Genomic DNA, 66,423 nt, shown 5'->3' with positions numbered 1-66,423 from the left:
ACACACACACACACACATGCACCCCTTCTGCACTGCCAGTGTTCATCTAGACACCCATTCCAGCCTTGCCCTTGTCTTTATGGTGGTACCCCTAATTAAGCCCATTTTGACTGGAAGGCATATTGGGTCTACCTTTTACATTTTCATGGGTTTGGAGCATGAGGTAAAACCAACATATTTAACAAGAGACTTCTTTGGAGATTTTTTCCTCCCCATCATTGCTATGTTTACCCCACCATAGAGACTCTCCACTGCATCCTAACCATCAGAGCTATTTCCTTTCTGTCCTTGAAAAACCCATCAATCCTTTCACTTCCTGCTGCCAAATTCCACACCTCTCTTCCAATCTGCTTAACCCCCCCAGGAAGCTGCAGGTCCTCCTTAGGCAATCTGTCCATCCTGGCAGTTGCTCCTGACAACAGGAGTTGTGGAAGGCAGCAAAATTGCCTCTGCTCTGCAGAGGGATGGAGTTGGGTGGGTGGCTCCAGCATGATGTCTGGAGATTGTCCTTGGTTTGTCCATGCTGTCACTGGAAATGTCACATCTGATTCTGGTTTTACTTTGCAAAAAGTAAAACCTTTGGCTTTGTATATACAGCAGATTCAAGAGCAGGGAAGAATTATTTCGGGTTCCTGTCATATCACTGTAACAGCCACTGAGGCAAAGACTCCCTCTGGTGACCAGCCCCTCTGGATGATCACTCAGCTCCTGCAGTAATGGAAAAGGAGAGACTGTTGAGTCTGTGGTGACACATCCCAGTGTGCATCAGGCATTGGCAGGTTTTTTTAGTTGAGAAAAATCAAAATCAACTAGGCAGCTCCTTTAAAACCCACATCTGTGCAGTACTTGATGTCTTCACTTTGATGATGATGTCACGTCACAGGTTCCCCCTATGACTGCAATTTGACCTGAATTTCTCCTGGGGATAGCAGTACAACCAAACCCAAATTTAAATCAAAATCCCATCACAGCTTTGTAAGTAGCACAGGCCTGAGCACACATAGAAAAAGGCAGGGAAAAAAGAAAAATACAAACAAGTCTAGCTCCACTTCTGTCTGAACGTCACATTTAAATGCACCTGACCCTGCTCTGCAAAAGTCCTGACCATTTTCTAGGTCATGTTCTGTCTAAAAATCCTAAGTTATCACGGGCACATGTGAATGGTTTGTGGAACACCTCTCAGCCCTACAAAATGGCAGGGTCCCACCGAAACACTGATAGTCCTCACTGAAATGCTCAAAGGGCTGGCTAGGAAGTTGGGTCATGTAATCTCCTGTGTGCTTTGAGGTTAGAGTCTTGCTGCCTCACTTCCCTATCTATTTCTCAGCATGTCTTCTTACTTCCTTTTGTTGCCGTCTTGGTATTAACATTTTCTTTGCTTACCTCAAAATATCTGCATTCTTGGTAAAAATTATTTAGCTTCCAGAATACATAACACTACAGACCTATCTTCCCTCATACTTAAAAGTAAACTACTTCTAAATCCCAGCTGTTCAACCTTCTGTTTTGTTGAATGGGTTTCAAGCCTGACAAAACAGACTGGGAAAATATGGACAGTACACAAAATTTGCTGTACAAAAGTTAGACTTCTTTAATACTACTGACAGGCAGCAAGATGGAAACCACACCCTTATGCCTTGGCAGGTCAGGACTAAAGTTCAAGCTATGCTAGAATTGCAGACTGACCATCAAACTGGAGGTGATGGTTCTTTGTCTTGGAGGAAATCACTCACTGCTGATGTTCACTGCTTTAGGTAACAGACTCACACTTCTGTTTTCCTGCTATTAAAAGGTAAGCACTTTGCTTCAGTAACTGAGTAATTCTTTGCTCTAGTGTAAGAGCCCGTCACCCCGTCATGTCTATTGCTCATGGACACATGGCAGGATGAGAACGTAGGAGGAGAATGGTCTGGATTCGCACTGAAATGCCTTACATCATCTAGCTTAGGTGAGAGCTCAGCTGTAACCATTAAGGCAACATTTCTGTACCTCAAACAGAATTGTGAAACTGAGTACAGAAACACTGTCATGTCTCAAAACACATACAGATGTGTTGCTGAAGTTCAGTGTTTTCTCCACAAAGCCTACAGCCTGTCACCTCTGGTCCTCCCAGGACACATTAAGCAACCAACTGGGGCAATGGTACATCCTTATGTTTGGTCAGAAAAAAATCTCATCCATGAAATGCCACTTGCTGGCAATCCATAGACAACCTCACTGACCTAGAAGGGTTCTCCAGTTCCTTTTGGCAGTAGGACTTGGAATTAGATATGCTGATGCTAAATGGCTTAGCATTAACAGCTAAACTACCCTGTCCCAGGGGGTTAAACTACGAACCTCTTAAAAAACTCAGTCTAATGGATAAACACTAGGCTCTGTGGCACAAGTTTGGGGACCAGTCTTCCTCTCTGCTTGGTGTGTGGCTATACAGCAGCAGAAAGCATCAATCCGGATGAGAACAATTCTAAGTATTGTGAAAAGTGAAGAAATAAAATGATCAGATTAAGACGTAAAGAAATAACCCAATGGAATTAAATCAGACATACATCCATGAATAAGGATATTTTACCATGATAAAAATTTGTACCTAAACAATCCCTTCCTCTTTAAGGAATTTAAACTCAGCAGTTTTGGACTTGGCTTTGCAAATTCACATGCTGACAAGCTGTTACGTTTGCCCTACACGTCACCTGGGTCCATGTGTCCTTGGGGACAGTCTGCTGGGATGGCATCTCAGGGGTGCAATATTTAGATTCTGCATAGCTGGCACTCTGATCTATAGCAGTAATGGCATTGTTAAGTGCCAATAATCACCAACAGCAATGGCATTGTACACAAATACTTCCAATATACAGATGCCACTTCGCTCACCACAATTCCCTGTGAAATGTTCCAAGCTTTAAAGCACTCCAGCACAGCTTATACAATGGTCGGGGATTAAAGGCAAGGAAAAGCCTTGCCTTTAAGGAGCAAACAGAAACTCTAAGAAAGTAATTCCTCCCACTAAACCCAGTATTTCTTGCCAGGGAAGAAATAGCTGGTCAACAGAAATCATTTGCTCTAGTAAGAAAATAACCCAAACCAAACCTAAAACACTCACCCTAAAAAAAACCCCAAAACAAACTCAAACCAAAACCCACACACCCCCAAACAAAAAAAACCAAAAGAAAGGTAGGTTATGCTTAAAAATACTTATTTTCTCTGACTATTTTACAAGCCCTTTTGAAGATAAGCCCCACATACGTAATCCAGGGGATGACATATTTGAAGTTCAGTCCTGGAAACCTTTTGTGTCTTTCCCTCTTCCTCCCAGTCAGGGGTCGTAACAAATAATGGATCTGCAATCAGTGTTCTAGAGCTGCATCTAGCAGTTGAGTTTGGGGGCCCATATGTTCCAGCTTCCTTCAAGGCTACTTTCAGCCACAATCTGGTAATACCCTGAGGCTTTGGCAGCAGGGCTGAGCACCCATCTCAGCAGCTGCATCAGGAAATGTTTCCTTAAAAAAATCATTTTCTGCAGAACAGCTCTACCAGAAAGTTCTCTAAAGGGGTCTAAGACTGCTCTGCTCACTGCAGGAACCTTAGAGGTTCCAAATGTGGGTTCCTGAGAGGCCAAGTAAAACTGCATGCCTCACAAAGTGAACCTCCAAAGCCCTTCTAAGCTCCTACTTCTAAGCCATAATTGTTGCTGTATTTTGCCTAGGAACAGAATCTGGAATTGCCATTTTCCTTCTAGTTCTAAAAAAGCAATTTGGTATGTAGCAAGACTGACTTGGCTCTACCCTGTATGTGTTTCACTGCCAATAACTGTCAGCCCACTGAAAACCAGCAGATGTATCCCTTGTCTAAGTGGTGGAGATAAGGACTGCATAGCTACAGCCTCAGCCGTGATCCTGGAGTCCTTGTGCACAAGCCAGTGCTAATATCCCTTAATTATGTCCCTGGTCACCTGTAAAGCAAACCTCTGAAATAGTCGACTCTGCTTCAAACACCCCTTTAAAGACTGCTCTGCTTTGCTTCTACTAAAGCTCTGTATCAGCCTTGTTGAGGAGAGGGAAGAAGATAAACTGACCCACAACTCAGTGTGATGCATTTGACAATGGCAATGGGAAGTGCTGACTCCAGGAAAACCACACTGACCTGAGCTGGATCTCTTGCCCCAAGACCAAAGCAGGAGAGCAGCCTCAGCTTTTCTGCTTTCAGTTGGAAACTGATTTACGCAGGGTAAAAAGTCTTTGCTGCACTTTCCTGTCACTCATCTGTCAAAAGCAGAGCTTGGGGACAGTGGGACACAACTTAAAGAATACTGAATTGAGCTTCATTTTCTGGGTTCATATTGAAGTTATCTCTTGTCATGCACGTTTCTGAGTTTTTTAAAGAGCAGGTTGTTGTTATGGCAATTAGCACTTGGCAGGTTTAAAATGAGTGTTTTTTTCTGTTATTTCAGACTAGGCTACAAGAGGATAGAAAGAATAAGAATCTTTAAGGCAAATGATTTTGTTACATTAAAACACAAGAATAAACAAATCAAGCAACCTTTATTGTACAATTTATGAACTAGAATGGAAAAGCATGCTTGGCTCTTACTCATCACAACTAGCAGCTCCTATACTACAGCTAACAGGTAATACTAATTTTTCTGAGGGTGAAATAAGCAAAAAAATATTCACCAGATTAATGCAATGCCTTTGAATACAGCTCAAAGGCTGCAGCAATTGTTTAGAATAGTTCTCACTTTCCACAGGTTCCTTACACGAGTTCTGAAGCACCTTAATACCGCATCAGTAGCAAGCGATTTCCCCTCTTTGAAAGGTGCTTTAAGTGACTATTTTCAGAATGGCTGGGATTCAGTACCTTCCAGCAACTTTTAATTGCACCTTGGAAGAAAATAAAGATACTTACCACAAAAAAAGTCCCAGGAGAGAGTTGGGAATAGAGGCTAAATCTTGACTTCCAATACATTTCCTTTCCCATAGGGCTGTCCTTTCTTCCCACCTCTGTTCAGAATCTGGAAGTGTCAACCTGCCAGGATCTTGCTGAGATGTACATAACTGGAATAAGGAAGCACACGCAGTCACACAACGCATGTATAGCTTACCAACACAAGGTGTAACTAACGTACTACCTGCCTCCCAAAGGGACCCTGGGCAAAAGGCAGGATGAGTAAAGGACAGGTGCTAACTGGGCTGTCAGACTGCTGCTGGCATTCCGTAAGCACCCCCTCCAGGAGCGCAAGGCTGTGGGCGGTTTGCTAGGTGCCCTCAGTGCACAGGCTCCTCAAACACCCCAGCCTCTATCACTGTTTGGGCTGTTCAGCCTGTGCTGCCTCATCCAGTCTGTGAGAAGGACGCAGCTCCAGCAGAAGCAGCATTCTGTATCACAAATGGGTGCAGTGCTAATGCTGTACTAAAAGCTGCAAGAATTCAAGGACCCTGAAAGCCTTTTCTGCTTGACAAAGCAGGAGGATGCCCTGCAGAATGGGACATGCCCTGTGTTCAAAGCAACACCACCACGTTTTAGCAGTCTTCAGTATCAGAACGAAAACTACAAGCATGTCTTCTTAACAAGAGGAGGCTGATCATTCAATACAGGAAGCTTCTGTCATGATCAAATACTGTACATCACTCTAGTGGAATAAAGACTTGGGGGTGACCCTGCTGTAGTATTTAAAAGGTCATCTCAAGTGCTGAAGTAAGAGGCAGCTTTATTAAGCAAAAAACACAGCAAAAAGTCCTATGTAAAGATACCTTCATATTTTGCCTTTAAAGGCACAAGAGTAAAATACCTCTTCTGCTGTATTCCACTGGTCCTCATTTGATTCTGTGCTTTTAAATTTTCAGTCATACCTAGATTTCACCAGGCACATTGAGAAATTTTTCAGAACCCTGTTACCTCACAACTTTATAAATAAAGGTTAAAAAATAAGAGGTCATTTTCAGGTTATATTATTTCATCTAGCTTAAACTGAAATGTTTAAAGCAGTTTATCATGCAAGTTGAAAGCCAAATCTTTGCGGTAAGGGAAGCAGGGAACATCTTCATTAAAGCCTAAGAGAGAACTCACATTTGCTATAGAGTGATGGTCCTTCCCTTCTGAAAGTAGATCCAATATCCCCCAAAATAATTTTTTAGTCCTGGTCTGCCAAGTTGCATTGCCTCCAGACTGGAATTCAGCCCTTTGTTTTGTGAATGTATTTGATGACTGCTTTTTCCTTTTGACAAGTTCTTTCATGTATTAAAGAAGTCATTGTTGCTTTTTTTTCCAGTGGTAATTGAGGGATATAGAAGTTCTCCCCTAGAAAGTCTCATTAACCTTTGCCATCCATATTCTTCCCTGCTTCCTGTTCTTACTCAGATCCTAATTTTTATTGCCTATTGTAACAGATTATTAACTTTCAATTGTAGGAACAGTGAAAAGTGCTCCTAACTACTTTTCTAAAGGTTTAAGATTATAATACCCACCTTTTCTTGATCCTTAAAATCCAGAACAAAGGGCTCAGCAGCTTCTAGAAATGGAGCACCACATTCCAAATGCAATGATGTATTTAAACATTTTAGTCAGCTTCCCTTATGCTTACTACACAAATACAACGAGATACAGTTCAATTATTTTCCAGTTATCTCAATTCTTGAAAGAGAAAAGTGGTAGTTTGAAAATCGGTCTCAATTTCTCTGTAATTATTTTAGTTTCAATTAAAATATTTACAAATGCCATAATTATTCTGTGAATACCACCAGTGCAGACCTTGCTGGGGACAAGAAAAGGAAGACCATTACCCTAGGGAGCCTTTCCACAAACCGAGCTGTAATGCCTGAACCCTGTGAGCTCTGTAGAGGCTCCTGCTTAGTTCTGCTTTTGAGGAGTCAACAGCACCAAGCTATGGACTTTCCATGAAATGAGACCTATCACAAAGGTCAGCTCTCAAAGAACTTTGTATGCCTTTTGCTGTAAGTCTGGGGAATGTATGTTTGGTGAAGTATCCCTAGAGGTCCATCTGGACAGAAAGCTGTAGGCATCTTGAAAACTAATTGTAAGCTCATGAATTACAACAATCTTAAAGTCAGACATGAAGTATTCAATCTTGGCTTCCCTGAAATTAACTAGGTGCCTAGAAGTGTATTAAGCTTTTCCATAATAAAAATAACTTCCATAGTAGATTTGCATATACTGCTGCCATGACTCCAAAAGGTGTGGGAAGACAGATGACATGAAATCTACACCAAAGGTAGTTGAAAAGTCCATTCATAAAACTTTTATTCCACTTACATCAACTTAATACACATGTTCTGAACAGTTATGTTTGAATTGTTCATGAAAATTTCATAAGACATTAAACAAAGCTAGCCATCATCTCAAGTTATTTCCCTGTTAACTATTTTTACAGCACATGCATGTTAGGCAAGTATCAAAAAAAAAAAAAAGAAATCACAAAAGCAAAAAACCTAAAAAAGTTAAATACATGGTTTTCTGTTGTACTGCTGTGCTCGATATACAGTGTCATTATGGATATCAAGCAATTCATTTTTTACTGCATCTTTACTTGTACATTTGTTCTTAGGTTGCTTAAACCATTTAAATACAAATAAAATGTGTAGCAAAAATAATGAAAGCAACAGCAGGTAACTTTACAAATAATGGAATGTGAACTGTTTCTCTGTCCTTCTCTAGAGAAAGTTGACTGGGTTAGCAAACTGTCTTAAGGAACACTTCAGCTGCAATCAGAGATGTACATTTGATTGGTATATTCCACAGATTTCACATGTTGACTTGACATGCAATATCTATGGGACATCAGTAGATTCACAGCCATGTGTGCTCCAGCTTGAATATTCATACTAACTACACCTGTGGCTGCAACTGATTATCCCTTTTTTCCATCATGACAGACCAATATGCAAAGCACTCATTTTTGCTTGACATAGAAAGCCGTTTTAACACTGGCCTTGTGGGAAGCCACAATGTACCAAAAGTACTATGCCAAACATGTAAAACTTGTATAAAAATGTCACAACCCTATATTGGCCACCTCAGATGAAAACAGATAAATTCCCCAAATGTTAACAACTGGCTCTATTCCCCTAATATTAAACAAAACCACATGGGAAATATAGAAATCCAAATAGAAGTAACATAAACCTGTCAAATCGTAAACAAAAACTATTTGTGGGACAGCATGGATGACAAATGGTCTACTGTGTAAATTTCAGAATGAGGCAGACGGAAGTTGGAAGGCTGGTTAATTCTCCCCTCCTTCTCCTGCTTCGGCTTCATCTCCTTGGGTATCCGATGTCCACAACTGTTTGAGAAAGAAAACAGAGTAAAATATGTAAGATACTAACATCAGTGACTATTTAATAAGGAATTATTAGAAAGAAAGCCTAGTTCTTAAACAGTGATTTTGTAAGAGGTCCTACTAAGCACACATTAACATGAATATAATTGCTGGCTATTACAAAATGGAAATCTAGATGACCCAGCCCTTCACTGCATTCAATGAGGAAGTTCATGAACAGTCAAAACCAAAGTTTCACATCCACAAAGCTCACTAAAATACAATATAAGCAGGCAAGAATCAGACCTACAGAACAGATACATGAGAATCAGGAACAAACAATTCTTTGTTTCCTGTGGATTTGTACCTTCTCCTCAAGCCAGCTTTGTACATCCTTCTGAAGGAAAAGCTTCAGTAAAGCTCTTTCGTCACATCCAACATTACCCTTTTCTTCAGAACAGGCATCTCAAGATTTTGCTTTTAAAACCAAAAGCATTTCACCTAAATCTCTATCCCTTGGCTCTATTCAGTCAGTCACATCCCTCTAGCAACTTCTGGAATACAGAGCTTCCAAACTTAAAGAGCAGAGCAAGGGAGGAAGAAAATCAGGGTAAACATGCAGTATGCACAAAATCTCATTTTCAGCTCCATAAAATCATAAGGAGCCATATATCAAGATTAAGTACCAACTAAGGAAACTAAGCATCAGTTCCAGACCAACACCCAGGGCAAAGAAATCGTTTTGTGAACCAAGTATTTTGCCACAGTGGATGCTTCCAAACTATTACCAGGCCAGTATGATTTGCAATCTCTATGGAGTTCCAGCAGCATTAACAGAATCCTTCATGCTCTATAGCATAAGGTGGTAAAACCTAAGAATAATTCTCTACCTACAGCTTAGTATCACTACGGTCTTACAAGATGCTTTAAATTAAAAGAAAAGCAAAAAAACCCCAACAAAACAACAAACCCTCCATCATCAGAAACATTTTAGCCTTTCCAGGAGTGCAAGACAACAGAAAAACTTGCATTCAGCTCTGGAGCCTCCAACAAAAGAAGGATGTAGACCCGTTGGAACAAGTCCTGAGGAGGCCGTGAAAGATGACCAGAGGGCTGGAGCACCTCTGCTACAGATACAGGCTGAGGGAGCTGGGCTTGTTCAGCCTGGAGAAGGCTTCAGGGGAGACCTTAGAGCAGCTTCCAGTGCCTAAAGGGGGCTACAAGAAATCTGGAGAGGGACTTTTTACAAGGGCATTTAATGACAGGACAAAGGGGAATGGCTTTTTAAGTGAAAGTTAGCAGATTTAGATTAGATACTACAAAGAAGTTCTTCCCTGTGAGGGTGGTGAGACACGGGAACAGGTTGCCCAGAGAAGCTGTGGCTGCCTCATCCGTGGCAGTTCAAGGCCAGGCTGGATGGGCTTCAAGCAACCTGGTCTCGTGGAAGGTGTCCCTGCCCATGGCGGGCAGCTGGAACTAGATTACCTTTAACGTCCCTTCCAACCCAAACCATTCTATGATTCTATAAAGACCAGTAACCTTGCTCTTGCTCTGAACATCATATATTGTATCTGTGCTCAATATTCCTTGCTGAAGGCATTAAGCACAAGTTACTTTACTGGAGACAATAGTTTGTTTCTAGCCCCTGCACTATATTCTATACTATGCTATTATAATACTGCAATAGTCTCAATTTCAGTGCTACTTTTATAAGGAACAATCAGTAAGAACACTTTTATCAGAGGCTTCTACCCTAAATCCTAACCTGTAGAAAAAAGACTCACAGAATCACTTAGGTTGGAAAGGCCTTTAAGATCATCAAGTCCAACCATTACCCCAGCACTGCCAAGTCCACCACTAAACCATGTCCCTAAGTGCACATCTTTTAAATACCTCCAGAGACAGTGACTCCAGTGCTTCCCTGGGCAGCCTGCGCCAATGCCTGACAACCCTTTTGGTGTGGAAATTTCTCCCAGTACTCAATCTAAACATATACATACTTCTATTCATTAAATAAAAAAGGTTTGACTGCTATGGGGAGGATTACCAATTGAGAGCACACTTTAACAAATCTGCTGTGGAAAACAAGGCCCTCAGGGGTAAGGGATGTCTTTTTACTAAACAAAAGAATTTTGTAACAAGAGCAAAGAAGGAATTATCTAGCAATCCCCAGCTAAACAGATTTAGGCTTGGCATGTTAAACAACCCTCTGAACACTTCTCTGCCTCCAGTCCTTGCTGAGCATGCACACACTCAGCTTCTTCAGCCATTCAAAGACAACATACAAAAAACTGACAACTGAGGAAACCTGCTCCTTGCACATACTGATCAACATGCTGAATCACTGTCAAAAGCTTCCTAACAGATTGTAACAGATTTGCATAACTAGCAAAACAGATCCTTTCTTACGTTTATGGAATTCACTGCAGTCTTTGTCAGCCACACACACATCAAAAATTGTTTTCTACCTCAAGTGGAGGCCTACAGCAGCTTCCGGTACCTAAAAAGGGCTGACAAGAAATCTGGAGAGGGACTTTTTACAGGGGCATTTAGGGACAAGACAAGGGAGAATGACTTTAAGCTGAAAGATGGTAGATTTAGATTAGATACTAGGAAAAAAAATTCTACAGTACTGAAGGTGGTGAAGCCCTGGCACAGGCTGCCTAGAGTAGCTGTGGCTGCCCCATCTCTGGCAGTGTTCAAGGCCAGGTTGGGCAGGGCTTTGAGCAACCTGGTCTAACAGAAGGTGTCCCTGCCCATGGCAATGGTTTGAAACTTGATGATCTTTAAGGTCCATTCCAACCCAAACCATTCTATGATTATTCTAAATAGTTGTGGAAAAACATGGAATCAACGCACTCGTACAAGTCATACTAGGCATTTCAGGAAAGACAAATCATTCATTCAATATGGAATCCTGCAGCTGTCTACAGCTTTCTCCCTTATAATAGAAAGCTCCCATCAATTATCAGGACTACTACCGTAATTCAGACACTATGGTAGCTCAGTCCAACTTCTGCTCTTGTATGAAGCAATTTGCTTTCCAACTCATATGACAAGCTTTACATTATTTACTGGGAAACTAGCAATTAATGTCAGCTTCTATTCTCTGTTTCAATACCACTTATTCAGGGCAGCTCTTGAGCAATCTCACTCAAGGGGACAGTACACACAGACACTGAGAGCAATGCCAGCCCTGTATCTATCTCCAGTAAAGAGCCTAAGAAATCTCTTACATTTGTTTTGTGATTGTTCCAGCTACTGCTTGCAGATAGTGTTTTCAGTAGGGTTAAGTTGCTATTATAGTGGAAAAGGTTCCAAGGAACAGTGAAATTAAGTGCTAGAAACAAAACCAGAAAATACAGCAACCTCAATGTTATACAGCTGTACAGCTTTACTTCAGGTTCTGTTAAAAAAAGTCCAGCTACTTTGTAAAGGTCACTGATATCAGACTACAAGGGCTACAACTGGTGACAAGAGATGCTTCTTACTGTCACGTTCTTGCTTGTAATGATTCCTGCCATGAAGACTGGAGCATGAACTATGCCATTAATTACACTATTGCATGGGTGCTTATTTTACTGTTTCATTTGCTTTAAACTTGGGGGGGTGGTGGTGCGAAGAGAAAAACTGAAGAAAAATTGGTCAATTTGTCATCTGTCAGAAAACTCTTAGTGTGTGGAGTAAAAAAGACTAGGCAGAAGAAAAAGATGTAGCTCAGAAACATGAGGTACCATCAACTCATTTGTAAGTAAATGACAGACACAGCTCCACAGCCAATAATGAACTCTGAGTGCCCCAAAGACCAATCCCATTACCAGCAACACGTAAATTTTAATGATACTCACTGTCAAGTTGTCTCTCAGTAACTGCATTATTAGCGTGCTGTCTTTGTATGACTCTTCACTTAATGTATCAAGTTCAGCAATTGCTTCATCAAAAGCCTAGTGTTATAAAAACAAACAACTCCATTGGCCATGTGACAAAGGGTTACAACAATAACTGAAAGGGAATTTTTGCCTGCCTTAGACTTACCGTTTTTGCAAGGGAACAGGCTTTCTCCGGGGAATTGAGGATCTCATAATAAAACACGGAGAAGTTCAGAGCCAGACCTAATCTGATAGGATGTGTTGGCTGCATCTCCTTTTTACTGATTTCAAAAGCTTCTTGATACGCTTGTTGTGATTGCTCCACTATCCCTTTGGGGGGAAAAACACACACACAAAAACCACAAGTAAGTAATTCACACACTGTATTCAGACATACAATCAGGACTCGTGTTCATCCTTGCATGAACAAAGTATGTTAAGAGTCAACATCTGTGAATGAGCATTTCACCAAAGAAGTTGCTATTTTATAAAGATTTTACTTAATTTTTAAATTATATATATAAAAGGAAGTTGTCATTGACCAAATCACAGGTTTGAGCCTCTCCCTGCCACCCTGTAAGTACTTGTATTTACAAATGTTTGCAGCAGTTCTGTAGTATTTGAGGAATATAAAATCCATCACCTACATAAAAGGTATAAAATTGAAGTTTTAACTACACACTGGCTTAATACAGTACCAAATATTCAACGTCTTTATACACAGCAAAGCATTACAAATCCACATTTTAGTCACACTGATGACCTTTGCCTATCACTGCCTTTCAGTAACAGTCATCTATTAATTTCTAGTCAAATTGCTTGGCAAAGACAGTGTGGCATACAAACTAGATATATATTTTTTAAAGTTTACAACATAGTTCCATTTCCAATGTAGGTACAGAAGGCATTTTTACCTAACCTCAAACTTATAGTACCTATGAACTTTGAAGTAAGGGAGAAAAAATAACAATTGGGCTCTTTTTAGAGACTATCTTTTGCCATTCTTTTAATTGGTTCTTCTGTAAAAGTTCTAAACTCCTGATGGAAAAATGCCCACCTATAATGCGTATACTCAGATTAAAGAGCTCAACTTCTTTTCTCATTGAATGCACTTGAACTTAGGAGCACACTATGCCTGCACAAGTCAGAGATCATGGCCCAGCACAGCCCACAAGCTGGACTATGTCCTTGATGACTGCAGGAGGCAAGAGAGGCACTAGCCACCCAATACAAAGGGACCATTGTTCCTGCACTCTCCAGGATTGTTAATAGCATCTGAGAAGAAGGTGGGCAGGAAGTCATTCAATTCAGATGCAAAAGGACTCCAATCCTGACATTTCTGGATCAAACTAGAAATGCATCCAGCATGATCTCTGCAAAAGCAACAGTCACGTGTATTCAAAAATAAAGAATTTTAGGTGCCAAGGACTCAAAAATACATCAGTATTTAAGTCACAAGTACTCCAAGTCTGAAAATAACTAACATCAATGTTCACAATGTCTATGCAATCTGTTCACCTGTATGCAGCACAAAAACCAAGTAACTTCAAGGAATGAAGGTGACATTTTTTAGTAATTTTTCCTTAACATAAATAACTTAAAAAAAGGTGTAAAATTCATGTATTCTGTTAGTTTTAAATCAGTCACACAGCACATAAAAATCACAAGATTTTAACCTTGAATTCTTTAGAAAGCATTCTACCGTTCCAAGGCTGTAACAGCTGGCTGAGATATCTGTTTGACATTCCTGCCCACTACACTGCTCTTTGATAATATAAACAAGCTGGTTTATGAAGATAAAAATCCAGTTCCTAGAGTTGGGAGCTTTATATTGTTGCTATATTTACTGCAAAAGGCTGAGAGAATACTGTCCAACATAACAGCCATTATTTCCTAAACAATAATTATCAACTGCTCTTCAAGGTCACAGGCAGCCTACAGGAAAAAGCCTGTGACATGAAACACTTGGAAGGAGAAAGAATAAAAAAAACCCCTTTAAGAGCCACAGTAACTATGAGCTAGATGGGCTTTCAAAAATATTTTCTTCACCTGGAAACACACTAAAAGCTGCTCAGCCAAGAGGCTGACTTAAACAAAAATTCACTTCAAAACCACTTTAATCAAAGGTTTTCACAGTCTAATTTTAGAACCTGCAACTTAATCCTCAACAGAAAAAAACCTCCAGGACTCAAAATATTTTACCTTCTATGCATGTGAATACAGATTACCAAAGGGAAAATACAATTACTCTCTGTACAGTAACAGATATAAAGAACTGGTTACACCTGCAATTCTGCAGTCACCAAGACTGAGTCAGTTTGCATTCAGTAAGCCCTGGAAGTCAAACCAAGCTCTGCAATGCCATCTTTATACAACTCCTTATTATCTAGGGTATCAGGGAAACAGTCTACCTTCTGTAAGGTGGAAATAACACATATACCACAAAGCTAGAGCAGACACGTTTCAAGTCTATTTCATCTCTGTTTCTGTCAAGTCATGCAGATGTCTTTCTATATCATACTGGGAGAGCTTATTAGCTTGAGCTACGCAAGTTCACAGGGGCACTACACGTTCAACAGCACCACAAAGAACACAACAAGTCTTACAGGAGAGCAGAATGCCACCGAGCATCAGTGATACAGCTGAGCACACCAGTAATCCCCAAGGCTTCCAAGTCCATGCACTCAGATTCCACATCCCAAAGCATCCCTGTGTCTGCAGGCTGAGTGCAGACTAATGTCACAAAAACAGCCAGTGGAAGTTACCAGATGGGGCTCTGTGCTGCAGTGTGCTGATCTTAAGGACATGCTGCCACCAGTCTTAACTGGCTCCAGGAAACAGATTTGCACTATTTGCAACAAGCTGTACCTAAACATTATGCACCATTCTGAACGGAAGGTGAACTGTGTATGGAGTCAACATGTTGTTAGGACGTTTCTTCACATACAGCAGTTAAGCCACCTAATATATTAGGTGCCTTATATTAACTTCTCTAACTATATTTAAATAAAGACAACTTACCTGCAATTATTACAAACTGTTCACATGAAGATACAACAAATTTGAGGAAATAAAAAACATCTGGACATTAAACTACCACAGTTATGGAAGAAATTTCCCTAACAGTAAGATGAGGTTTATCACTCCTTTTTTTTTCTCCAGGTGGTTTCTAGTCTGATTCCTGAACCTATGCAGGCTTTTTGTATTCTGTACAGATGTAGGAGAAATGGCACAAACAAGGCTTTAGAAAGATATAAGACTGAGCCCCTACAAAAAGGTAAAAAACAATATTCAGCCAGGCTGAAGATGCATAAACCTACATGTATGCATGCATGTATGCGTTAGGGTTGATTTCAAGGTTGCATGACTGAACATTTGTTGCCTGCTTCAAACAGCAGGTACATGGGAACTTTCAGAACTCATTTTAAAGCCAACAACCCACGATTTTTCTTCAGCAAACAGAAAGCCTGTTACTAAAGAAATTTATATCTAATCTAAGAATAATTCTGATTTGGAGTCATGTCACTGTCCCACCAAAGGCAATCTAATTTGACAAGATTCAGCCACAAGCTGACATACAATACCTTTCTTGTCATCTCCAGCAGCAACCTCAGCCAAGTAACGGTAGTAGTCTCCTTTCATTTTCAAATAGAAAACTTTGCTTTCTGCTTGCGAAGCATTAGGGATCAAGAACTTTTCCAACAGAGACTAAAAAGAGAAACAAAGAACACACTGTTTTGATCAAACATACTTCTGCAACATGCTGAACCAACAATTCAATTATATCACAATCTATTTCAAAGTCAAGACAGCTTTACTTTTTGCCCATTTTCTTCGCATCCTACATAGTGAATTCAGCTACGGAGAACGTGTTCTGGATTGCAATTCTAGGTACAAAAGGAATGGTGTATGCTGAGACTTGATGAGTCTTGTGTGACCAAAGGATGGCTTTCTATGAGCCATTATACAGTACCTTAATAAAAAGAATGTAATCCAAAAAGTCTGGGCAGAGGGTATACAAAGGAAGAAAGTCTGCATCCACGGATAATAAAAGGATTTGAAGTATCAGCTGCCAAATTGGAGATCCAAGTATCTTACATACACAGGCACTAAATAAGCCTCATTAACCTAGCTCCCAATAACCAGAATACTGTACTGCAAGAAACTGCAAGATGAACCTGGATTCTCGTGTTTCCAGACAGCTGACAATCTGACAGGCAGCTCTCTAGCACTGAAAAGGATCCTCTCTTTGCCTTTATGTACTGCCTTAACAGGTGTTCCCTACATCTTCCAAAGCAAAGGCAGCACTCTGCAGTCATTCCACCAAAATCTCCCTGTGGGATGCCACTTAACACCAAAATATTCTAGATTATTCTAAATGCTTATTAAATTAACATAGTAAGCTCCCAGCCCAGGCAGTTCTATAATTTTGCAAGTTTTATTATGATGAAAAGAAAATAGGGAAAAAAAAATCATTAGCTCCAACATGTTTAGTCAAATTAAGGCACAGGCTTGTCAAATTTCTTGATCTTGACTACTTAAAGTCAGACTTTGAAAGAAAAGCTTGTTAGTTATAAGCCAGAAAAAGTACAGAAGTACTTGAACACTTGAAATCAGAAGCTCTTACATGTACTTTGCTAAGACTATGTAGCACATGATTCTTTAGAAGATATTTTAATAAGAATTCTGTGTGTCTTTTTTCCCCCTGTAGATTAGATGACTGATATTTTAGTTTTGTCTCACTGTTTTTAGCTCGTATTTCCAATGACACCACAGAAATGGACAATTCTAATTTAGTTCCAACCCACAAAATGATGGTTCTTTACAGTACTTCCCTCCAGATAGCACCCTCTGGGTTAAGCAAGGATCTTGCATGACATACCTGTGGGATAGGCACAGCCTGAGTACAGTAGGTTATAATCACCGTACTGTGACACAGGCACCCATGGTACCTGCTTTGCTCAACACACCAACTGACATAAAGCTACAGAAGACTAATTCACAGAAACAGTAAACAAGTTTGGTTGGGTTTGGGCTGTTTGTGTCCCCTCCTCCCCCATTACAGAACTGCTAATTCATTTATGTGAATTGTGAATATTTAGCTTGGTAGATTCAAACTTGTGTGAAACCCCTCAAAATGAAGTGACCCATTATAGCAGCCCTCCCTCATTTCTATCTTAGTAGACAGGGTAAGGAAGAAATCCAGCTGACAGAAAGCAAAGTCAGCCAAGATTCAGCTACGCCTATGCTCCAGTGAGATTAAACATGTTAGTGGACTTACTTTATTGGTTTCAACATAACGAAAGGTATTTATTCAATATTAGATATTTCCAGTATGGCAGGGATTGGTATATTCATTTTACTACCACGCAGGGAGACATCAAAAAATACTGTGTATCCTTGCTTCTCATCCAAATGACAGCAGACACAATCCTCTGGCACAAAGCAAACACAACACAAGCAAGCTGGTGGCAGCAGTATTTTTACGGAGCCAGCCAAATGGACTTCAGAGCTGCTCCATGCCAAAAGCACCCTTCCGGAAGGTGTACCACCATGCGAGGAGAAGCTTCAGAGCCACCTCTGCCCCAGCATGGCTGGAACAAAGCAGATGGCCATGAGGTATATGGGTCAGTGCTTCAGCTCTCTGTAACTACTTACATGCTCTGTTCTCACCATTAGAGAACTTCAAGATTCATAGCTATGACATTTTTCATGAGTGCCAAGAAGCTCTGCCTTCAGTGACAACTGAAGGTTACCAGCTACAGAGAATAAGGCTCTTCATTAGATTTCCTCTTTAGGACTGCAGTTAGGTCAAGCATGTCAGTTTGCACCCACCCTTCTGGCACCATGGGGAGCTGCCCTCCTTCCGTACCCTCCAGTAATTGGTCAGACCAAAATAATTTCAGTGATTCTAAAAACTGGAACTGTTCATCATCCCTACAGAACAAACTTCAATCAAAAAGCACAGTTCTGCTCACTCCTACAGCAGCAACCAAACTGCCAGACTTAAACTCACTTAGGTCACAGATGAGGCAAGTTTGTCTATAGACACCTAACTGAATGGGTGAATGGCATGAGCAGACACAGAACCACAGAATCACAGGATAGTTAAGGTTGGAAAGGACCTCAAGATCATCTAGTTCCACCCCCCATGCCATGGGTAGGGACACCTCACACTAAACCATGTCACCCAAGGCTCCATCCAACCTGATCTTGAACACTGCCAGGGATGGAGCATTCACAACCTCCCTGGGCAACCCATTCCAGTACCTCACCACCCTAACAGTAAAGAATTTCTTCCTTATATTCAATCTAAACTTCCCCTGCTTATGTTTTAAAGAAAGACTAACCAATTGAGTCTTCCTAATCAAAGAGATGGTAACAGGGCAACAGCAGTGGATGGTGTATACATCTTCTATTGAAAAGAAGTTTCAAACCCATGTCAAATTTAAAAGATAACTAAAAGGATCCCTTTAAACACCTTTAATCAGCTATTCATAGAATATAGCCCATGCAAAGAAGCTCTGACTCTGAGACTGCTGTAGTAGCTTGTTGGTATCTGGATGAAAGACTATTCTATGCATGTAACATGAGCAACTGGTAAGCCACATTTCTGGAAGAATTTTATTTATGCCAAATACTTCATCAAAAGCAACAAGATCTGAAAGCAGATTAACATTTAAAAGTAGGAGATCTCTCCCCTGTTATTTATCTTGTACTATATATTCAGTTATTTCTGTCTGCACCAGTCTTTTTATTTCAGGATGTATTTTCTTTTACCGACATGAAACACTCCTTTAAAGTCAGCCTGAAGATTCCAAGTACACCAATTTATCCTAGAGTACGGTTATGAAATCCTCAGTCTGCATGGAGGTGGTGTGGCTACAGAAGCCATATAGATGAGACACATAAAAACACTGACTTTTTAGAGTTCAGCTACAGGAGATAAAAGTTAGGCATAACAATAGGCATAACCAGTCTAACACTTTGTTACCTGCTAATACACTGAGGAATACTGCTTATCTTCCTTCCACCCTTCTACTGTTTGTCCAAAGCAGAAGAAACGGAGACAAGAACTGTTTCAGTAGTATCACCAATACATGCCTACCTTCTCTTCTTTACCAGCTGGCATGGCAATGTTTATCAGTATGGAGGTGATCCCCATACAGGCCACTGAAGTGCTAACAGCTAGACCAAGACCAGACCAGTAAGCTGATGCATAATGACTAAGTTTGTCAGGCAATCCACACCACTGCAATATATACTACACCTGACAACTTAAGTCCACACAACACTGGTATATTATGGCTACATGTCATGCTCACTGATGACATTGCTGCTACTGTGAAAAATTCCCATCAATTTCTGATATACACCAATATGCACTAACTCCAACTTGATGGGCAGTTCACTACAGTGCTCTCATCAGAATCTGCAGAAGCTTTTTAAACAAACCCAAAACATCACTCCCTGCCCCTCAAACCTTACAGCTACACAGCTGTAATTGTCAGTTTTTCACTTGATAGCAAGAATATAACTACTGTGAAACAAACCACAGCATTGTAGTCAAATAGGCAGATGCAGCGGTATATTAAGAGCACTTTTCAGCCAAAACCTGGTACAGTGTGTACAAGCACTTCTAATACTTTTCATAGCAAAGTCATACAAAGTCCTTCCAGAAAGACGTAAAAGATTATTGCTAAAAAAAATTAAAAACCCCAACCAATAAACAAAACAAACAAAACTCCACAGCCCCCCCCCAAAAAAATCAACCAAAGCATGCCTGTAATAAATTTGAATCTCAACTCTTACTAGTATGATGGCCATTAAAAAAAAATCAGGCTTCAACACTCCACATCTGCAACTGCAATTATGCCTATGTTAACAGCTTTCTGGTACTTCAAACTGGGAGAGACAACACATCTGAGCCATGAAGACACCAGCTTTTGCAACACTATGCTAACACATACCATAGATAAGGAATCTCAGATTTGGTACATTCCCCCATCTCCAGCAAGCATGCACCAGAGAAAAGTCTTTGTCTCCAAAGACATAAGAGAGGCTGCACACACACAGTTTCATTATTGTACTGGTGAACTTCTATCCTGGCTTATTTTAAACACTAAGCTGGAAAGGTATTTACTTTCTTCACTCTTACACAAGTTCTTTTGCCAGGGCAGGACGTAGTCAACAGACGGCAACACGAAGCACAACACACCATGAGCCCATTTTGATGAAAGGCCCTATAGGCTTGTTCCTGTGGTTTTGCAACATAAAGCCTATAAGGCAGAGTTACCAGACTCAGGAGCATGAAAGGCCGTAACAAGCATTAATTCTGTGTAACAAAAAACCCCAACACCCAACCCTCTACAAAAAGTCTGCCTGCTGCTTACTGCAAGCAGACATGCTTCAGTTTGTCAAGCTGTGGTGAGAACTGCAGTTGAAGACAGGAAGCAAACCCATGAAGACTTGAACAGTCCTTTCCTGACACCTGAAGCTTGAAACTACTCTTCCTTTCAAAAGCATTTGCTTGCATCTTTGGAAACTTACTTGTGTGGACCAGACGACTATTTCCAAATTCATCATAAGAGCACTAAAATCAATGCCTCAGTCTTTCCTCGTTGCTTGTAGTTCTGTATTTCCCTTTATTAAAGGCTGAGTCTCAGTACAGCCTGAGAACTGTAGACAATTTAATGCACTTGAGGATGGCATCAACAGCTCAATTTTTACTTAAGATACTTCCCTCCTGACAAACAGGAGACTAAAATCACCAGATTCTAGAACAACACAGCTGTAAATGAGCAGGTAATACATAAAGTATCAAGAACAAGGAACTTTGGTTTTAAATATGTAAAAACTCCAGAACTACTGGTGTAACAAAAAGATACTGCTCTTGCACACAAAAAATCCCAAGCTGTAGAATGGCAAAAATACAAAGGAATACACTGATAAGCATTAGGCCTTTTGTTTTCATGCAATATCAAAAGACACCTGACATAGTTAAGATATTATTTCGAGTTTTGAAGATAAATTACACAAGGATATTAGCTGAACTTTAATTCATCTGTCACCCATCTGTGGAACATGGCATAGGGATGAAGACATAGAAGAACTCTTTACAGTTTTTTAAATCCACACAGCATTTGAGAGCTTATCTTTTTGAGCTCTGCCTGAACCCTCTTTCACATTGACAATGGCCTAATATTTTCATATTAGGACCAGGTTTTCAGGTATTTATTTTGTGGGAAGAGCTACATAATATCTCATTTTCAAGTGGTACCACTAACCAACAAGCACAGTAACTGTAGCACACTTCTGTTAAGCTATTCTTCTACTGAACTTTATTAAAGTGACAAAGTCATCAAAACAGGCTACCAGGGTCAGACAAGTTCAAGACACCTACCATTCCCATAAAAAGCTAGTGAGTGATTTTCCATGCATGTGTTTTCTGCCTTAGCACCACAGTTTGGAAAGTTACTAAGGTTATGAAGCAACACATGCAATTTGCTGCACTGCACAGACTAGCACACACGCTACAAAAGGTTTAACCAAACCATTTGCAGCCAGTAGAAATTTCATTTACACAGATCTCTAGGAACTGTTGGAGAGAGTATTTTTAGACAACACCTTCCGAAACCCAGGCTGTTTTCAGATAGTCATTATGCTGCCTCCGATTACAGTTCTACCCAGAGCTTGGGATAAGAGCTTTGCAACTGCTGCATCATGGGTGACCTCCAACGCTCTTGGGGGAAAAAACAAAAGGACTCTTCCACCGTCAGCCTACTCCAGCCAAAACCAAATCCGCTTGTTTGATGTCAGCTACAGATTTCTATGTTCTCATTTGCTCACTAAAACAGGAAAATAAGAAAATCTGTCAAATACTAGTGGATGCTGCAGTACTGGAGATCTCTGTGGTACATCATCTGCTGAAGAAGGAAACAAGCCTGCTGCCTGCTCTCAGTACCAGTTATTCTTTCTTAACATCAAACTGGCTGCCCACTCACACAGACAGCAGAAGTTGTTTGAGAAAGGTGAGAAGGCTGGCTGGAAGAGATAACAATGATGAGCCTCAGCAGGGGAAGAACTCAGAAGTTGGGAAAGAGAACCTTCAGGGGGCAAGGAGGAACCTGATAGGGACAGTGGGAGATGTGACATGCACAGGCACATTCAGGATTTGTAAGAACAGGAAAAAGACACACTCGATCAGCAGTTTTCCTGCAGTCAATCTGGTAAAGATTTAGAAAGGGAGGAAACATGGAGGAAATAAGGCTTGAATAGTAAGATGGCAACTGAAAAAAAACCCTTGGACTTGAAGAGGGACTCCTGTGTAACAGAAAGAATGATAAGAAATTTTAGCTTATGAAAGAAAATACCACTAGAACGGTCTAAAATGTTCCTTTAGAAAAAAAGCAGCTGCATATATATGGGCAGGAGAAGGGAAACATGGAGTAAGTACGATACCCTGCAAAATCATCTTCATGCTGACATGTATGCTGGGGATAGAACTAAGTCAGTGAGAAGCAGGTGTATGCACTAAAATATCTACAGGGTGCTCAGACAGAAGACATGGCACCAATGGACAGCCACACCACTGGTCTGCATAACAAGAAAAGGATAGGAATTGAGGCAATGAGGAGTAGCACCTCAGTTTACGCTTTTACAGTCATATGGGTGTCTCCTCTCATTGCAGATTTATCCTCCCCAACTTAAGACTTATAATGCCCTTTATCCTTACAATTCCCTCTATCACTTTGCTTTCTAATTCACAGTTATGGCAAGGGAAGCAAATGTATGTAGTATCAGGATATACTCTTGAAGATTATTCAAGAGACTTTTGAGGTCCTTCATGCAAATCACTGCAGCTTTTTACTGAAGTACACTTAACATACACATTGGACAGAAAAGGAACCAAATTCTGAAGCAGAGGTAAAACCTCTTCTCCAGTTTAGTAACCAACTCTGAGAAAATTCACACAAAAGGCAGCACCCAGCAAGACACTTAATAGAAAAATAATTAGTATTAAAGTATTTAATTTGTTGAGACATTTCTATAGGCATTAATTTACCAAATAGTCTCCGTTGAAGATCAAAGCCAACATGCTTGGTGGCTGGAAGCAGATGACCTGTAAGGTTCCAACCCAAACCATTCTATGATTCCATGCAATTCTTACCTGGGTTGTTTGGGTTTTTTGCATCACCTCAGTAACCTATTTTTTTAATATTGGGGAACATGAAACAAAGCAGAATGGTGCCAAATGCAAGGATCATTATTCTTTGAAGAAACAGAACATGTTTGGAGAAACCTGAGGTAATACAAAATTGAAACCAACTGAGCTGGATGAGAATTTCTGCTGGACAGGTGTTAAGTGACAGCTATTGTGGCCAAAGCATAACATGCTCTAGCTCTCTTAAGATGACTCTACAGTTTTGGTGTCTGAATACTAGTAGAATGCCCCCATAAACATGATGTAACTCTTTTAATCCTTGATAAGAATCAGAAGTAAGAACCATTTATCTTTAGCAGCTTACACTCTGAGCAGATCTGAAACCTCATGAAGTACACTATGTATCTTATTAGGAGTTCATTATAGTGTACAATACTAATAAAAGCATTTTGTTAGCAAAAACAACACTCTCAATATAAGCCCACTCCATACTAAGAGCACACAATCAGTTAGAGGTCAGTTTCCAGCTGGTAAATATTTTGTTACCCACATAATCACAGAAGGTAGCAACATCCAGAAAAAAAACAACAAAACCCATCACCCACCCACAACTGCCCTCTGCTCATTTGAGCTGTATTAGATCCGACTAAAAAAAAAATTAAGAACTCCCTGTTCACCTCAGCAGCAGCATGACTTTTTATTACTTTTCATTAGGAGAGGTACTGCCAATCTTTTGACATATTTCAAGAAAAATTACTAACTACATAAGAGCTGACATTCAGCAAAAAAACAAATTTAAGAAATAATCACAATCAATGCTCTTTAATCAACTTTAATACCAGAAGCTTTCTCAAACTATTGCAAAATGGTAGCCACCTACTGCCTGAAAGCACAACCAACTTCAGGTTTGGAGCCAGGAGCCACTGTGTCTGCCTACAGCAAAGACCAAGTAAAGCATTTGAGAACATGTTTCAGAAACATGTACTTCTGTCAAGTACATGGTAGCAGGACAAGTTTGCAGATAAAACCAGTAATAGCATGGCATCTGTTTATACACATGTACAGAAATAATGCACCAATTCTGTTCATATCCTAGATTTTGTATTTCTACCACTTATGGCTTTCACAGTAAAAGCTGGTACCATAACAATACAGCCTTTTACTCAGCCTTCTAAGTAACCAACCAGTGTAACAAACACACTTGGTGGTGTCATAAAATTGCAAGTAACACACATTGAAGTTCTTGCTTCTAAGAGCTTGGAAGAAGGAGAGTATCTGTCACAGGTGACTAAACTGATCAGATTTATTTTGCTGCTTAGAACAGCAGTAAGTGCATAAAGTACCTGAACACCAAAGGTGGCTGTCAGATAAAGCAAATTGTTACTTGGATACTTTCGAACAGCATAAGCATTATGTACTTTTTTTTTTAAATTAAAGCCTCTTATTAAACATTAATGCCAATTGAAATTAATACAGCAGACTACAGGCTATAGTAAAGACTTTTTCTACTTCCACTAAATGCAAGAGGATATAGACACCTGTATGTATGTGTACATACACAAGTGTGCAGAGCTAAAGAAGGTATGAGTGGTACCTGCATGTTTAAAGGTTTTTTTTGCATTTATGAGAGCACCTTAGCCGTGATAAGCAGGTGTATTAAACACATATCAACACTGTAGATGAACTTCTTGCTAAGATTAATAAGTACTCACTCTCCTTTGCTCATGCAGCCCGACCACCAATGCATTTCTTACATATGCTGGAATTTAAAATCCTTTCAAACATGACAAACATGAGCTGAAGTTTTATGCGTTTACACGAACATTATAGAATAAATAAAACCCAAACCAAGTCATCTCATATTTGAATGGATCCATGAATGATGTTTTAATTCTCCAAGATTCAATAATTTTTCAACAGCTTAATTTGTTTAAGGAAAAAAAAAAACAAAACCACCACCACCATTTGTAAAAAAAAACCCCCAAAACTAACCAACTAACCAAAAAAAAACCCCCCAAAAAACCCATTAAGAAAGTTGCTCTAGTTTAGGCAGTGCTTTCACTGCACAAAAAAGAGAGGAAAAAACCCAACAGCCAAAAAAAGCTGCCAGCCCTGAAGGGGTGAAGCCACAACCAGGGAAGTGATTAAAGGATTAACAAAGTGAAATGATGAGGTTGATGTAAATTGCCTCAGCCTCCTAGCTTCAATATATGAGAGCAATTATACCAGCCAAACCCTAACTTAAAAAGCCAGACTGGAAGAGTTAATCAAAAGCTTAAATTATAACTATGCTGGGAAGTTAGTAAACCCTGGCTATATTTTGCTCTGTGATATACATAAGTTCAGAGAAGCATCTGTGAACCAGAGGTACTCACATATTTTCACATACACCACTAGCACATTACCAGTTACCATCTTTTAATACAAATTTTAGCATCGTGAGTTCTACATCCAGGTTTGGGCTCCATAGTATAAAAACCACACGGATATTCTCAAGTGAGTCCAGTGGAGGACACCAGCATGATTCTGAGGCTGGAGTACCTTGTGTACAAGGCAAGGCTGAGAGAGGTGGGTTTCTTCAGCCTGGAGAAGAGCAGATCTTACTGCTCTGTACAGCTGCCTAGAGAAGATGGAGCCAGACTCTTCCTGCAGGTCTACAGTAAAATGACAACAGGCAGCAGACAAACTGAAACATGAAAAAGTTCTGACTACATAAAAGGATTTTACTTTTTATTTTTTCCTCTTAACCGTTAAGTATGACCACATGCTTTGACAGGCTGACTCAGAAAGGCTGTGAAATCTCCATCCTTGAAGACACTCCAAATTTGACTGACAAGGCCATAAGCAAAGTGATCTAACTGTATCTAAGCAGAGTTGACCTAAATGACCTCCCTTCCAACCTAAATTACTCACTTAGAACAGCTTAAAATAATAACTAAGTTTTTTGAAACAAGGGTTCTGGTCACCTAGCTCCTAGATTCCAACAAATTAACCACCCCCCTTCTGTGATCAACATTCTGTAAAGAGAAGCTTATATAAATGCCTCCCCTTCTTTTCCAAAAACATTGAATAAAGGACACAGATCTCAAAGACAGAAACAAAGTGCAGCCAGAACTGAAAAATTAAGCAAGCCTGAAGGATTCACAGAACTACAGGTAGCAATTTGCAGTCAGAACATTAATTTTTTGTATCAGATATCTTCATAGTATAGAGGGTTGTAAAGTACAATCACTCAAGCTCCTAAGTTATCTATACCCGTCTGCTTGTTAACATCACTTTATATAGGCTAGCCATGGTTTTTGACCATCATAAGGACACACTAAGCATGCAACAACTGACTTTAAAAATACCTCACACGTGTGTGTCAAAAAGCATATGGTTTCATATAGGAGAGAAGACTTAATTTTCTAACCCTGTCATTGAGAATCAGTGCAGAAACAGGTTTTACAGATGTTAACATAGTAACTTATTAGATGTTTGCAGGCAACTAGGAAATAGTCCCACAGTGGTTTCAGTATGATGGTAATAGGCATTAATTCTGTGGTATGTTCTTTAAAAAGCCATTTAGATGCATTCTGAATGGAATTACGCACCCTTCCCCCAATGAACTGCAGTGCCATGACAGGTCACTAAACTTTCTGCTACTCCCCCACAAGCAATATATACATTAAAGAATCGCAAGCCAAAAGTCACTTAATTGTGGTTTTACTGCACCTTCTCTCCTCCCAACAAGTACAACTTCTAAAAAGTAAAATATCTGTAACAAGTGCAAGAAATCTAAATAGTAGAAGCACACAAGGAGTACCACTTTATGCTTCTGAGCATGAAGCTAGGAAAAAGTAACGTGGCAAAGAAAGCAAACAATTTCATCTTATTAAGAGTGTCCCAAACAGCACCATTAACCTGCAGCTCTTCTGGCAGGGACTGGGGAAAAAAAGTGCTGCATAGCATTAAGTGCAACAGTGACTTCAGAAGGCTGAAAGGCAGACGAAGCTTCAGGAAGCTCTCTAGACTTTCAAGGGGACAATCAAAATGGAAGAGAAACACTGAAAACAGAACACATGGGCACTGTAAGCAAAGAGATTTACTTCAGATATGACTCAGGGCAGGGGAAACTTGTGGGAGAAAGACATCGCCCAGAAGCTGAGCATGGGGAAAGAACATGGGAACTGTCACATACAGACATGCAGGGGACTATTGCCATATGTACCAGCCTAAGGAATAGAGTGTAACTGTCTAGCATTACATTCACACTGAAGCCAGTTCTGTTTTTAAATTATTAGTTTACATTTAGCTCATGTCAGAGACTGCCTGAAAGTTACTAGCAGTTCAAATCTCCTGAGAACTGCTAACATGCAAGCAGGATCAGACATTAAGTCATTTAGAAACCTCTCCATACCTTCTCTGTATTTCAGAATTCTCATTAGCTGAAAATTTAATCATACTACAGATTAAATTTGAACCACTTCAGTTACAGCTGTTTTAAATTAACTGCAAAAAGCATTCTGAAGAAAATATACACCTGTTAGATTAATAACAATATTTATTATTGAAACAACAAATAAAAGATCCTTATACTGGCATTTTAGGCAGATCCTTTTACTACAGAAAGTGAAACAGGATGTGAAGCACACTGTTGGCTAACATGAGGAAAAGTACTTAACAAAAAACTAAATCTCCTGTATCAGTACAAAACTTCTGAGGCTGGAAATTTTCTGTTATACTCAAACACATTTAAGATGCTGAAGTATGGCACTGGACTTCCCCACACACACTGTTATTATTTTTGAAGAATTTGGAAATTCAGTCTTTATTTGTGCAGTGCAAGAAACTTGTACTATGCAGAATATGTCACAATTATCTGCAGTTTATTAGCACTACCAGACCAATTCCAAATTAGAGTTGGTTATATTACATCTGAATATCCTCCAGTGTATCTCTGACGGAACCAAGAGATTTTAGGTGTCCCTTCTTTGTACGGCAGCACTCTGAGGCTGCAGCAAACAAGATGGGTTCAGCTGTTTGTAGAGCTATAGAGGTACTCCACAGCAGGCTCTAGTGAGAGAAGATTTAGGAAGCAGCAAGGATGCTGGCTTTTCCTGCTGCAAGGTCAGTGTAAAGGAGAAAAATAAATGGTCAGACCTGACCCATGTAACTGCTATAATTTTTATCATTCAGTCTAATAGTTAAGAAGCAAGAAAAAAAAATCAGCACTAATTGCTCTTATTCACTCCATAAGTCAGTGGAAGAGCTGGGAACAGAACCCACAAACAGCTTAATACACTCTGCATCTACTGGATTAGAGGAGCTATTTCTTCCAATCCACTAGTAATTTGATTCCAAGAAATGAGTGAAGAGAGCAAGAAGCAGCAGAGAAGCCAGCTCTAGCTACATTCTGCTAGTCACAAACACATGCTCTTCATTGGATTCCTCCCTTCAACACTGAAGTTAGGACATCAGTCACTTCCACGCTCAGCTGTGACGTAACACCCCAGAGTATTAAATATTACTTAAGAGCCTAGCAGGCAAGTGAAGACACAACAGCTCAAACAGATTCACAGTCTTAATAAATGACATAAGTTTAAGCTGGTTTTGCACTGTAACTGCTGAAGCTCGTGACCAAAAGCTTTGAAGGTTTGTTAGCACTTCAGGTCTTACTAATGGTATACTTTGCACCAATCAAGACTTGATAAACCTTGTTCTTCACTTCTGTGAACAGCTGTAGTCTAGATTATGCTGCACAAAAATTAAGAGGAGCTCTTGAATAAAAAACCAAAAAAACCCAAACCACCTCCTAATTCCATGCTTGCATGCAGCATTGTGAAGATTCGTGTTCATAGAAAACAACTAAATATGTCACCACAATTCTTTTTTCTCTATTAAAATACCAAATAAAGCAGTATGTCAGTCACATTTCTAGGTGAGTGGGAATATATGTGAACAGGACATTCCAACAAAGAAAACAAAAGTATTTTTTAAATACAAATCTAGTTCTTCGATGTAATTACCAGTGTCAAAGGTAGTGCTTGACATTTGAGAGCATTTTTAAATCTTATCCCTTGAATAATAAAACAAGGTTTTTTTTATTATTTTTTTAAACCCAACTCTAAAAAAGTAGTTTTATTACTGCTAATCACCCCTAAGGCATTGTTTCTTCTGGACAGTAATTTTTCCTTATCTATTAAGAACTGGACTAACAACACTGAAGATTAGTAAGACATTAGCTTCCTAAAAGTAGTAACATAGCAAACAATAAGAATTTATTTGAATTATATATATATATATATCTCATTAACACAAAAAGAAATTTAATACCATTTTGAGATTTGGAAGATTTAACAACATTCTCCACCTGTGTTCCCTCCCACCTAGATAATTCAGCTGCTTTAGCAAACTCAAAAGCTCAGATTTTTAGTTTTGTATTTAGCATGTAAAATAAAACTTCACTTCGATCTGGTTTCTATTATCGGAAAAAGAAATTCAATTGCAAACACTGAGTTCTTCTAAAACGGGGTTTCTAAGCCCAATGACTTCATTAAAATGATTTTCAACCATAGTTTACAAAAGAATTTCTCATCATTCTTGACCTGAAAGCATCCACCCCTGAGGAAATGTCCATTAATTAAAAAAAAGGCAATAAATTAGAATGCCAGAGTTGGGTCCCTATTTCCCTGGCTTAAATAAATGACCCACCACTTAACCCAAGAACTAGTAAATCCATCTTTCCTATGTGTAAGTTTGACATTGTCATTTTCACAGTGGAAGTTTAAGAGTTATCCTCACACAAGATAACACAACATGAAACTGGGTGTGTCACAATAACCATGGAAGCCAGCCTGAACTGGAAGCCAAGATCTGAAGTTATCCACACCAACTTCTACACACCCTTGGAGAACCAGTCTTCTACAAGTGATCACCACACTTGTCATTTAGTTATCTTACATAGCAAGCAAAAGTCATGCTACTCATTGATCTTAATTTTCATTTGACATGAGATCTTCAAGCACATGCTTAGCTATTTAACACTTCCCTCCTATCACATGTCATTCTGTCACCTCCAGGTATGTGATCCCTTGTCACATATGGGATGACACACCAGCAGTGCCCACAGTCCAGTGGACAATTCTATTGCTGACAGTAACATCTACCTCACAGGTGGTCACAGGCCTGGGCATCTGTTAATCATGGGCTCACTGAAGCACCACAGGCACATGCAGTTGAAAAAACCCTGACAATCTGCAAAAAGCTTTTGGAACAAGTTTCAGATTCCATATACCAGACTCTTAACGAAAACACAGGGTTGTCTGCCAGGTACATGCACATTTTGACAGAATTACAAGCCACAGAAAATGCCCAACTTGAATATCCTTTTAGTTTGCTGTTAAAAAAAATAAGTTTAAGAAGGTATTACAGCATTTCTACTGCCTCTTCCTGCAGTCAATTTTCTGCATGGCTGAGTCATAACTAACATTACATCATCTTGCCCAGGGAGGGGCACAATTTCCGTAGAGTAAGAACTACCTCTTACAACTAGAGCAGCATATTAAAGTTGCAGAAATCAGTGATTTAAGATACAAATACTGCAATGAGGGGGAAGGGCAGAGGAGAAAACCCCACACTACAGTTCAGTCTCAAAGAAATATGTTGATTTCTTGTAACTATCACTTTATATAGTGTTTCAACATGTCTCCAAATGCTTTAGCATTCAATACTATAATGATTTGTATATAAATAATCAGTACATTACAGAGACAAGTCAGACATTCTTAAAATGCTGTCCTTCATAAATAGCATGGGAGAGCATAGCTTTACTGACAGACTAGAACCAGTCCCAGAGGGCCCAGCACCATTTACCCTGCAACCCTAAGTAAAGATGGATCAACAGTTTCATTATTTCTCACCAGCACATCATTGCAGATGTCTCTTAGCTCAGTCTCAATTTTCTCTCTGTATTCTCGAGCCATCTGCTGTTTTTTCTCAGCGCCTTCCGTCTTTTGTTCAATACTTGAGACGACTCTCCAAGATGACCTACGAGCTCCTACAACATTTTTATAGGCAACAGAGAGAAGATTCCTCTCTTCGTTGGACAACTCAGCTCCTTGCTCAGTCACAGACTTCATGCAACTTGCCATGTCATCATATCTTTCAGCCTGCTCAGCCAGCTTGGCCTTCTGCACCAGCTCATTTTTATCCATGCTGATATTTCTAAAGAGGAAAAATAGTGAGGCATTATTCAGACAATGATCAAGGACAAAGGTGTTTGCATATACAGCACAACCATTCTTTAAGTTGTTTGGAACTGCAAGACATACAATTGAAATATAGAGCACAAGGTGTAAAAGCATTACAAGATGTAAAAGCACTTGATGCTCAAACACGCAGATTCATGAAGAGTTAAAGTCACTGCTTTCTCCTGAAAAAAATGTTCACTTTTGAAAGTACATTATCTTAAGAAATAAAAACCAAAGCATCCAGAGGTGAAGTGAAAGCAAATAATTCCTGTCTTATGCACATAAATGATTCTCATTCTTTGCCATCACTCTCATCACATCTTATTCAAGCTGCAGCATCAATTGCATCCAATTATCAATATAACAAAATTGACAAAGAAAACATTCACTAGTAAGTCTTTCAAAGCAGACCACATAAAGGCTAGGCACACAATACCAGGCAACTCTGTGCCTTATCACAATCTTACCATTACATGCAGGAGAACTCGGCATAGGGATCTGCAAATCAAATCCCACACTGGCTGTTAAGAAGCCAGAACAGACCAAGTATCTGAATTTGAAGGTGTAGACCCTTCAAAAGAATTAACTCCTCTCCCAAAATGGGATACGGTAGACCTCCTGAGCCAAGTACTGCTGCTCCACCTGAGAAGCTATGCTTTCAGAGACAAAATGAGATTTTACTATTCAAAAATACTACTTCATCACTATTTGAGGTAGCATGATCTGGCTGAGATGCTTCAGAACCTGCATCTTACGAACACTTAAAAAATTAAAAAATCAGGGTCTACCAAACATAAGTACCAGTTAATGTGGTTTTTTTTGGTACACATCAGCAAGATTACTCCTCCCTCATACCCCATTCTTTTATGTACCTTGACTTGATCATTTCGAGGCCCCGGCAATGCACTTTGGGATACACCATCTCCAATTAAAGTTCTATTTTATTATTAAAGAAATAAGTATTTTGATCATGTACGCTTTATGGATTTCTGTATGTCCCATACATAACAATCCAGCAGCTTAATCTGTAACCATTAACGTTTTTGTCATTCTGCATGAAGTTACCACAAACAATAGCCGCACTGCCTTCCATTTCGGTATAAATTATGCCCATGTTTAACATTCCAGTCACCTGAAAGGGAAAGATTTAATATCTGCTACCCCCACCATCGGGGCAAAAACTCGGCGGCGTTTGCAAATGCGCCTGAAAACTTGACCGCACCATGAACAGCGCGGTTAAGGAGCCATTTTAAAATCAAGACTTTTGGCTACGGTTATTTACCACCGGGAGTGAGCAGGACGAGCTTCGTTAAAACTCCAGCCCCAAAGCCCGTACGCCGGGTTCTACGGCAGCATCCTCTCTGGGAGGCCGAGGGCGCCCGCGGCGGGGCTGGGAGCTGCTGCGCTTCCCCCACACGCGGGGTGACAGCAGAAAATGGAGCGGCCCGAGGGAGGAGCGGGCGGCACGGCGCGGCACCTCAGCGCTCCCCGGGGCGCGGAGGCCCGTTTCGGGCCGCCCCTCCCACCTCCCCTTCCCGCTCTGCCGCCGCCGCCGCATCCGCCCTCCACGGAGAGCACCGAGCGCCTCGCCTACCGCCTTTGTCATGGCGGATCGGTGCCGGAGCCCTGCCCACTTCAGAGCGCGTTAATCCCGCTCACCTCCGCCCAACGCCGGGGGCGGCGGCGGACGAGGATGCCGCGTCCCCGCCCCGGCAGCGGCCTGACGAGGAGCAGCCCACAGGCCCAGCCCCAGGGAGATGTGGAGGAGAAGGGGGGTGAGAGGGGGCGGCGGAGGAGGAGCCCCCTGCAGACCCGAGGGAGCCGCTGCTGCCGCCAGAGAGCTCGGGCGGGGCGGGCAGGATGGGTGGGGGCGAGGGGCAGGGCGGGCGGAAGCAGCAAGCCCGACCGAGGGGCGGCCGCTGCGGCTGCTCCGCGCCCGGGCAGCGCTCCCGGCGGCAGACCACACCCAGCGTCACCGCCCGCGCCCCCGCCCGACGGAGGCGGCGGTGCGCCCCCCCCCCCCCCCCACGAGCCCACGGGCGCAGGGTCGCCCCCGCGGCACGGGCGGAGCCCTCACCTGCCGCCCCCTCCCCCGCCCGCCGCCCCTTCCCGTTCTTCCCCTCTCCCCGCTCCTCACCACGGGGAGGGGCAGACGCGGCCTCACCTGCGCGGCCCTCACCGCCCTCCTCAGCGGCCCCCCTGGGGCAGGCTGCTCCCGCCGCCCCGCTCCCTACCACCGAGGCCGGAGCGGGTGGGGGCGGGCAAGGAGCCGCTCGGCGCTGTCCGCCGGCCGCCTCGTTTCTCCCCCCTCCCCCCCGCAGCTCCCCGGGGGCGGAGGGCAGGGTGCCGGGGCGGCCGCCCGGCGCGGGGCCGGAGGAGGGGCGGCGCGGCGGGCCCCGTTACCTGTGCGCGGCGGGAGCGCGGCGGCGGTGTCTCGGGGCGGGCGGACGGCCGGCGCGGACTGTGCCTGTGTCGCGGCTCGCTGCGCTGCAGCCTCTCTCCCAGCGCCACACACGGCGTCTCCGCCAATCACCGCGCCGCAGCGCACGGGCAGCGCACCGCCCGTGACGTCAAGCCGGGGCCATGGCAACGGCGAGGGCGCGAGCACGAGCCCGCGCCTCCCCCGGCGCGCCACAGGGCGGGTGGAGGCACCCGCCAACCGCCGCGGGCGGCGCGCGGAGCCCGGGACACGCCTCGCGCCGCCGGCCCCGCCCGCGGGCGCGCGCCTCGCCCCCGCCCCTCCCTCTCTCTCTGCCTGCCGCCGCCTGCGGCGTCAAGCGGCGGGGCCCGTCCGCTGCGGGGCTGCTGCGGAGCCGCTGCGGGCAGAGGCGGGCGGCGGCCGCCCCCCCCTCCGCACTGGGCTCTGACCCTGCAGCTGAGCCCCCTTCACCCGCCTCTGCCCCGCCGCTGGTGGGCTGAGGTGAGCGGCGGTGGCGGAGGGTCTCGGTGCCGAGTGGGTGACGGGGGGTGAGGCGGCACCACCCGGTGTGTCCTGGGCTGTGTACGGTGTCACACACTCCCCCATTTACCGCACCCGCTGAGGCACTGCTTCTGCCGCTGGGCCTTCCGCGGGGACCGAGTTCTCCTAGTCAAACCCCAGTTGCCCAGAGTCTGGCCATTGCCGCTCCCGCTGTGCCGGATCGGTGGGTGAGCCCCAAGGGAACGGGGTCCCGGTCCTCCCAGGTCCGTGTGAGGCCCATCCCTGCCGAGCACGGCACCGCGCTGCTGCCAAGAGCCCCATCCTGGGCCGGGAGCGGGAAGGACGTGTGGGCTGGGCAGACCAGACCCGTAAAGGGCACATGGAATCACGGCAGGAGCCCGGCAGCTGCAGCGGAGCCCAGTGGGGTGGATACTCTGCTGGGCCAGGCAGATGAGGAACAGCCAGCCCTTTAGCAAGCCTCACCCTTGGAAAGGTAAAGGGGCGTTGTGGCCAGCACCATGCAAACCTTGATGAGAACGTGCTGACAGGGGTATAAAACTAATAAACATCGCTGCTGTTGGAAACGCTTTTATTTTTGAGAAGAGAGTGTTTCCCAAAGGTGTTCAAAGCCTGCATTCCCTTCTCCCGTTTTCGAGCAGCATGCTCCAGCTTGAATCCTTGACTCTCAAGTATGCAGTTCCCTTGACCTCTTTCATGCTTTGTCCTGGGCTCTGGGATCAGCACTATCTCGCAGAATTAGAAATAAGATGGAGAAGGCACCTTGGTATGTTTTTTGGAAAGGGTCAGGTATGTCGGGGGTGGTGGTAGGGAGGTTTTCCACAGAACAGGAGCATCTCCTGGGGGAAAGGGACATTCCCTCCCTTATAGCTCCCATAGGAGCTTGCTACCTATGGCAGACTCCACTGAGCCCTCCACCCTGTTCCTTTCCACCGCAAGGTCTCATACGAAGCCTCAGGCTCTGCTCGCAGTGTCAGTTACGGTGTCCCAGCTGCACGGCCGTAATTGGAAATCAAGTGGCAGCAGCTTTCTGAGTGACTCCTGCTCGGGTCACACATACTCGCTTTACTGATCATTCAGAACAGCTCGTGCAGACATAGCCACCAGCACAGGACGGACACGTATTTATGTGGGCAGAATCATAAAAATCTGTTGGTAGAGCAGTATGTGGGAATGGCATAGGAAGAGCAAGGTGCTTGCTTCTCAGAAAGCAAGAGGAAGTTATGAGTGTGTTTGTGTTCTTGTCGAGTGACTGGCCAGGACCAGGTTGATAGGGTACCAGACAAAAGAGCATCGACAGATTCTCCTGCAGGTGCTCTGTCTTCTGCCTTGTGCCTCCTAGTCTTGCCTGCATGCCTCTCTCTGTCTTTTTCAGGCACTTCTGGGATAGCTTCCCAGCATGTTCCTTGTCTTCCTTCTGCTCTGCAGTGATGAAGTGACTGGAGACCTTGAGAGTGTGATAAAGTGACCAGAAGAGGGGGGTTTTTTCTACATCTTCAAACCAATGATCCTGCGTTTTGACTGACTGTCAGGTGCTATTTTAAGCTCTGCATGAGAAAGTTGAATTTTTAAGTGTAGGGTTTTTATTAATTTACCTTTAAAATTATATCATATAAAGAACAGTTGGGTTTTCTGTGGTTTACTTTCAGGGTTTGTTTATGGATCTTTTACTGCACTTCCTCATGGCCTAAGATGCATGTTGGGGTTTGTACATTTTTTTCCGTGTAAGTTTTCTCCAGCAATTCCTCTTATCTTAGGCACTGATTTAACAGTGGAGTATTTTTTCTTTTTGATTTCTCAGCAGTTCTAGTGCCTTCCATTTACTCCAAGATCTAAGAAATTTCACTCACGTTCCCATGGAATATTGCTGGAACACTTGTGGAGAGAGCTAAAATAAAGCAAAGCGAGCAATATCTGGTGGAACAAAGCTCACCAGAATTTACTAGCTGTGTCAGGTGAAAACATTGCTTAATTTAAATATGAAGAAGAGTATAACCTTCCTTTTTACTTCCACAATGATGCTTTGTTGGGATATATAGGTACAGAGAAGTCCATTTTTGAAACAAGCATTGTAAGGCTCAGGTTCATAACATATTCCAATGCATAATGCTTCTTCATCTTATCTGGTTTTATTTTTTACCATTATTTTCCACTTTAGGAAGCAATAGGAGGAGAGCTTGAGAGCTGTACTTGAACACAGATGGTATGATGGCACAGCATTTGCTGCAACTTGCTTCAAGTTATGTTACAGAGTTCATTTTTAACATAAGCTTTAAACCTTTATTTTGTAGAAGAGTCTCATTGAAATGGCAACCACCCAAATGTAGAGTACATGTTTTCAGAGGTGCTTGAATATTTAGCGGTAGCATGATGAAAAATTAACTGATACAGGAAAAGTTATAATCCTTAACAGTGCACAAGGAATCCAGACTGGATGATACGTTAGATGAAGCACATGTATTGCTTTTTGATAATCTCCAGGAAAATATAGGGGAACCGCTTGTGAAGTAGGCTGAAATGCTGTAGGCAGTGTTAATAGTTTAGTGGAAGGAAAACATCAGCCTTTCCAGTCAGTCCTTTCCATTATTTCTGGTTTTGGAGTGAATGGAATGTCGCCTGCAACAACACTAATTGCCACTACACATACTTTTTGTTTGCTAACAGCCCCATATGTCAATAGGCACTGCACTCCTTCCCCTTTAAGTGGGCTATTTTTGCCAAACACCATTTCCACTTCTCTGGATTTCATGAACGCTGCCATTTGAAACAGATCCAAGGAATTAGACATTACTCACCTTTGCATATGCTGTCTCTTGAACAGATACTCTCCTGCTGTCTTCTATTCTTACATTTCCTGCACTTTTCCCGCAGTGTGGAATGTTTTATTTTGTCTTGCCTGTTGCTGTTTTGACCAGGGAACATGTTTTTATTTTAAAAGATAGGCTTTAAGCAGTTTCCCTTTCCTTCAGACCCATTTTCTCTGCTGCTCTCCACACAGCTTTTTGCTCGATGACTTGCACTTTCACTATCTCAGACTGTCAGGCGTACTTGTCAGCAGCTAGGAGCAAAAACTCATTTGTATCGTTAGACACATTTGCATATAAAGGCACATAAATGTATACTTGTTTACAGACATTCTTACTTTACTTTCTTATCTGAGAGGAAGAAATGGAGGGAAGTGGAGCAGAAAATGACCCCATATATATTTTATTCTCCCTCTAGCACAGCATTTAGTTCGTTCTTCTTCCATCCTTTCTCTTGTGAGTGCTTAGCTATTCTTCCCTGTGCTTAACCGTATTTAATTAAAAGTGGATGGGTGGCAAGGCAGGGGTTATCCACACACTAGAAGAGGATGTCAGGGTTTGGGGGGGAAGGAAGTCCATAGGAATAGCTCCTGAAAGTCAGCAAATGCTGTCAGGACTGGAAGGCACAGTGGTGGTTACTCTTGGTGCTGCTAGAAAATAGAGATGCTCTGATTGACTGGTTTGGTTTTTGTGTTTTGTTTTCCTGGGAACAGGAAAATGAGGAAAGGCAGCCTAGCAAAGGGCATTTCTCTGGGGACCAGAGATGATTCTGTAAATCTACAGCCTCTGGGGAAAAAAAAGGAAGAGCTGGCAGCTCCATTGTGTGCTCTCCTGCTGTCAGGAGCTACTTTTCCAAAAGCTTCTTGCTCAAAATTCTGACTGTTGACTTTGTTACATACCTTTATGTGCTGATCCTCAGGCAATATATACGTATAGTGTATATAGCAGCATTCTTATGCAGCCTTTGTGTGCTTTTGTAGGGCTTTGAACTTCATGCCCCTCACACACCAAAAACAAGGTCTTTGGAATATTATCACCTTTCTGGAATAAAATGTTTATTAGTGTTCTTAGGAATATGTCCTAGCTGTCTTAATTTCTTTCCTTGGCCACAACTTGTGGTTTTCAAGCCAAACTTCAAGCTTTGCAGAAGGGAGTGAGATCTCTTCTACTTTGTAGTGGACCCAACTGAGAGACTTCAGTGGAGGATGGATGCATTTTAGGCTTTTATTTTCTTTTTGTTCCATTTTTCCCCCCAGTCTAAAATGAGTCAGATTCTGACTCTCTGTCAGCTGCCAGCGATAAAACATAAATTGTGGGTAAGGCTGCTATTTTCCATCACGGAGTGGAAAGTAGTTAGAGCTGCTGGATCTCACATGGCCTTTCTCTTGGTGTCATTGAAGATGTCCTGAGAACCTTCTCTAACCTCACCTCTCTGTCCATAGTTTAGTTTCATAAAAGAAATATTGAACTGAAGAATCCAAGTACCAGTGAGTCCCACATAAGTATTCCTATACCTTGGATTAAAATCCTCAAATGATTTTGTATATAGACTGATTTAAGTATATATATTGGAGAGTTAATGCATGGTTGGCAGTGTCTCCAAGGATGACTTCTCAGATTCGACTGCTGGTAAAATGCAAAGTTCGTTTTCACAACAATAACTCTAAAACATTTGCAAACATCTTGTCACCCAAGTAACAAGTATGGATGAAGGATGTCAGGATGCCCACCAAATGAATGGCATAGAAGTGATGAATTGTAAGTTATCACCTGCCCAATTCTGAGAAAAATGTAATGTAAAATGGCAGTTTCCTTTACAGAACCTGTCACCAAACGATGAAGATAAATCAGCACTGCTCTCTACCTCCTACTGACCTTTCTGAGAAAGGAAGCTGGATGCTGTTCTTGCTTGTTTAGAAAAAGCTCCTAAAAGTTATGAAAGACTAAAGTTTGCACCCGGGTCACTAAGGGCTGAATTTAATCTAAATAACTTTAATTCCTGACATTTAGTGTGTGAGATGGGGGAGGACATCAGGATCTGGCTGCACTTGAAGGGCTGCAATAACTTTCAGTAACTGGTTAGCTGGAAAGAGGGTTTGATAGGGCTGGGTGGTGAAGCTGTCATGTATGAATAGGTCAATTAACAGATCTCATTTGGGTGTTTTCACTGTAGCATTTAAGTGTTAGTGACATATTGAATGTAAAAGTGTGCAAATTCTTGAATTGCTGACAGCTCATTTTGAAAATGGGCACCTTGACATTGCTTTGCGTTTGATAACTTTCCCAGGGAAAATTCAGTTTGCTTCTGTACCTGAGCTGATTTTACAGTCTTAGGTGCAAAATCAAAAGCTGTGCAGAAGAACAAAGTTCATCAATCTTAAATAAGGTTGATTAATCAGACTATTTTGAGATGCAGCTGAGGAGAGTTTTAGGGATGCTGCTGCAGTCATCAGAACCATGAAGAAATCAAATGAGATATCCCCAACATCAGCAATAAAAAGGAGGTTTGAGTGTTTGAAAGCAGCTGGCTAGACAGATTCCTGCAAGTGGAATCTATGGTTTATATATTACGATTTTTTTATATTCTCATTCCTAACTGATGGCCCAGTGCTGAGGTATTTGTGTGTCTTCCAAAGATACAATGAAAGACCATATCACATATGTTTTCTTCTCCATTTTCTTCTACAGGAAGCAAGATGGATGATGCTGAAACAGGCGTGCTTTGCCCTGGGATGCATGAAGGCAGTTGGCTACCCAGTCTGCTGGGAACACTGACTAAACACAGGTCCTCCCAGGCTGGAAGTATGAGTTCAAGCAAATTGTATGTGGTGTTGATGAATTCACTGTGTATCAGTCTTATCCTGATCCTCCACACAGGACTGAATTACACCCTGAATTATGGGATCTAGAGTAATTATGTTGGTTTATAGATGAAAAGAGTTCTTTTCTTTTTGCAAACAGTAGTCATTGAGGTTTGGGAACTTGGAGCTCTTTTCAGCTTGTATTCACTTCCATGATGTGTAACTGCTCTTGAGTGAGCAAGATAATACTTAAGAAGTGTTACCAGAAGAGACAGGATGTCTTGAGGCAAACTTGAGACTAACGTCATTCTGTTATACCTACTTTGATTTATTTTTGGACTTATTTTTTATTTATTTGAGCTTACTAGCTGATGTTATTTTAATGTTGATTGTCAAGAAAAAGGCTCCATAATGTCTTGCTTCAAATGCCACTTAATTTCAGAGCTTCTTGTCTTGTATGCATTTATCCTGAGTTTGCCTCTTATTTTTTATTTATACCATATTATACCATTTATTTTTTATTTTACCATTTATTTATACCATTTATTTTTATTTATACCATAGCTGTTAGAGTTGAATACATCAGAAATATTGCTAAGGTGCAAATTGCCAGTCTTACAGGGAACACACTGAGGTTTTCTGGAGGACCTCAAAAACAAAGCAGTGTAGCTTTTTTTTTATACATGCAAACTTTCACCATAAACATTTGCCACTAAAAGGATCAATGGGTAATGGATTGAACCTGTATTTTTATAAAGTAATCCAAGTAATTATTAATAGAGTGAATATATATTAGATGATCATTTGAAGTTAAAAATGAAATGATGCTGTACGTCAAAGGTTATATTATGAAGTGGTCTAAGAAATGATACAGAATAGAAAAATCTCATTAATCTGTTACTGTGATCTGGATGATTCATATAGGTATGGATGAAGGTGTACTTACGTATTTTATTTACATTTTCACAAGTCCTTGGCAAAATTATCACAGCAAGCTATTAAAGGTATTAAAGATGTAGTTTTACAAGGGCATCTTAGGCCCGTAAATACATATGTAAGTAACTGTATTTAAATTACAGGTATTAATAGCATTTCTAATCTTGAAGGTTTGCTTGATGCGGTAAGAATTTAACATTTTCCACTGGTAAAATCGCTCAGTTCCCTTGTTTTTGCTGCTGAGCATGTGCAAAACCATCTTGACAGCTCCAGGCTGCTAAGCCCCAAAGAAATATATAAAATAAGCATTTTCTTGCAAGTTTCCTCACAACTGCCTGTCAACTTCAGTTTTGCATCCCAGCAACCAATTTCAACTAATTTTATTTTATACTGACTACATTTATCACAATTTATTTTATATTCTTGATAGGATATTTAAAGAGGCTCTCAGGGCCGCAGATTGCTGCTGAAATGTTAGACAACATTTGGCATGAACAGGATCAGGAATTAAAAACTGGCATTTTTTTAGCCCTTGTTGCCTTTGAAATGAGGTTTGTGAGACTGTGTTGTTTATCTCTCTGTACATTCAGCAATTCCCCTTAAAACTTTGGGACCCATTTTCAACCAAATTTGAAAGATGAGCTGAAATCTGAAGATAAATAAGGTCTGTGAAAAACTGCAGCTGTACAGAGGACAAAGTGGATAATTAAATGCCTGTGCTGTGGAAAAGGCAGGTGGAAGCCAGCCTTTATATAGCAGTTGAGAGCTGCCAGCCTGCCAGAGTATGCTCAGAGGTTTTCGACTGAGCATAGCATGTGCCCTGTATGGAGAGGGGGTTTTGGGAGAGAACCCAAGGTTGTTACAGCAGAAGAGATTCTGGGAGATAACTGCAAGTCCATGAAAACAGTCAGTCAAACCCCACCTTGTTTGTTTTATTTCTTGCAGAGCAACTCGAGTCTCTTGCCCTGCCCCTTCCTCCTCCTTCCCACCCCAAACACCTTTTTCTTCCCAGAATCTCCAGAGTCTGATGCTATCTTTGTATTCCCTTGCTCTCCTGACTCAGAATCAATTCCTGTAACTCAACCTGCCTAAGAACTCTGTCCGATTTAGTAATGAGGTCTCAGATATACCCTGGTGGGAGCCAGTTAATGTCTGTTTTTTCATCCAAAAAGTTCAACCAGGCTGTTAGGATGTGCTGATGTCAGTAGCTGTAACAAAACTAATCAGCACTGACCCCTTTCCACCCTGACTGCAGAATCTCCTGCTTTGATATTTATACTCATCAAAAGTTTGTGGATTCTTATTGTGCCCCCTGACAGCTACCTGACATTTTAAAGATCCAGCTGTTGTGTGGTAGGACAAGTGAATCCTGTTGAAAAGAAGCTAACTAGAATCAGACAATTATTTTTGTAATTTATACACACATTTCAAATAGTATATCCAGCCCAACTTTGCAGTCATAAAATATTCTATAAGATTTAAGAATATTCTGTGGAGGCTTACAACTCCATAGGATCTCCAAGGATCTGTATTAACTCTAAAAAGCAATGTGAAAGTTGTGTATTTTACAAATCAACTTAGCTGGAGAAACAAGAAAAAATGCCTTCTTTTTGTCTTTTTCTGTCAGGTTCTTCCTCAAGATGGATAACCTTATCTAGCATGGAAGGTTTTTGTAGTTCTTCTCTGATCAGTTATCCAAGCAGGACACAATTGAGCTGATGTTAAAACAAAAAATACACTGGGCTGTGATAAAAGCTGCTCTTCTGCACAACTTTCCAACTTCCAAAACCTGCCTGTTTTTGCATAATAAATAAGTCCCAGGAAGTATAAAGTTAGTGGGAGTGCTTATAGTGTGGCCAAGTTACAGTTTTACAGTCGTTTAAAGGTCAGCAGCAAATTGACATCTACACACAGTCCTGCAGGATAAGGCTCTGTGGGGACAAACCTCTCAGGTAAATGTCTGCATGATTTGCCTCTGGCCACATGGAAAATGTGAGGCTGAAGACAGGGCTGAGATCCCACCGGGTCACTTGTAGGCCAGGGCCAGAGTTACCAAATCAATCTTTCTCAGCATTTATTAGGGCAGGCTTTGAAGCTTACGCACCGAGGAAAGCTTTTTGATACAAAAACTCCAGACCCACGGCCTCGCAGGGCAGGTATTCTTTTTTGTCCCTCAACTTCTGGATTCTCTTCTTATTACTTAACTTGAAAATCCAAGTTTATGGATCTTACTATCTCTCAAGTAGTTAATGTCTCACTTCTCAGTTAGACACTCTCATTTCAAACTTGGCAGGCTTCTGGCCAGGCTCATTAGAAGTGTAACTAGCCTGTACCAAATGATCTCTGTTACCGTAAGCAGCATGCAAGCTGCAGTAATAGCAGCAGACTAACTGCAGAATGCTGCAAGTTGCTGTGAGCTTCACCAACAGATTTGTTGATCAGCTCCAGATTTTACAATGTCATTTTTCTTCTTATTCTTTAACAGAAAAACTGTCACCAGAGCTCGTTACAGCTCACGCCTGCAAATGCAAAAAAGTTGCATGGAGATAACAGCGCACAGGAAGACTTGCTAGGCCATGGACTAAGATGCCAAGTTTCAGAGAAGATGGTTTGCACAAGGAAAGCTCAGAACTCAAAAGCAGAGATTGGGTGCTCTTCTAAGGACAACAGGTGGAGGGATGAGATTTCGGGAAAAAACCTGAACCCCCAAAACCCACTGTAGGAAAGGTTCCACCTCTGTGAAAACAAGAAGGAAGGAGGGTAATAAAAGAAGTATGAAGTGTATCTAGTTTCAGAACTTTGCTGAAGAAAAAGAAGCACTCCTAAAAATCACTACTACATGTGAAATCATAGGGGGTCTAAAAGTATGGAAAGATCTGTACTGCAACCTGCAACTGTTGGAAAGCACATGGGGTGCGAGGGTGTTGATAAGTAGATTATAAGACAAGGGGGAGATTTGGAAGTGTCCAGCTAGAGCTATGGTTGATGTTCAGGCAGGAAGTTCTTGAAATGTCCCAAACTCCACAGAGCATACTTAAATCCATGAGTCAGTGTGGTATGTGCTACAGCTACTCAGCAGTGACCAGGAAACAACTATTTTTCTCCATCTCCTACAGACAGCTGGTGATGAGGCAAACACAATTAGGAGTTCTCTCTGATGAAACTTTTAAGCTCTTGGTGTACAGGCTTTTGGTACGCAATATCTGTCCCTCAAACAGCTGGATGCAAACATGGGGAAGGCTTTTCCTGCAGGTTCTCAGGTACCAAGTTCAGCTGATGTTCCTGTACCGCAGCTGTAAATGAAGCCTCTTCTGGCATGCCCAGGGAGATCTGGGAGTTTGCTGGGCATGTCCTGCCCCTGGCACCACTCCGACATTCACAGCATGGATCTCCAGCTGTCCTGGTTTGGGCAGTAGCAGTCATTTTTCTCCTTCGTGGTAGCTGGTGCAGTGCTGTGTTTTGACTTTTGGGCTGGGAACGGTTGCTGATAGCAAGTATGTTTTGAGTTACTGCTCAAATGTTTGGTTTTTCCAAGGCCTTTTCTGAGCCTCATGCTCTGCCAGGGAGGAGGGGAGGCCGGGAGGAAGGAGAGGCAGGACACCTGACCCAGGCTAGCCAAAGAGGTATTCCATACCATAGCACATCATACCCAGGAGGTAACCCGGAGAAACCCAGAAGGATTGGAGACTCTGGGGGGATGGAGGAGGTATCAGTTGGTGCTTGGTCGGGCAGGGTGGGGTGAGTTATGGGTCGGTGGCTGGTGAGGTGTTGTATTCTCTTCAGCTGTTATTGTCTTTATTATTATTTGTTGTAGTAGTAGCAGTAGTGATTTGTGTTGTGCCTTAGCTATTAAACTGTGCTTATCTCAACCCGTGGGGGCTACATTGTTTGGATTCTCCTTCCTAACTCTCCGGGAGTTGGGGGAGCAAAGGGGGGGGAGTGAGTGAACGAGCTGTGCGGACTTGGTTTTTAAACCACGACACCAGCATATCACCTCTCCAAGTGCTTAAGGCATGGCAGCTCACAGGATGTTCAGAGGCCTCTCTGATGCATTCGTTTGGCTACATGTGCCACTAAAGTTCTGTACCAACCAGGAATCCTCCCTCCCTACCATGGTCTTCCCCCCACAGACCAGCCTTGCTGGTGGTTGGGCCTGCCCCTCCCTTCCCCAGCACTCCCCAGCAAGGTTCTTGCTCTGAGAGACTGTCCTTTGGCAGCAATAGCTTCTGCTGGGTTCCTCCCAGGCTGTGGTCATGGCTGCCGGGGTGTGAAGTGTTCTGCCCACCTGAGTCAGGAACAACCAGCAGCTCCGCTCACAGTGGAACAAAGAGCAAGTCACCATCAGCTAAACTGTACCAGGCATCACGGAAAGAGCCAGGTGGATGTCACAGTACCTGGACAAAATGCTGCAAACTCTCAAAGTATTTTTCAGCTCCAGCAGCCTGCAAACCACCACAAATTCCCGAATCCATCCCACATGGAATTTGAAAGCGCGTTTTCTTCGGAGAAAAAACAAATTGCAAAAATGAAAATGTTTCTCTGCCTAAACCCAAGTTTGTTATGTCTTGGGAGTGGGAAAGAATCCCCAACCTAGCTCACAGAAATACACAGTATATTATTTTGATTACAGCTGTTCTAACGGAATATTTTTGCAGATCTGAAAATGTTCAAACGGATTTAAAAATAAAGGAGGCACTTTTTTTTTTCCATCCTAGGTCTGAAAATGTAAATTCTAGCTCCATGTTTGCTGGAGAGCCTTTTCCTGCCACTTCTAGACCAAGTTTCCTAAGTAAAATACTGTTTTCCTTGATTTTTTTTGGAGGGAGGGTCTCAACCTGACCAAAACACTTTCAGAGAAGTCTGGTGTGAGCCCACAGAACCCCTGGAACTGCAAACCCCCCACTACAAACCAGTGCAAGCTTGTTCTGTAACCTCATGGGGGGCATCTTTGCTGGACCAAGTGCATGTAGTCCTTTTGTGTCACTCCTGTGGTGTCCTCCTTGGAGCATATGTTCGTTACTGTCACATCAGTGACCCTGCACAGTTGGTGGCCTGCAACGCCAAAGGGAATGTCTTTTATCAGGTTGGGGGGCATTAACATGTGGTTTTCTCAAGGAGATGAAAAGGGCAGGTTGTGCACATTTGTTTCTTCCCTACTTATTTTCATGGTGAAGAAAGCCGAGGTCTGATTTGTTATCTATAGGATGGTTTTGGTCTTTCACCATGCTGCTGCAAGGAAGGTGCTAGGGAGCCCTGATACTCCTTGGAAAGGTAGTCTGAGTTTATTTATTTTACACAGTAATAATCACCAGATAAGACACAGAAGTAGTCCTGAGGGCATGGGGCAGAATCAGATCTCCTTGCCCTTGGCTGCGAGTTCTTGCCACCAGGCCAGCAGGCTGCGATTGCTCTCAGGATCAGTTTTATGTCATTAATTTTTTGGGCAAATGTGACAGATTTTTATCAGGAGCTAAAGGTCCCTTTGTGGAGCCTGATAGCAAGAGTGTGTCCTGAAGAAATGGGTTTCTTCTCTCAGATGGAAAAATGAATTGAATCTGGGGCCCTTGTGCTCTAGGTGAGTGCTCTTCCTACTGAAGTGCTGGATTAAGGTAATGGGGAAGTGAAGGCAGGCAACTTTGTTCACTCTTTGAAAGGAACACATTATACCTGCTTGTTCCATCTTCAGAAGAAACAACTGTCTCTTAACCCCTGGCAAATAGAGATCCTTCCTTCCCTGCAAGCTGGATGCAGGCAGAGTAAAGATGCACTATTGGAGGGGATCTGAAAGCCAGGCCTGTGCATGCTGCAGCAGCAGAGTTCTCAGGCGATGACTCTCATGGGGCTGCGTACTGCACAGCAAGTAAAAGGTATCCCTCTATGTAGGCAGAGCCTGTCCCCTGGGGAGCACCAGGATCTTGCCAGAACTCAGTATGAGGTGGGTGGGGAGGGAAGGGAGGTTTCCATGTTTTATGCTGAGATGCATATTTACAAGCCTCCATGTTTGCAGTCTTTCTTCAGGTGCTCCTCACAAGCAGGTGTCATTCCCAGTCAGAAGGCAGCTGTGCATGGGATGGGCTGTGGGTTGTTTTCGTTATTTCCATAACGCTTGCAAAGATGTCAACCTGTGCTGGGAGCCAGTCAGGCTATAAACACTGCAGCCCCTTGGAGGAACAGAAAGATAGATGACTTGCCTGCAGTCAAACATAAGTCAGTAGCAAAAATAGTAGCTGGTCCCTGGGCTGAAAAACCAGCACGGAATCAGCCCAGTTTGCCTTGTTCTTCCCACAGCTCACAGACAGATGTTAATACATTGGGCTGAATTGGAATCTGTTAGATCTAATTGAGCCTTAATTATAATGCATTAAACAATTAAAATAATGAAGATTGGGCACAATCAAATTTCAAAGCAAAGAGATTTAGCAAGATTAGACTGTTAAAACCGCACAGATGATGCCATTAATCTTGGAGGAGGTCCACCATAAAGGATACAATATCTAGCCAGCTGGGAAGATGGCAAACTGGAGATAATACCAGGTTCTCAGCATAAAGTATAAGGCAGCAAAAGGATTTCCCCCCTTCCATTTTACAGCTTTATGTTTAGACAAGCACAAAATACTGAACATATCAAAACATGCATGCACACGTAACATAGGTGTGATGGCTGTGAGTCATCTGAATTTGTGGACTCCAAGGAGGCAGGGAGTTCACAGCTTGCAACACCCGATAACTTAGAGATGTTACTGTATGCCCCATTTATGTTTGTAAGAGTTACTCTGATATTTATAGTAACTTTAGCACTGAGGAAGCTGGCTTTGACTGACAGCTCTGGGAGAGGAAGTTGTTCTTTGCCCTTAAAACAGGTACAGCACTTCAGGAGATGAGAGGGGGCTTTGGGCCTCATGCTCAGTCCTTCCCTGGCCTCTTCAGGGGTCTCATTGTCACTGTTGTCAGCAGTAATGCATTTATGGCACTTTGTCATGTGGTGTCCGCATGAAGCCAGGCTGCCCCGGGAAGCCCAGAGCTGGAGCCTGGGCACAGAGCCACGGGCAGGGAGTGCTGCACAACACCCCGAAACTGTCTGTTGGAGGCAGAGCATGAAGAAGAACAGTATGTGACAGCTGCTAATGGAAAAGCAGGTAAATGTGACCAGAAACCTGCCCTGCACTTCACAGGTAACATGATTTTAGCAGAAAAGGAAAATCTTTTTAAAAAGCCTAAGAACAAAGACATTTGAGGCCTCCTCTGGGAAATAAGGATGAGCAATCTAAACTGCTGGTTTTCTTTGTATAATCGAACACTGTAGTCCTGGAGGGATCTTTTTATTTGGTTCTTTGCTCTCTCTGATTCCTCTTGACAATGTACACAAGCTGCAGCACAGAAAATAGAGATAGACAGAATGATGATACTGTACTGAGAGATTTTAATTAATAAGTCCTTGTGAGACTGGGTAACTATGGAAAGAATGGAGGTAGTTGAGCAAAAAAAAGTCCTCTTAATGTCTGACTATATTAAATATTTCATTGAAAGAAAGCAGAAGAGGCACCAAAAGGAGTTTATAATTCTTGGAAAACAAACAAACAAAAAAGAGTATTAGGCAATGCATTCTCTTTTCTCTTTCAATTTTGCTTTAGACAAACTTAGTGCTGTGCCACTTTACAGAGGGGAATTTGGGCCAAGGATTTAGCAATAGACATCTGAAAACTTCAGAAGCAGGGGAAGCAGAAAAAAGAAGAGACCCAGTCTCTGTTCCAGCAATCCCCACCTTTTACCATTCTTCAGGAGACACGTGTGAATTCTGCATGGGTGGATGCCATACACACCGAGAGGTGAGTGCTGGACACCCATTGCTCCAGAGCAGGCAGCAGACAGACAACAGCAGTGCTGCTTCATTTCAGGCTGTCACAGGAATGGAAGATTTTTGGCATACTGATCTTGACCTCTCTCCTCTGTCCTGTCAGCTGTTACTTCCCAGTGCCCTTGGGCTGGCTGGATTTGCTCTTGCTCATGGCCTTTATATAGTTCCCTTTCCTGGTCCTTGTGTTGAAGCTTGGCTTTTAGGGCTTTGCGTAAGTGCAGATTAAAATCACATTTCTCTGCTTTTATTAGAAGCTTTGCTGAGGTCCAGAAGTTGCTGGAAGCCTGCTACTCACCACCGTTTACTGGCTGTGAATTATGTAGATGCTTGCATTTTTAATTTCCTTTCATTTAGTTGCATGTGCGGGACCTCTGTCATGACCAGCAGGGAACTCTCCCCTGGGTACAGAGAGGCAATTCAGCGTCTGTGCCAGCCCTGGCTGCCCTTGACAAACAAAGACTAGAAATGTTGCTATTAAAAGCATTTATTGAATAAATCCATATGTGATAAAATGATAGCTGCAAAAAGCAGTGGAATTGTTTTTTAATGGATAAATCTTATTTGAAAGGTAAAGCTGAACTGCAAAAGCTCAGAGAACAGTCACCTGAGGATAGAGCTTTGAGCAATGTGGGAAAAATTAGAACCACTATGAACATTATAGAGGATAATAGATTTGAGAACGTGTCGGCTTTGAGTGGAAGCTTTTATGTAAAGAAAAGAGAGGATAAGCCTGGATTTAACTTCGGTATCTGAACACTCTCGCAAATGGAGATAGAAGAACAAACCCTCATTCCCTTTAGCAAGCTTTCAGCAGTTGGAAACCAGAGTAGCCCTGTCCTTCCACGCAGGGGTCAGAAGGCTGTGAAGGGGCACAGTGGGCAGGCTCTGACCTCCGGTGAGCTGTCACACCAGCCCATCCGCCTGTCCACAGCCTTCACGTTGAAGGGAGGAACGGTGCTGAGCTCAGTGAGCTGAAATATCCCTACAGAGGTGGGGGAGCAGTGATTGTGTAAAGGCTGTTGCAACAACTGAAGAGCAGCTCTGCTGGAAATGCAAAATTGCCATGGGAGAGGATCCTATTTTTGTGTCTCTCTCTGCTTAAAGTGTCTTTGCTTTGGCCTTGCTTGTGTGATCAGAACTCACTCTAGACACCAAAAAAAGGAGAAGAAATAAAAAAGATAATTCTTTAAAAAGAGACATCTGGGCAGTATTTAGCCATAAGAATCAACTAACATTTGTTATCTGAATTGTGTATCAGGATGCTAAAAATACTGTCATGATGGGCATTGGGCAGGTGGTTGGTGAGGGTGGGTATTTCCTGTAAGGGATGGGGAACCCTGTATTGGGACTGGCAGAGGCAGATGTGGTGACCCAGAGGTGCAAAATAGCCTCTCTGTGAATGAGCAAGGACAGACAGCTCCCGTGGGTGCTGCTGACATACGTGAATGCAGTATGGAAACACTCAAACTAAGTCAGGAATTTCTTGGCACACATAATGTCCACATTAGGGAAATGTTTTACATCTTTTGAGGGATGCTCTATCTTGCCCAGTCTCTTCAAAAAGATTATTGGAGAAATTATGGAAACAGCATATCAGGATTATAAAGGTTTACTGGGAGATCAGATAGAGACGAAAGTGAGAACAGAAAAATGTTATGGAAGAATGAAAACAAATAACATCTGAAAGCATAATAACATCAGAACTGATCTTGCAGAGAACTCCAGGATGAATATCACATGCAAACTCATATTTAGGGAGCTATTTGGGAAGTAATGAGTTCAATCTAGCAAGGAACAGATTTTTCAAAATCAGACATGGGAAAACAGTCAGAAGCACCTACTATGTTTGGAATATTGCACATGCAGGTGCAAGTGCCCAATTTAGAAATGAGTCTCTGACATTCCTGCTTACAGTCTTAAGAGCAAGTGAGTGTTTGTGTGCACATATTGCTGTAAATCAGTCTCATCACCTATGAATAACTTGCTTTTGGAAATGTCAATATTTTCTGGAAAAAACCCAATCCTCTCTTTGTTTTTCTCCCCAAATAGGGTGCCTAATGTTCAAATGGTAAAATTGTAGACTCCTGATTTCAAGATGAAGCTACACTGGATTTTATGTAATAGTGGTTCTTCCCCTCTACTGTGGTTGAAGTGGAGCTGTGATCTATCATTAAAGAATATCATATGCTTAGTGCTTGCATTTCTATTAGAAAACATGTTAGTGAAACTAAAGAACCATTTTCCAAAACTGGGGCCATTTGAACTTGCAGAATTGTCTGGGAGTCTTCATTTCTACTTTATGCTTCAAGAAAAAAAAAAAAGAGTAAAAGAAAAATCTCTGTTCAAAACCTCATCCAGAAAGCTAGAAAATGGAGAATGGAAGCACATTGCATTTAATTTCTGTGTAAAATCCTTCCTTGCATTGCAAGTGAGCTATATTCTAGTCCCCAACTAATGTAACTGTACTCCCATGTAAGTAAAGCCCAGCTCTGCTGTCTTGTCTTCTTTCGTCCTTTTCCTGGTTCTGTTGTTCTGGGTATGAATACGGGATGCTCTGCTCTGCTGCCAACCCCAGCCACCCCTCTCTTGAGAAGAGGCCTTAACTCCAGATGCCTTGCAAAACACTTGCTGAATGGGATCCCACCACTGGGCAGAGTAAGGTGTCTCTGTGATATAGAATAGGGTAGAGCAGAGCAGAATAGAATAGAACACAACAGGTCAGAGCAGAATAGAATAGAGCAGAATATATCATAGCAGAGTAGAATAGAACAGAACAGAATAGTTCAGCTGGAAGGGACCTACATGATCCCTTAGTCCAGTTAGGTATGAGGTATTAGCTAAGCTTTCTGCAGGAACCCGATGGTGTTTTGCCACCAAATGCAGATGTGCTATGGATGCAGGCTCACATCGCAGAGGAACACAGATAGCGAGGGTAGCAGTTGCTGTCAGGGACAAAGGGGGGGCCCCATCCTGCAACAGCACTTCTGTCTTCACCCTTCCTATCTCTGCAGTAGAGGCAGTGGTAATAAGCCTGGTTTTCCGCCACAGTGCTGCCCTTCCTTCCCCTTTCCTGTGGCAGGAGCAACCTAGCCCTGGCCCCTTGTCATCAGGATGGCAATGTTCAGTGCCACCAGTGCCACAGGAGTCTTCAGCTGGCTCTGCCTTGAATTTCCTATAGCAGAGGGCTGCATTTGAAGCTGGGGGCTTGCAGCAAGCAGCTTGTGGTCCTAAGGCAGTCCACAGGAAAGGTATGAACATGTCCCTCACATGGGTTCTTAGGAGCAAGTCAGATGCTTTGGCTAAATTAGGACTCAGAGCCTGCAATCACATTTTGCACCAGCAGAATAATCTCACTGTTCAGGCAAGGTCAGTGAAACCGGAGAGCTTGGCCCACCTCAGCCTGCAGGGATCTGAATGCACACATCCTCCGGCAATACCATGACCACCAAACTGTGCTGTCACCCATTTAACAAAACTGGACCCACGGAGGAGCTGCCGAGTCCTCCCGGCTCTTCCCTGCCTCTTTCTGAGGGAATTTCAGCTATCTGCTCCAGCCTTGAACCTGTGCTGTGAACTAGAGAGAGCACTGTGCTCTCATGCCTTTGAAATCACTTTGAGCCTTGCATTGCTCTATTTCTCCCAGCAATTCCCATTTGTATACTGTGACATTTAAGTCTCAGCCCCTCGGAGCAGAACGGCTGGGCAATTACACACTGCGTTTGTTGTTCAGCTTGCGCCCCCCTCCCGTGAGCTGAACCGTGAAAACGGAGCTCCACACTTGTGACCGGGCAGCACCATTTATAAAGCTCCAGGATGAGGCTTTATGGCCTGTCCACAGTGATGGATGCAGGACTCCTGTAGGTCCACAAGGCTGGATATTCCAATAGTCAATCTGATCTCCAGATTCTCCCTTCCACAGGGCCAGAAAAGCTTCTCAACAGAGGAGGTCTGCTTTGACTCTCCCATCCAGAAATCCTGCTTGGCTCTTTGGTTGCAGGCTCCCTTTTTTCTTGGCCTCTTCACAATGGAGGCTGCTGTATAAATCTTATTTATTATCAGGTTCCCTGGCAATGGAGTGTGACCGGTTATAATAATCCCTTGTATTTCTTAAACACCTTATACCTGATTTACTAGCCCTTGGCAAACTTTAGGACTTCACCTTCACAGTATCTCTTCAGGAAGGTCAGTGCTTTTATTCCATGAATTATGGGTGAGAAACTGAGGCACAAAGGGTTTAAATGGCCACTGGGATCTCTGACTGATATGTGAAGCAAATCCAGATGTGAGGTATCCCAGCCCTGGGTCTAGGCCAGCTCTCTAATAACAGGGCCAGCAGGAAGAGAAGAGTACAAAGGATTCTGCCATCCCAACAGTAGCACACCTCACCAGTTTTTGCACAGATACAGGGAGCAGTACGCAGGACCAGTGGGTTGCAGGGGCTGGGGCCTGTATCACCTTCCATATCTGTTCCTCTGGGTAGTGCTGAAACTGGGTGCTCAGCCGGAGACAGATGATACAAACAGCCATTGCCTGGTGTTGTCTGTCAAGAGACCTCAGCACGACCCAGAAGATACATTTCTAACAGAGTCGATTCCTTTTCAACCACAAGGCATCCTTCCTTCCCCATGCCTCTCTGTCACTAGTTTCAATAGCTATAGTATTCTTCCAACATGAAATAAACATATGTAATATAATCCCCCCGCCCAGCTCTCAAGTTTATCTAACCCAAACATTTTTTTGGAGCTGGGTAATAATGCAGAATGCCAGCCTCAAAATCAGAACTTTTAGAGTTGGTGAAAAATTAGAACAAAAATAGATATTAAATTTGAGAGAGGCTGAAAAAGTTCTGTTGGAACTTGGAGGAGTTTCAAATGTTATTTTTAACCATAGACATTTAGCTCTTATGGGAAACAAAACTTAGAAGGACAGATATAATTAGGTCAGATATTGAGAAACTTATTACGCTTTGCTACAGATGATCCCAGGAGAATGTAACTTCAGCCCTTTTTTTTTTTGTATTAAGATTCAATCACTTTTTTATGTAAAATGAAGCAGGATAGAAATATGCTTTGTATCACTAACTAACTGCTTTGTCATGTGAAACAATGAATGTTTGACAAGAAATCTGAGGACAGAAGGCAAAACTTTTATTTCCTTTTGTACCAAAATACATAAGATTATGGTAGCATCTGTGCCTGCTTTTGTTCACTGTGCGGATACAATCGATTTACTGACAATACTGGTGTCTCCTGGGATTATCTGATGCTTAGCATCTTCAAAGCCCCACTGTGTAAATATTAGCTATACCTTGTGCCATGATTACGACAAAGACATGATTCATATTACGAGTGAGGAAACTGAGGCAAAGAGCGCCAGTTGTTTGATCAACACCAAGTTTGCTTCACAGCTGCAGCCAGGACTCGGGAACTTCTGCCTCCTACTTCCACTGCTTCTGCAGAGAGATCCACCTTCACATGCGAAGTGGGCATTTCATACATAACCTGAGAAGAAAACCCTTTATCAAAAGACGAAATGAGCCAGTAGGTGGCTGAAAGAGAGTACTGTTAACACATGGATCTGTCATTACTCATAGCATTTATCATGTCTGTTACTGTGAGGCACACTGTTCTTTCATGTAGGTGTCTAATTTGAGGGATACTGGTTTTCCTTGCAGCTACAGCAATCTGAGGAGGAAGAACTGGTGAGCTGCCTGAAGTGAGATATTGCACATCATTGCAAAGTTGGCTCAGTGGACTGGAGTCATGCTAGGCAGGTCCTGCATACCAAGTTTTCCTGGCACAGCCCCACTGGCTCAGGAGTAGGAAAACCAATATACTCACTGACAAAGATTTGCCGGCACCTCTCCTGGAACCCACAGCCAAAGCAGACACAACACATACAGGCAGAAGAGTCTTTTGTCTAGATAGCTTGAATTTTTCGGTGTGGTGGTTTAACTGTATCAGCAACACATCTCCATTGCTTTCTCCTGCCAGGGGAGCAGGGGATTTGTGTGCACAGTTACTAGCAAAACTTCTGTAGCATAGGATCAAAACGGAGATATCTACAGTGAACAGAGTGTGTGGATTTGAAGCTTGGGTCAGACTTTTCATTACAGATAAATGAAACAGAAGGATCCTCTTGTTGCTGCTAGACCATGTATAGAACAGGAGTGGTGGTAAATCTCAACAACAGATATATCTTGAATCCATCTTGAATGTGAAGTGAAGAACAGCCAGATGCAGTGACAGGATAATCTAGATCTAGAGCATGTTCGAGAAAAGTTGATCCAGCTGAGCAAAACTCCATTCCTTACGTAGCACTGGACCAACATAAGCCAGGAAGGAGAATATATCAGTATTTCTTGTGATGTTTTTGAAAAACATGGGTGAAAGGAAATCACGTAGGTTCCTATGGCAAGTAAAAATCTCGTGCTTGGCCTATGAGAAATCTTGATCAAGACAAAGTGGTGGAAGGTAACTGGCTCCTGCGACACACTAGGAATCATGTGTTTGTGGCAATGTGAAAGTGTCATCCATCCCACTTCTGCAAATATTCAGGAGTTTACTTGCTTTCTTGTAGACGGTAGAGATTGCAGTCAAAGTTTCCCTGTCTGCCACAGGAGGTATTAAGGTTGATGAGCTGTTCATCATTATTGCTAATGACTACAAAGTAGTGCTATTGCTCTTCACCTTCAAGGTAATAAGTGGCATCAAGCTATGGCAATAATTTCCTGTAATAAACACTGCGCTCATACTTTCTAATGTAAATAGCGCTCTTATTGATGCAATAAACTGCAAGAGTTTCATCGGGCTGTGGAAGACTTCCAATAAATGATAAAAGCCTCAGTCAGGTAATTCTGTTGGTTGCTAGTTCCTCGCAGTGCTTTGCTTGCTGAGCTGGCAGTAGGGGACATACAAAGGAAACATATCCCCTATCTGTAGCATACAAACTGTATAGCAAGTTTGTCTTTTTCCATGTGGCTCAAGCAGAGCTTGGTTGCTGTCTCTCAAACATAGCGCTTTGTATGTGCAAACACAGACCTCACTGCCCTGAGCAACTCAAATCAGCTGAGTTGTAACTCAAAGCCCAAAAGGAACCAGTCCAAGATAGGAAACTATTTTGAAAAACATGTAAGGGCTAACGCTTCTTAGTAGTACTCAGACAAAAACTGACTTAAATTGAAGCTTATTAAGATTGATATTGTTTGAAACTACATGTGCCTTCCTATGCTGAGTAACTCTGCAGCCACACTTCTACAACAGTCCTTTCTTACCCGCTGCTTCTCTGCATTTCTGTTAAAACTCTCAGTCATGTGTAAAGTCTGTCTCAGTCCTTGTCAAGCCTTGTATAGTTCCGCCAAGACAGTGCATTTCCTTACTCAAGGTATATTGGCTAAAGAAGTTTGGTTGGAGGTTTTTGTTTGGTTGGGTCTTTTTGCTGAGGAAGCTGGTTTAACTTTTCTCGGCCTAAGAGCACTATCCCAGCAAAATTAGTTCTTTGCTTCTGTACCAGAAGTCAACTTTTCCCAGCATACAAGTATCATTTGTATGTATGTCGCACACTAACAACTGGTGTAGCAGTAACAGCTCTCTCCTGACACAATGGCCAAGCTCTGAATTTGACATTTGAGTGTTCCCTGCAGTAGGCAATACTGCCTGCATCTCTAGGGTAGTGGCAGGGGAGCAGAAGATGCAGGAAGCAAACTCTGCTTTATGTTTTCAGGATGCTCAGCTAAAAGATATTATCTGGCAAATGCAGAACTTCATCCTTAGGCTGTGACAGGTGAGATTGTATTCCTTTTAATCCTCGAAACATCACATTTCTCTGTTAGTATTCAAGGCAACCAGTAGGAAGGCTATTTGCCTTTTCTGTTTTTCAGAGAAAAGCAAACCCAAATTCTCTCTGGTTTGATACCAGAGACACACTGTCTACTTGAAATAGAGCCAGCTTTTGCAATGAGTTAAAAGTCATCTCCTTGCCAGTTTTTGTGGGTGTTCATCCTGCCTGGGTAGCAAGAAAAATCCTGCAGGGAACCTCATGAATGTCAGTGCAAGCAGGTAATGAAGAGCTAAGCCCCTGCTAAATTTCTTTCTTCCTTCCTTTGAGGAGGAGGAGGAGAGGGGAAGGCAGATGGTAACTCTTCACTGGAGCACTGTGCGTCTGTCTGTTTTTGAAGCTTTACCTCTATAGAATTGATGTGTTTCACTAAAGAATTATATCCTTGCTGTAGAAAACAGGAGCAAGACATCAGCGTGTTCCCTGCCGGCATTCCTCTGGGCTGGGAGCAAAGTACTGTGGAAAGCAGGGAGAGGACAGGGTAGGAGCTGCTCACTGCAGAGAGAAGAAAATGTCAGGACTGTTGCAAATATACAGGGTGAAAGGTGTTGGGGAGTGTTGGTCAGATTTACCAAATGGATGTGATTTATTGTGCTTTCCTTTCATCCCCCTCCAAAGATGTTATGTCTGTTCAAATACATTTTTTACTTTATGGCTCACAGTTGGAGCTGTTTCACACAGTGAGGCCCAGGTAATATAATGCAGTTTCCCAGATTTCTCCATGGAAGCTCGAAATAATGCTTAAGTGCTTTTCTGCAAAGACCCTCTAAAAATTGAACCCAACCCTTTCCATCAGTCAGTTTGTGGCAGAAGAGTAGAACGTCTGTTTCAACTTGGACTTTATAGCTACATTAACATACTTTTTTTTTTCACAATAAGGACATAGTCTTGGACTCTCAGAAAAAAAAAGGAAGTACTTAAGCCACTGTTACAGTAATTTTTCTTCATTAGTTTCTAATCATGTTCTATTGAATGCATCCTTTTAAATCCAAGGGAAATATTCCCTAAATTTGGGGGGCATAAAGTGTTTTTACTTTGGCTAACTGGAGAGTTTAGAATCCACCACACTGCAGAGAAGAGTAAATCTATGCTGAATGCACTGAATTGTGTTCATTTCAGCTGTCATCCTTCTGAAAACATTTTATTCCAATATATTCAGAATGGAACCTTTGTTTTCTCATGTGTAAAAGCTTTTTCAAGTCTCACATTTAATTTAGTATAAATCAGCCTATCTCCCCAAATAAAACACACCACCTTTTGCCCTCATGCCCCATTCCCACAATTTGTTTCTTTGCTTGTTTTCCACCTCAGGCAGACATCCTGTGTCTGGAAGGAGGAAGGCACTGAGCAGAATGGGTTGACACAGCAGGGCTGAGCGAGCAGGGAAGGAAGGCCTGGGTTGTGTTTTTATAGCGCAGACATGAAGGACATAGCAATGGAGAACGATGGGCTGCAGGGGTCTCTGAGGAGCAGGGGAAAGCCTGTGCCTTGCTGTTCAAATGGCCTTGGCATGTGTGAGGACCTCTCCTTTGCAACTCCTCATATGTGTGGGAACAAGAAGTAGAACTGCTTTCAGACTGCTGTCAGGCACACAGAAAAAAACAACTAAAATGCTAGAGGGATGCATCTGCCTCCTCCTTTCCTCAGCCTCATTGATGTAGTACTGGTGTTGCCCTCTCCCTATAGCAGTGCATTGAGTTTTCCAGCAAACTGTGGGCAGAGGTAGCTGGGAAAAACCACAGCATCTAAAGAGCAAATCCATAATCCAAACCTTTGGCACTGGTTTAATGCCAAATAATGAAGCTGTCACTTCCATGGGGCACTTTATGAACAGACAGCAGAACCAACAGAAAGAAGAACTTTACCCTAAGTGAGCAAACAGAAGTCTAATAAAGAGCATGATCATTATGCTTGGGTGCTGTCATTGTCAGACAAGGTGTACTAGTGAGTGTCTAATGAGTGTGCAGACGGTTGTCAGAATCTAACTCCAGAAAAGGTCTGCAGAAGATATCCATGGCACTGGAAAAAGGTGGGCAGCTGATGCCTTCAAGGTGGGGTCTATATTGATGTGACTGCCCTGCTTCTGTCCTGCAGTGGACAGCTGCAAGGGATGGAGGTGGAGGCCAAAGGTATACTGCCAGGCTGTTCAAGGAAATGGTAGACATGAGGTCTCAGTTAAAGGCCATAGAGAGTAACCTTTCTTTGTATTGCTGGTGCTTAGAGGTAATGGAATACTTGGGTGAAATCTGGCTAAACCAATGCCAGGCAGTGTTTGTCTTTAGATTGCATCTGTGCTGGTGTGGAAAATAGAGCAGATGTTTATGTTTCTGGACTGGGACCTGGCCGCTTGGAACAATCCTGCACTGGAGTGTGCCTTTCAGGTGGTGAAGAACTTCTCAGGAGCTGTGCTGGAGCCAGGCACAGTGTAGCTAAAGGCAGGGCTGAGCTATCATTGGTGTGAGACCCAGGAGGAGCACAATGGTTTGAATGGTTTCATGCATCTTTGCCTTGCTTTCTCATCCTACTCTGAGCTGAAGGACATGAAAGGTGAAGAAAAGAAGCCCTGAAGATGTTTTATTCCTTCAGTTTTATGAATTCAGAAAAATACGAATTCTTTCTTTATTTCTGCTTTTGTATGTATTACATTGTATGCAAACTCCTCAAAATCCTTGCCTGCTTCTTTCTGTTGGTTATAGCTAACTAAGACATGGGCAAGTCCCACTGAATCAGCAGGCAGCTACCTTGACCCACTGCTCCTGCTGAGATCTCACAGCAGACACAGCAGATGTGGAATGTCTATCCAGCTTTACATTCAACCTCTAGCTTATTCTGGAATAACTTTCATGTGTAGACAAGCCAGGACAAGGCTGCAGTACTAACCACCCTGCTTTTCTGTCTCCAGGAATTCTCCCATGGGAAGACAGTGGTTTATTTCCTCTTTAAAGCAGTGCTTTGTCCCAGTATCTTCTACAGCTGCACAAAAAGGGGGAGACTGGACACCAGGGTTTGTGCAAAACCAGATGCGCTGAAACAGGAACAAGCAAATCAAACTCGCTTTGTGTGGAGGTCCCAAATACCACTGATCCGAACCAGAACACTGAATGAGTCTCCTCTCTAATGCCAGGGAAATTCAAACCCAGGTCCAACGTAGAAACCTAGGAATGAGAGGTGAGGTAATATGACACTTCCCCTGGGATGGCTGTGCAAAGAATGCAGGAAGAAGGGAAAATTAACCCTGTCTGCATGCAGGAGGAGCCATGTCTCTCCCCGCTCAAATCCTGGGGGAAAGACTCCCTTTGCACAGTCAAGATTTGAACATTATTCCTGCGGTCCAGGCAAGAAAGGGCACAATACAGTTCTAATGACTGGGATCTAAGGGAATGTGGAACTCATTATGGATGTCGCAGACGCTGCAATACTGATTGTGCTGGCGTGGAGGAGGCAGAAAATAATAAACATTCGAGGAATGTCTGCATTCATTGAATGCAAAAAAGTTAGTTAGCAAACAAGTTGTACTTGGTATTTAATACATTTTTACAGATGGTCCTTACCTACACTGGAATATTTGGTCCTGAATAATCATAGAATCATAGAATAGTTAGGGTTGGAAAGGACCTTCAGATCACCTAGTTCCAACCCCCCTGCCAGTAGCACTGGATTCAGAATGCCTGTTGTATTATCATCTCCGATAAGTAAAGATGATCCTGGAACTCAGTACCACTCAAACTACCATTCAAACTTGCTTTATGTCACTTTTATCACGGTTTCATGGCATTTGTGCTACCTTACAGAAGTGGGAAAGAGATTTGGAGGCAAACACAGCAGCTATAGCACTGTAGCTCAAAGCTTCCATTACAGCCTTGTTCTGGAGAGGGAAGATATGAAACCTGAAAGAAATGAAATTTGAAGAAGAGCCTACAGCAATGGCTGATTTCCACTTCAGCAGTATCAGAGATGGGCAGGGGAATCTCAGCTGTGGTACTCTCTGAAGACTGATGCTTTTAGTTTAGTAACACCTAAGTGCCATTCACCATCAGCCAACATTTTGTTCCCTGCCTATATAGAACCAGTACCTGTGATGTTGTGGTCTGGAGGCTACAGGAGTACCAGCTGATGGAAAAAAGCAGCACATGCTAATGTAAATTCGCTACAGATACACACACCTATTTGCTTGATAAAATTGTGCTTGCTGATAAAAGGCAGGTATTTAGTCCGGAGTTTGCAGATGTACTTAGTTAAGGCTGAAGAACTTAAAAGCTCAGGTGGGAAGAGCTTCTGACATTAAAAGCAGGACTTGAATACTGCATGAAACATTCCAGTATGGAAGGTTTAAAGCATACGGTGACTTTACTTACTCCTACCTTTTGGATCAATGACTATTGCAGTTAGCTGGAAAAAACCCAAGGCAACATACAGCCAAAACTGTAGAGCTGCATATGGTTTTGACTCAAAATTGAGCAAAATGCAGCTTTTCAGGGGTTTTGGGAGTTGAAACCATAATTCTCTCCTCCCATGATCTTCTTCATAACTCCCACGGGGAAGGATACTCATCAGGTCCTGCTGCTGCCTGGACTGGCCTCAGTTTGCTGTCAAGCAGTCAGGTCACCCCAACAGAGACTTCATGCTGGGACAGTGAACCCTGTAGCCAAACCTTGAGAGGTCTCAGGTGGTTCTATTTAGAAGCTGCAGTTTTTACCAAATTAGTTACAACCCCCGTGGGCTTAGATCTGGGCCACTTTTAAGATGATTGCAGAGCCTATTATATTTAAATGCGTACTCCACTGGCAGCCTGAGTGGTAATGGTGCAATATCTGAACCAGGTCAGTGACTAATCAAGGGCAGTTTGCACTGGAAAGAAAGAAACCTGTGGCACATGCCTGACTTCTGAATGAGGCCCAGTGTCACACACTGCTGATGTGGGGCTCGGCAGCTCCGGGGTCAGTCTGCTCCCAAACCAGTTCTGGCATTTTCCTGGTGACTGGTATTTTCCCCACTTCAAAGCACCAAAAGGCTGTATGGTGTTACAGCTATCAGCCTGCAGGATTAAGGGTACTGTTTGTGTCATCTTAAGGATAATACTTTCTCATACTCATTGGCATAATGTTACACATGCAAGTGTATAATACATAATTATCTCCACATATAAGTATCATATAACAAGACCTTGTGTGAAATTGCCCTGGTTTCTAAAGAAGTGATGGGTTGGTATCACCTGAATCAAGTGCTTTCCATGCCTCTTTCCCAGGCAACTGGGCTCCCTTTGTAGTCAGAGAAAACAGGCACTTAAAAGGTGTTTTGCCTGATCTTCTTGAGACATCTGGATAACAACAAGAGGAATCAGACTCTAGATGTGTTGAATTCTCACCATAGACTATCAGAGGATTCCAGTGCTTTGCTTTGGAGATGCTGCCCCAGCACCCCAGCCTCCTGCTTCCTGAGTCACTCATGTCTCCCTGCATCCCTGACTGATCATCCACAGGGAGCACTTGTGGGCAGCAAACACAGTCAGCCCCATAGTGTAATCCTGGCTGATAGGCAGAGTGCTGCAACCAAAGATCCCATCTGAAGGTGGGTCATGCTGCAAGGTACATCTGTGGGAAAGGAAGAGACCTGGGTATTTGCCATTGACATCAAAGGGATCAGAAATTCAGTGGCCTCCAATGCTCTTCATAAACTTAGCACAGGAACCACCCAACACACTAGTATGGGTGTGCTATGAGGTTTTCCTTTCTACAGACTCTGATCTCTTTTTGTCTGAACTCTTTAGTAATGAGGATTTCTCTTTCTTATTCTCTTCAGGCCTTTCAGCCTCCACATCTTGTCTATCCCATGGCATCACCTTTCAGGGTCCTCCTGCACCCCTAGCCCTGTTAGGGTGGCAGCTGGGGCCAATCTCACCCCACACTTGGTTGACCCTGCCTGGCCATACCAGCCTTTTGCTGGAAGATGTCTGGGGCTGCCTGAGCTCCGAGCTGCAGGGAAAGCCAGGGCACAAGAGAAACTGGCCAGCAACCCAAACCTACCCCGGGACTGTGTGCAAACAGACCTGGCAAGGAGCCCGGCCTCCCAGGCGCTCCCAGGGAGAAATACCACAGTGAGCAAATGTGAAATGTGAAGAGAGGAGGATGAAGGAAACAGCCGAGCTTTTTAGATGATCTGAAGCAGAATCCAGTGGGTGTTTCGCTCCCTTCAGTTCCCTCTGAAAACCCTGGCTCACAGTGATAAGATCACATGGGAGCACAAGCCAGTTATTGCACAATTTTGTTCCAGGCGGTTTGAGGCTGCGAGGTTGTTTTTTAATAGACACTGCCCCCTCTGGCATTCCTGTCTGCCGCTGCGCTGCTGCCAGGTGCCGAACTCCTGCAGGAATCCGGAGCAGAGCAGGGCTGCAGGGAACGGGAGTATTATGGATCACGTCAGTCGGAACACACCATGCTCCTCCGGCAGCATGGGGCAAAGTGGGGAGGTGCTGGCTGGAGAAGCTGGCAAGCAAACGGTGTCACTTCTGGGGCACGGGAGATGTAAGGAGGTTTTTCCACCTCAAAGTGCAGTCCACGTCCCTGCAGCTGGCATGGCAAGGTGACAGGGTTCAGACGATTTGACTTCCATTTATTGTTCTTGCTTTTGCAGTTTTGCTTAGCAATGTTAGCACTTGCATCATCTCTAGCAGGCTCTGATGTTAACACCTCATTAAAATGAGCAGGGAACAGGATTCACAGTGCTACGGCTGCTGTTTCCTTCCACACAGGTGTTCTCTGGGATGGCTGAATGAAAGGAGATTTTCATGGGGAAAACTATCTTTATAACAGATAAGGCTAAGAATAGACAAACTCCTTGGCTTGCACCCATCTTTCAAAGACACATCCAGATGGGAATCCTGAGTCCAGTGAGTCAGACCGTCTGTGCAAGATGAGGGGGCAGAGGGCTCCTTCTTTGCAAATCTTCTTGCTAGATAAGCAGGATTTAGTGAGCTTTTCATGCCATGAAAGTTCCCTGTGATCCTACAGGGTGCTGGGGGCAGCTGTGCAGCAGGTTACAGCTATAGGAAAGACTGTAGTGGTGTTGTTTCTCAAACAGTACAGCCTTCAGCCCTCTCTGGGGGCTGCACGTTGGTAGGGCCTTCACACACTGGGAAAACTCTTCCAAGAGGGAAACATGATGGCACTATTCCAGAAGAGGAAATGAGGCAGAGATACACTGAACCAGGAAAATGTCCTGTCCCTCCGATGGGCTCTGAGAGGATTTTGATCAAAAGAGAAAGAAGAAGGAGGCCCAGCCAGGCTGAATCTGCCCTTTTTGCAAGGTTCCCCATTGCCTCCCCTTGCTGGACATTGGAAGGACAGGCAGAAGTCAATACTTCTAGAGCAAAAATGGGCAAATGATGGGATGACTCTTTGAAGCTGCCTATTTGATCTTTTTCCCACATGAGAGGCACTAACCCCCACTAGATTGGCTACACCAAAAAGGAACTTTCTCTTGAAAGTATGGTACTTTTTGCAAGTACGGTATTTCTGAGCCAGCACAGAAGAGATGGCCAGATAAACACAAATCTGAATTTGGAATTTATTTCAAAGTATTTTTCAATAAAAGAAGCATCACTGCCTTTGAATTAAGTGGCGTTAGGAGTCATCCTTCGGGAGGGAACCAGGTCATTCAGAAATGCCAGCTGACCACTGCCAGAAACAATTTCTTTTAAAGGCAGTATTTGTATGAGTGAAGTGAGAATGTAGAAATCCTCAGTCTCACACCTCCAAGCTGACAGGTAATTGAGATATCTATTAAAGTTCCATCACAAGAATAAAACACAGGTCTCTGGGGTACCATCAGCAAACTGGGTATTCATTAACCCCTGTGTGTAACTGTATTTGTGTGGATGCCAAATAGGATAAAACCCCTACATTGTTGAAGAAAAACACAGCCACACTGCAAACATTTTCTCTAAAGCTGTGAAAATAAATATATATATTTCATATGGATTCACCTGCTCATAAAATCAAAGCCTAAAGGAATGTCTTTGGTGTTCAAAGAAATGGCACAATATATATCTTTCCCTCACTGCAGGATAGTAGGTTTCAGTATTGTGAACACTTCTGGTGCACAAAGCTAAATAAAAGGTATTGCATATCTCTTTGTGTGTGGGATTCATTCTTGATTCACATGGCAACTTAATTTATACCGTCTGTGTTATGTGAAACAAATCAGACCAGCTGTTCAGTGTCAGCAATTAGAAAATGCAGCTCCTGAGATTAAGGGAACCAGCACGGCCGCTGTAGCATGCCGTTACTGGTCCTACGGGAAGATCTTTTCTATCATAAGGGAAAATACTACCTCTGTGCATCATTTATTTTGAATTATTTTACAAGGAATGCTCTAGAAGAAATGCCCATGAAGCACAGCAGTCAAGAAAGTTGTCCTTGTTTCTTTCCTATAATTATATTTGCTAGGGAGGGGAGCAACAGTGGTCCTTCATCCATTCTTCTGAGCTGGCAGCGTACTTGGCATACCATCCATCAGTGGGGGATCACTGCTATTTCCAAAGTGTTTTCAGACGCTCTCAGAGAAATGAGATACTATAGGATAAAGTGTTAATTCTATCTGATCTGGCTGTTATCCCTATAAATCCCAGAGGCAAATAACACCAAACTTAGCACATCAGTCGCTGTCTATTAAGGATGGCATTTCAGGGTTTGATAGAGCAGCAAATTAATGCTGCATTTGGGATGACTGGTTGAAGAGGTCTGATCATCTCTAGAGTTTCTCTGCTCATGGATTTTTAGTATTCAAGGATACTGACAAACATAGTTTTCCCCAAAGCTATTCCTCTGTAATGTCATCTGTATAACCCAGTGCAGCACCATGAAACAAATGTACCTCTTTTGCATTTATAACATTACTTTTTCTTTGGCTTATATTCTGTGTTCAGGATGACAAAGGTCCCAGTCTGTAACACAGCCTAATCCCATAGCAATTAATGGAAGCAAGGAATCTGTCTGCTTTGTGGTTCTCGATGTCTTTCCTTAATTTTCTTGTTAGTCTCATAGAGATTAGCTGCCTGTATGGGAGGGGACAACTGTGTGTCTGTCAGGTGCTGTCATACAGGGGAGAGAATAGGTATAGTTATGTAAGGCGACAGAGTGAAACTTCTGACAGGTATCAGTTTCACAGTAGAAGTGAAAAAAAGAAATCTCTGAGCACCCAGTAAAACCAGATGCAGATTCTCCCTTTGTCCAGATTTTCCTCTAACCTTTATAACTCATTTGTAGCATGTCAAAGACGAGCTCTTAGACATGAGCACAGACTTGGACCTCATCAAATGCCACCTAAAACCACTGTGGATATGGGAGCAGGCAGATGGAACATGTTGTTCACATGTTTCCAGAGGCTCTCACAGAAGCCTCCCCTGGGCAGTGCTAGCCAGGTATTTCTGTCAGCTTAAGATACTTCTGGCAGAAACCTGTCAAAGTGCCAGTGAGTGCTGGCATTTACCCTGTGCAGATCAGCCAAACAAAGTGTCCCTGCCCCTTCCTCACCTGCAGAGTCACAGAACAGCTCTGCCTGTAGAAATGGTGCAGGAACATTTGTCAGACTGGAGCTAGTGAACCTCAAACCCAAAGATTACCCCATTGCCCTGGCCTCTTCTATCTCCTTCTGGTGCTGTCAGTGGCAGATTATTGTCCCTCCTTTTTGCCCTGAAAGCTTATGCTGAACCTTTCATGA

At 42.7% G+C, this 66,423-nt stretch overlaps 1 protein-coding gene across 3 annotated transcripts; it reads right to left on the bottom strand.

The window, feature by feature from the left end:
* Nucleotides 1-7,226: 7,226 nt before the first annotated feature.
* YWHAZ (tyrosine 3-monooxygenase/tryptophan 5-monooxygenase activation protein zeta) lies at nucleotides 7,227-34,166 on the bottom strand. Of its 3 annotated transcripts, none has more exons than XM_034068993.1 (6): nucleotides 33,940-34,166; nucleotides 31,207-31,510; nucleotides 15,726-15,849; nucleotides 12,308-12,471; nucleotides 12,121-12,216; nucleotides 7,227-8,296 (listed from the first exon to the last, which is right to left on the bottom strand). In XM_034068993.1, the coding sequence occupies exons 2-6, from the start codon at nucleotides 31,498-31,500 to the stop codon at nucleotides 8,237-8,239; spliced, it is 738 nt and encodes a 245-aa protein (XP_033924884.1). In that variant the 5' UTR covers nucleotides 31,501-31,510; nucleotides 33,940-34,166; the 3' UTR covers nucleotides 7,227-8,236. The 3 variants fall into 3 exon arrangements, with proteins under 3 accessions (XP_033924884.1, XP_033924897.1, XP_033924891.1); XM_034069006.1 differs by lacking the exon at nucleotides 33,940-34,166 and adding an exon at nucleotides 33,196-33,325; XM_034069000.1 differs by lacking the exon at nucleotides 33,940-34,166 and adding an exon at nucleotides 32,819-32,839.
* Between the last annotated feature and the right edge of the window lie 32,257 nt (nucleotides 34,167-66,423).

Source organism: Melopsittacus undulatus, chromosome 1 (genome assembly GCF_012275295.1).
Source record: "Melopsittacus undulatus isolate bMelUnd1 chromosome 1, bMelUnd1.mat.Z, whole genome shotgun sequence".
Taxonomy (NCBI): Eukaryota; Metazoa; Chordata; class Aves; order Psittaciformes; family Psittaculidae; genus Melopsittacus; species Melopsittacus undulatus.
The sequence above is the reverse complement of the archived record's forward strand: the minus strand, read 5'-3'. Positions and strand labels throughout refer to the sequence as shown.

Bases quoted from the DNA above. Each gene is read 5' to 3' on its own strand.
- YWHAZ (XM_034068993.1), bottom strand. From the start codon at position 31,500: ATGGATAAAAATGAGCTGGTGCAGAAGGCCAAGCTGGCTGAGCAGGCT. The intron at 12,472-15,725 runs GTATTGTATGTC...TTCCCCCCAAAG, and splicing joins TGCTGGAGATGACAAGAAAG to GGATAGTGGAGCAATCACAA. The intron at 12,217-12,307 runs GTAAGTCTAAGG...TTATAACACTAG, and splicing joins CCTGTTCCCTTGCAAAAACG to GCTTTTGATGAAGCAATTGC.